Source organism: Abrus precatorius, unplaced genomic scaffold (genome assembly GCF_003935025.1).
Source record: "Abrus precatorius isolate BTA unplaced genomic scaffold, Abrus_2018 Scaffold6, whole genome shotgun sequence".
NCBI lineage: Eukaryota > Viridiplantae > Streptophyta > Magnoliopsida > Fabales > Fabaceae > Abrus > Abrus precatorius.
This window is the reverse complement of record NW_020874406.1, coordinates 8,647,262-8,719,350: the sequence shown is the minus strand read 5'-3', so window position 1 is coordinate 8,719,350 and position 72,089 is coordinate 8,647,262. Positions and strand designations below refer to the sequence as shown.

The 72,089-nt window shown below is 32.5% G+C and overlaps 5 protein-coding genes, 1 long non-coding RNA gene and 2 pseudogenes across 7 annotated transcripts in view; 1 reads left to right on the top strand and 7 right to left on the bottom strand.

The window, feature by feature from the left end:
- The window catches only part of LOC113870113, a 16,934-nt pseudogene extending 188 nt beyond the window's left edge, over positions 1–16,746 (bottom strand).
- A 4,712-nt stretch (positions 16,747–21,458) lies between these two features.
- Positions 21,459–25,023, bottom strand: LOC113870112 (probable LRR receptor-like serine/threonine-protein kinase At3g47570). The gene is made up of 3 exons (XM_027506710.1): positions 22,326–25,023; positions 21,789–22,207; positions 21,459–21,491 (listed from the first exon to the last, which is right to left on the bottom strand). The coding sequence occupies exons 1-3, from the start codon at positions 25,021–25,023 to the stop codon at positions 21,459–21,461; spliced, it is 3,150 nt and encodes a 1,049-aa protein (XP_027362511.1).
- Positions 25,024–26,582: 1,559 nt separating this feature from the next.
- On the bottom strand, positions 26,583–34,621 carry LOC113870111 (annotated as a pseudogene).
- Positions 34,622–38,975: 4,354 nt separating this feature from the next.
- On the bottom strand, positions 38,976–42,562 carry LOC113870110 (probable LRR receptor-like serine/threonine-protein kinase At3g47570). The gene is made up of 3 exons (XM_027506709.1): positions 39,868–42,562; positions 39,411–39,770; positions 38,976–39,136 (listed from the first exon to the last, which is right to left on the bottom strand). The coding sequence occupies exons 1-3, from the start codon at positions 42,560–42,562 to the stop codon at positions 38,976–38,978; spliced, it is 3,216 nt and encodes a 1,071-aa protein (XP_027362510.1).
- Positions 42,563–50,505: 7,943 nt separating this feature from the next.
- LOC113869132 lies at positions 50,506–56,217 on the bottom strand. Its single transcript, XR_003505469.1, has 2 exons — positions 55,900–56,217; positions 50,506–54,784 (listed from the first exon to the last, which is right to left on the bottom strand). It is a non-coding gene; the product is annotated as an uncharacterized LOC113869132 (long non-coding RNA).
- Positions 56,218–62,805: 6,588 nt separating this feature from the next.
- LOC113870108 lies at positions 62,806–65,155 on the bottom strand. Its single transcript, XM_027506708.1, has 3 exons — positions 64,910–65,155; positions 64,057–64,236; positions 62,806–63,465 (listed from the first exon to the last, which is right to left on the bottom strand). Exons 1-3 carry the CDS (start codon positions 65,153–65,155, stop codon positions 62,806–62,808), a joined length of 1,086 nt encoding a protein of 361 aa, XP_027362509.1.
- Positions 65,156–69,591: 4,436 nt separating this feature from the next.
- Positions 69,592–70,251, bottom strand: LOC113870107. The gene has a single exon (XM_027506707.1). It carries the CDS (start codon positions 70,249–70,251, stop codon positions 69,592–69,594), a length of 660 nt encoding a protein of 219 aa, XP_027362508.1.
- A 1,822-nt stretch (positions 70,252–72,073) lies between these two features.
- The window catches only part of LOC113868786, a 3,156-nt gene continuing 3,140 nt past the window's right edge, over positions 72,074–72,089 (top strand). For both annotated transcript variants that reach the window (XM_027504682.1, XM_027504683.1), the window contains exon 1: positions 72,074–72,089. This exon is cut by the window's right edge and continues 404 nt beyond it. The gene's annotated coding sequence lies outside the window, so the exon portion shown is untranslated.

Here is a 72,089-nt window from a genome sequence, read left to right as displayed (position 1 = left end):
ATAATATCTCTGTAATTAATTCCTATATCAATGCTCCTAGTATAAATATATGCTTCGATGTGTAGTTGAGACACACGGATTTACTCAATGCTCTTTCGTTTTCTTTTCTCTTAACATGGTATCAAAGAGCCTGGCGAAAGAGTAATCCTAATCCGTACATTTCTGGTGGGTCCACTGCTCATCGTTTGAATTTTTTTTCTTTCAAAAATCATGTTTTCCTTCCGATTTCTGGTCTCTGTTCCGGCGACAATGTTCATCGCTGGAGTACTATTCTGACTACTAGACCTCCAGACTCGTCTCGCTCTGCTGGTTTTGAATCTGCCCTCGAATTTTCTTTTCGAGCCTCAACCAGGTTGTTTCTGTTTTGTTTTTTTTCCCTTTTGCAGGTGTTTTCTCTCTCCTTGTTACAACCCATGGCGAGTTCTGCTACTCCCAAAACTGATGCATCCATTTTTACTAATTATATCACTGCCTCACTCTATACAGAGAAGCTTGATGGTTGCAACTATGATTCTTGGGCCTCCGACATCAAACTTTGGCTTAAAGGTCAAGGCTACGCGGCCCACCTTACGACCAAGGAAGACTCTGTGGATACTGCTGACCGTGAAAAGTGGAGTAAGATCGATGCCCAACTTTGCAGCATCATTAAGTCCATTATTCATTCTTCTCTGTGGCAAATTTTTCTTTCTCATGAGACTTGTGAGACTATTTGGGTTCAGGTTAAGGAACTCTATGTGACACCCTAACGTCACAAGCTTCAAATACAATAAACGTGTATCTAAGGACATGATACTTGATCGTAATGTCACACACAGTTGCGTAAATATAGGAGTTAACGTACATAACTAAATATTCATTTAAAATTACTCGTATAAGTATTTTAAGTGTACATTATTAGTAATATTCATTCCATTTTTCATGTAATCAATCTAAGTATAATTTAAAGACTAAACTAAATCGTTAAGCGAAATTTGAAATTAACAGATTCATAATACGTAGTCTCAAACATAGTTCATTTGGAGGTTAAAGGAAAATAAAAGAGATCTCAACACATGTCACGGCCCTGGGGGAACATAACTATACATTATCCAAAGCATTCAAAAAGTAACTACCAATCCTCATATCAATTCTCCCAAAATTCCCATCGTACAAAAAGAAAGGGTGCACACACACAAATATGCATAACACTAAGTCAATCCATAGAAGTATACTCCTCTGAGGGATCAGAGTTAGGCAAAGTGGAGAGAGTAGCATCCGGGTCGGAAGGCAAATTAGGCAGGTCCTCGTCTACATCTTCCAGCTAGCCAGGAGTAGGTGGGGGTATGCAAGAGTGTGGAGAGGACAGGGGTGATAAGGGACTACAGTGTAAAGGTCTAGCCTTATCAATGGGTGGCAGTCGGCGGGGTGGAGTAGGAGGATGGGGTCTGACAGATGACTCAATCACCTGAATGTCTACACACTCAGACTCAATGGGAGGAGGGGAAGAGGGTTGAGGTACATGAGAATCGGGGGCACTGTCTGGGATAGGTAGAGGAACGGGGACATCAGTGTCCATAGGAGCAGGAGCAGCCCTAGGTGGGATAAGAGGAAATGATATACTGGTAGCATATAAGGGTAAAGGGAAAACAATCTCGACGGTCATATCTGTAATACAGCGGGTCTCCCAACCTACCTCAGTAACTGATCCAAGAGTCATCTTGGCGAACCCTTGGTAGATCGTCTGCTGGGTGGTATCATCGTAGATCCACAGGTCATCCTTGGTTGGGAGTACTGACACCTTCATCATCTCGGAACCCATCTACACACAATTTACCCAATGCACCAAACAAACAAACACATACCACAAAGAAGAAAACAAAAGAGAAAAGAAAGGGTGAGTCCATAATTCAATCAAAAGACACAAGGATCACTTAACATAAGTCCTATACATCAAACCTATTTATATATACGTACACAAGTATGAATAAAGGCATCCGAGAGCAAAGTGATAAGGTCAGTTATTATAAGAATGAAATGATGCATGATGCAGGTTAATTATGGAGTTCTCTCTTTAATTTATAATAACCTTTGTGCAATGCATGAGAACTCCTCACTTCTCCTTCTACTTAGTGTCATTTTTCAACCACAAGGCGATTGGAGGAACCATTCCCTACTCTCATCTCTAGCACATCTCTTTTTGAAACTATAATTTTTTTCACACGCCTCAAAGGCATCGTTCAAGAATGAGCCTACTACGATCCTAGTAACGGGTGTTCACGTCAGGTTTGCTGGCGACGTGACCCGGTCACAATGAGCTACTCTGCGCCATTGGGTCATCCCCTGTTGCCACCCCTAAGGGTCCTCATTGATCTTAACACAGGTGTCCTACAGCTGTGCCAACTGAAGCCTTAAGGTATTTCTTCCTCCGTAGACATGATGCATAGTCATTTTCCATTTTATAATTAATCCACTTACTTGTTATTTTAGATTTTAGTTGACTAGCATCACTAATATATATCAAGATGGATCTCAACCGACATCCACTTAAAGTTAAATCCCCTTTCAGTGTTCTACATTTGATCCTACCTTCAAGGCTTGTATATTTTTCTTCCTAAGTTTTTTTAAATTCGAGTTTTAGCTACTCCTCTTACTACTATTCTATGAACACTATTAAACTAAATAACCAATGAAGCTTAGTTGTTTACGGTCAAAATGTTTGTGATGTTCTCAGTCCCTTCCCTATTTTCCTTTATCTGTTTCGGTCTTATATCTCTAATTCTTTAAGGTTTTGGTTCTTCTACCTTATCTCGTCATTTTATTTAATAGAACTTGTTAACGTATCGTTACTCAGGTATATATTTCTTTTGTTATGTCATTTTCAGCGAACATTTACGGACTAAAACTTATTATTAGTGTTTTACTTCCTTTCTTCTTCTAAGTGTTGTGTTATTTCCGTCATGCTTTAATTTATTATTGCATTGTTTTATTATTTAGGGTAATTTATGTCAACTACTTTCAAGGATATTGGAATTTGGTATATCTATATATTGCATATATATTAATCCTTACGTAAACTTTGGAGAATATGTGGCTGAATCTCCCTCTCTTACTCCCTAATTCCTTTTGACGCTTATATTATTATTAGGGACATCTTTCTCGTTATTTTAATTTATTGAACTCACTACAACAGTTCTTTCCACCATACAAGGAATATCTTATAATTATTAACATTATTCTAGCTATCTTCATCCTATCTATATTCAAGGGATCAAGTCTCCATTCATCAATTTCAAGTGAATAAACCGAATAGTTTAGCATATACAAGTATATACAACTAAGCATCCTTTCACACAATGCATGATATAAATGTAACACAAGCAATTTTCTTCACCCGTAATCCCCCATTTGTTTTACCAAGTAAGCCATGTTCTCTCAGCCATTGATGGAAACTAAATGGGAATTCTTCACATGCACATGGAATAAAAAAAATGTTTACTTGTAGCATTACTCAATCGCTCATCATCCGCACTTCTTCTCTTACTCATCATTCTTCCTTCCTCGCACTATAACATGCTCACCACTTAGCATTCTATTACATGAGAGGTCCAGATTTCGGGGGCTTTTTTTATTCTCACTACTTAGCATTAGTTGAGTGTACCTACCGTTCATGTTTGGTTTTTTGGACCTCCTCACCTCTCTAATAGGAATGGTTCTTATTAGCTTGAATGCAACGAAATTTAGTCAAACACTCACACAACAAGAACCCAACCAAACATGCAAAGGAGGATTAAATCAACATGCATTGAAATCTCGGTCAACATGCAAACAAATTTTAAACAAGTTCCACACATTATAGACTCTCCCTTACTTGTTGACAATAGTTTTGTGACAAAGGAGAAGGTATAGGGCATGGAGAATCCTCGTCTGGCTCGGTGCAAACCTTGGTGGAATTTTTTGAGGTGATAAAGTAAGGAAATAAGGTGCAGGGAATGGGAAGATGTGAGAAGGAAAAGAAGGGTTAAAGATTTTAGAGACTAGATAGTTCTAAAGGTGAGGGACCGAGAGTTATCTCCTTGGCATTACACACACCTCTTATTCATTTATTTTGCATGTAGGTTATATTTAGTTGAATCCTTTCCTAGTGGCTTCCTTGAAACAAGAAAGGTTCCTGAGAAAATGGTGCAGGGGCGTCTTAAATTGATGTGATTACAAACAATTCACTATGGTTTTCAATGCCACTCAACGTATGTGTGTGTAATGAGCAGCTAGATCATGATTATAGACCTGTAAGTACGTGAGGGAGTGGTCATTTCAAGGCTGAATTATGGTGTTTAGGTGGTAGGTGTAGGGGTAAGAGAAGGACACGTTCCTTGATTGATCAGTGAAGTAGTTATGATAAGATTTACACCTCCTTCCACCAAGATTTGGAGCAGCAACTATGTTTATTATTTTGACATATAATAATGTTGGTGCATGGCTTGGCAATTTGACATGACCGAGGGAAGGAGATGGTGGAATACACTTGCAGCACTAAGGATGGGACATTCAATTTTGTGCCATGCAAAAACAAAGTGAGATGAGGGGATCATTTCATTGTACCAGGCATTCACGTGTAGATGAAAGGAACATTTAGTGGAAACTCTCATGAAGTGGTTCAACATATATATTAAGGGTACTTTTCCCTTATGTAACTTCTAATTAATTGTTGAAACTATGACCTATATGAAAAGGAAAAATCTGGTTATACAATAATTTAAATACATATGCACAAAATCATCATTGAAATTTAGAACAAATGAAAATTGAATTTGTCGAGGGAGAATTTTCTCCATGATGTTAGTACAGTGAGGTTCCACAAGCAAACAGAAAAAAAAAAAAAAGTTACCAAAAAGAATTGATTAACACAAGGAAAGAGGGTCACTAAGTAAGAATATATATACATATGAAAGAAGTGGAATTTCGGGGTATTACACTCTATACCAATGACACTCAATGACTTTATGGGGTTTATCAAGATCTTATGAGTGTCATTGCTCCTCGTCATCTTAATGGAACAATGTCTAAATATTTAGGTAAGGTCAGTGGTGTTCTTCATGACTTTAATGAAATATTGCCTCCCGCTGATACCCCTGTGAAGGAATTGGACCAACATAAGACCTTCTTTATGTTGTTAGCCTTGTATGGGTTACCTCTTGATTATTCTATGGTTCGGGACCAGATTTTGGGCTCTCTTACTATTCCTACTATGAATTCTGCTTGGTCCACCTTACTCCGTATACCCCCCAAGTCTCATCCTGATTCGGATGTGGCTCCTGTCCCAGTTGATTCCGCTACTTTGATCTCTTAGAATAGCGACCGTGGTCGCCCCTGCAAACCCAGTAAAGGTTGTCCCAAGTGTGACCATTGTCACAAACTTGGTCACATCATTGATCGGTGCTTTGCTCTACATGGTCGTCCCCCTGAAACCGTAAATGCTATCCAGGCTGCTCCACTACCTCCACTTGAAACTACCACTTTATCATCTGCTTCTCAGGCGCCTCCTGCTATTCTTTCTGATTTTATCAAGTGGGGTGATGATTGCCAAACCTCTACTTCCACTGCATCTGTGGCACACACGGGTAATTCCTTTGCTGGTATCTTTCACTCTACCTCTCTTGGTCCATTGGTCCTCGACTCTTGCGCCACTGACCACATTACTGGTGATAAGTCTATTTTCTCTTCTCTTTCTACCTTTGCTATTTACCTTCTATCACTATGGCTGATAAGTCTTAAACACAATCTAAGGGCCTTGGTATTGTTCACCCTCTTCCATCACTTTCCGTCTAGAATGTCTTATATGTTCTTGGGTCTCTTTTTAATCTTCTTTCCATAAGTCATCTTACTCGTTCTCTTGACTGTGTGATTTCTTTCACTAAAGACTCTATATTTTTGCAAGATCGGATCTCGGGGCGGATGATTGGCACCGGATGTGAGTCACATGGCCTATATCAACTTCGTCCCTCAGTTCATGCTGGCTCAGTGGTAAATTCTCCTCTCCTTCTTCATGCTCAGTTGGGTCACCTTAGTCTTCAAAAGCTCCAACAAATGGTGTTGCTTCTCTCCACATTATCGTCTTTGTCTTGTGAGTCATGTCAATTAGAAAAACATATTTGTAGTTATTTTCATAATCGTGTCAATAAATGAGTTGCGTCTCCCTTTAGTTTGGTCTATTCAGATGTCTGGGGTCCCAGTCGTACTATATCTACCTTTAGATTTAGGTTACGTTGATGCAGATTGGGCAGGTTCTCCTGTTGATAAAAGATCTACTTCTGGCTATTGCATTCTTATTGGAGAGAATTTGATTTCTTAGAAAAGTAAGAAGCAAAGCGTAGTTGCCCGCTCAAGTGCGGAAGCAGAATATCGAGCCATAGCTTTATCCACATGTGAACTTATCTGGCTGAAACAACTTCTTAAAGAACTAAGATTTGGGGAGATTACACAAATGACACTTATTTGTGATAATCAAGCATCCTTGCATATTACCTCAAATCTGGTATTTCATGAAAGGACAAAGCACATTGAGATCGATTGCCACTTCATTCGTGAGAAGATCTTATCAGGGGACATCACCACCAGCTTGTCAATTGAAATGACCAACTGGCTTTTACTAAATCTTTGAGAGGTCCTCGAATTAGTTACATATGTAACAAGCTTGGTGCATATGATCTATATGCTCAAGTTTGAGGGGAAGTGTTAGAAATATGTAAATATGGAAACATGTAATTATAGTAATACTAAAATTAGAGAGATGATATGCTATATTTAGAGAAATAATATTTCTGTAATTATGGTAATTAGGTAACCATAATATCTTTGTAATTAATTCCTGTATCAATGCTTATAGTATAAATATATGCTCCGATGTGTAGTTGAGACACACAGATTCACTCGATGCTCTTTCGTTTTCTTTTCTCTTAACATTTACCATATTCATTCTTTCTTTTGGTGATTCCACTAAACAACCAAGTCCAATCATAAATAGTGGAATTAAGCATTTTTCAACAATTGAAGTGAAATTCTTTCTGATTCTTTCTTCTATATCTACTCCTTCTAAGCTTGGTGCAAGAGGTGGGTCCAAAATCTGTAAAAGATTATCGAGAAATGAAATTTTAACCAAGTTATGAAGATTTTGTCCACCTTCAAACATTTCATCTGTGGGTTTTCTTCCAGTAAGCATTTCCAACACAAGAATCCTGTTAACAATATGCATTTGAAACTATTGTAAGTTGTTTTCTGTTATTTCATTTTATTAGATTAGTATCATAGTCAATAAGTCGTTTCGATATTTTAGGAATAATTTAGTTTGTTATCAAATTTTTCAATTACGTAATTAGTTTAGGTTTCTTTGACTTATTATAAATGCATTGTTATTATTGAATAAAAGTTGAGTTCTTTCTCAATTCATTCTATTCACATTTTCTTTTCTTTACTTTATTTTACTTTTTTTTTATCATAAAACCAACAACTGGTATCAAGAGCTATTTTCTTACAAACCTGTGCAAATGGATACTGAATTAAATTTATCACAAGTTGCTCCTCCTGTCTTTGATGGAGAAAATTATGATCTTTGAGCTATCAAAATGGAGACTTACCTAGAGGCTTTAGAACTTTGGGAAGCTGTTGATGAGTATTATGAAGTACTTCTGCTGCCGTATGATCCTACCATAGCCCATACAAGAAGTCACAAGGAGAGATAAATATGAAACGCAAAGGCAAAGGCAAAAGCATGTCTTTTTGCTGGTGTTTCAACAACTATCTTAAGAAAGAATATGTCAGGAATGAAATAATTCGAGCATGCAAGTGTTTAATTTGATGAGAGAATTTGAACTCTAAAGAACGAAAGAGTCTAAGACAATCAAAGTATACTCAGACAGACTGCTTGGCATAGTCAACAAGGTAAGATTACTTGGTACTAATTTTTCTAATTCTAGAATTGTTAAAAAAATTCTTGTAACAGTGCCTGAAAGATTCGAGGCTACAATCACTACCTTAGAGAATACCAAATACTTGTCCAAAATTACACTTGTAGAACTCTTAAATGTCTTATAAGAACAAGAGCGAAGGCATACAATAAGACAAGGTGTTATTGAGGGAGCCTTACATATCACGCATCATGAAAGTGCAAGATACAACAAGAAGAAATCTTATCCTCCATGTCATCATTGTAGAAAAAATAGTCATCCTCCTTTCAAATGTTGGAGAAGGCCAGATGCACAATGCAGTAAATGCAACCAAATTGGACATAAAGAAGTTATATGCAAAAATCAAAACTAACACTAAGATGAAGAGACTAAGATCGCTCATCACGAGGAAGAAGATCATTTATTTGTTGCTACTTGCGTCTCCAATTTTAAATCAAATGAAGGTTGGCTAATTGATAGTAATTGCACTAAAAACATGACTAATAACAAAAAACTCTTTAGAGATTTGATGCTGACTAACATCACCAAAGTCAAAATAGGTAATGCTGATTTCATCCTAGTCAAAGGAAAGGAAACAATTACAATAGCAAACTATTCAGGAAGGAAGTTAATTCATGATGTTCTTTAGGTTCCTAAAATTGACCAAAATTTGTTAAGTGTTGGTCAACTAATTGAAGGGAGATTCAAAGCTATTTTTGAAGATAAACATTGTTTGATTAAAGATTAAGCTGGTCAAGATATTTTCAAAGTAAAAATAAAATGAAATTTTTTTACTCTAAATATATCGAAGGAGGAGCAAACAACTTTCTTATGCAAAGAAAATACTATAACATTTTATCCTAATATGTGAAGTGCTAAAAGTAAGTTTTCTAGATTCATCCATAATGCAAATGAAAGAAATCTCAAGGTTGTAAAGAGAGTGGTTAAATATTTCAAAGACACTCGTAACTCAAACATCAACTTCAAGAGGAGTGAAAAATTCAAGTTGACTAATTTCTCTAACCATGATATAAGTGACTCAGTTAATTAATTCTCTTTTCTATGGCAAAAGAAAATTTTATTTGATTCTAATTTGAAGCAGAAAGAGAATACAAGATTCTTGTTGATAAAAAATTCATTTTCTGTTAGCAAATTTAAACTGCAGAAAAATAGAATTTACAGTTCAAAAAGCAAAGAGGAGTGTTTAACAATATGCTTTTGAAACTGTTGTCAGTTATTTTCTGTTATTTCAGTTTATGATATTAGTATCATAGTTGATAAGTCATTTTGATATTTTAGAAATAATTTAGTTTGTTATTAAATCTTTCAATTACGTAATTAGTTTAAGTTTCTTTTGACTTATTATAAATGCATTGTTATTATTGAATAAAAGTTGATTTCTTTCTTCATTCATTCTATTCATATTTTCTTTTCTTTACTTTATTTTACTTTTTTATCATAAAACCAACAAATCCCAAAGCTATATATGTCACCAAATATATACACCTCAGAACCAACTCCATACTCTAAAATATAGGCCAAAAATTGTCGTTAATAAATCTCTAGTTTTCAACAATATTGTAGAATTCAAAAAAATAATAAATAATTAAAAAAATTCCAAAAATATTAGGAGTAGCATATCCAACAGTTCCCTTTATTCCAATAGCACTAGTTTCCTTATGAGAGGTATCATTAATGGTTGAGAGAAGTCTTCCTATGCCAAAATCACTCACATGAGCAATCAATTCATCATCAAGGACGTTGTTTGGCTTTAAGTCACAATGAAATCGGTTACTCACATTCATGATGAAGATAATGTAATGCAGAAGCAACATCAATAATAATATCTAGTCTTTGATCAATATTTAAAGTTCTTGGATGCTCTACACTTGGCATCCCTGGAAGCAGCCATTGTTCTAAGCTCCTGTTTTTCATGTACTAAAAAACTAGAGCTTTAAATTCTTAACCTTTGTAATCTATACTTGAACAAGAAGTTAAAATCTGAACCGGATTCCGATTTCTGATATTTTTTAATGCATTACATGCTGCAATGAAAGTCTTTTGAGCTCTTTGCTTATGAAGGTTTAGGACCTTTATGGCAACAATTTTATCTTCTGTCTCAATGATTCCTTTGTAGACAGAACTAAAACTTCCAGATCCTATCTAGTTTGTAGGTAAAAATCCATGGGTTCCTGTTATGAAACCAGATAAATGGAGGAATAATACGTAATATCATTTCATTACATTTGTTGAATATATATTGCAATAGATTTTAACAAAAGCTATTTAATAAAACAGCACAAAATAAGGAGCAACACTTCTTTCTACCTAAATCTGACCATGTCAACTACTCTTCATCAAATTAACCGTTAACCCATACTTTTACCTAACAAACAGTAGCAAGTAAAACAAAACAAAAAATATTTTAATCTTAAAGTATTCTAGAAAAATCTCAATTCCTAACACTCCTCCTTGAGATTTTTCTTGGATACTCCAAGCTTTGACGTCAATACTTCAAACTTGCCCTTGGAGAGAGCTTTGGTCATGACATCTGCAATCTGTTTCTCTAAGCTACAGTGCTCCAAGCTTACTTCTTTTGATTTCACTGCTTCTCTAATGACATGATATTTCACCTTGATATGCTTAGTTCTACCATGATGGACAAGATTATTTGCAATTGCAATGGCTGACTTATTATCAACCCATATTACAGTAGCCTCATTTTGTATTTACCCCACATCATACAACACTTTTCTAAGCCAAATGGCTTGATTTGTAGTTGCTGCAACTGTAATATACTCAGCTTCAGCTGAAGATTGAGCCACTGCATCTTGTTTCTTTGAATTCCAACTGAAAACTCCACTCCCAAAAGAGAAAACATAACCTGAGGTACTCTTGGCATCATCTTCACTTCCTGCCTAGTCACTATCTGCATATCCTTCAAGATCAACACTTTTATCTTTGAGAAACCACAAACCATAATCAGTTGTACCTCTTATGTACCTCAATACTCGTTTTGCTGCTTTGTAATAAGCTTCACTAGGTGAATGCATAAATTTGGACAGCGAACTTGTAGCAAACATTATGTCTAGTCTAGTGGCTGAAAGATACAATAGAATTCCAATTAAGCTTCTATAAACAGAAGCATCTGCTTTACTAGTAAAATCATGAAGAGACAACTTCTCATTTGTAACTAAGGGTATGGTCACTGTTTTACATTTCTCCATATGAAACTTCTTCAACACCTCCAAAGCATATCTTCTTTGTGAAATAAAGATTCCTGCATTGCATTGATAAATCTCCATTCCAAGAAAATAATTCATTTCTCCCAAATCTATCATTTCAAATTCATTCTCCATATCATGCTTGAATTATCTAAAGGAATCAGAATCACTCCCTATGACCATCATATCACCAACATACAATGATATAATGAGCTGCACTTCATTCCTTGACTTCTTTACATACAAAGTGGCTTCATTTTCACTTTTTTCAAAGACTTTGTGCAAAAGTTAATTGTCAATCTGGTATACCAGGCCCTTGGTGCCTGTTTCAATCCATAAAGAGCTATATGAAGTTTATAGACTTTATTTTCATTGCCCTTAACTTGAAAACCTTTAGGTTGATCAACATAGGTGTCTTTTTTAAGCAAAACATTTTAAAAAAGCTGACTTCACATCAAAATGATAGATCTTCCAACCCAATTTTGTTGCCAACGCCACTAGCATTCTGATTGTATCATGTCTTGCCAAAGGAGCAAAAGTATTTGAAAAATCAACTCCATGTTGTTGATGATAGCCTTTAACAACCAATCTAGCTTTAAGTTTGTTTACATAACCATCAGAATTAAGTTTGGTTCTATAAACCCACTTAAGACCAATCACCTTTTAATTAGTTGGCCTATCCACAAGCTGCCATGTCTAATTTTTCTCAATTATTTCATCCCCTCTTGCTTAGCAACTCTCCAACCTTCTAGTTCAGCAGCTTCACCATAACCTTTCGGTTCTAGTGTAGCAACATTACACCTCTCATAAATTTCAGCTAGATTTCTAGTGCCTCTAACCGAAAAATCTTCATCATCCTCCAAATCTTCTTCTTCAATTTCTAAATTTTGTTCTTGGACATTGTCTGCTCCAAGTTGCCTTTTGCTTGAGGCTTCTACTTTGCTTTTCTCCCAGTTTCATCTAGATAACTCATCAAACTTAACATTTCTGCAGACAAGAATTTTCTTTGTTGGTGGATTATATATTCTATAAAATTTGGAGTTACTGCTGTACCCCAAGAAAACACCAACTTCTTACTTGTGATCCAACTTGTCTCTTTTAACCTCTGGAACAAAAGCATAACATACACAGCCAAATACTTTGAGATGCTCCATCGAAGGCATCCTTCCATACCATGCTTCAAAAGGTGTTTTACCTTTCAAGGCTTTGGTAGATAACATATTCAACAAGTATACTGAGGTTTTAACAGCCGCAGTCCAAAAGGATTTAGGAAGACATTTTTCAGACAACAAACACCTGACATCTCCATAATTGTCCTGTTCTTCCTCTCACTCACTCCATTTTGTTGAGGATTGTAAGGAACAGTCAATCGATGCTGAATTCCAGCATCCTTACAAAAATTCTGAAACTCCCTTGTTGTATACTCAGTTTCATTATCAAATATGAGCTTTTTAATTTTGCATCTAGCCTCATTTTCCACCATTAGCTTGAACTTCTTAAAAATAGCAAACACTTCTGACTTTTGCTTTAGAAAAAACATTGAACTCATTCTTGTAAAGTTATCAATAAATAGCATAAAGTATTTGCTGCCATTTAAAGATGTTGTACTCATAAGGCCACACATATCAGTGTGTATAAGTTGTAATTTTTCAGTAGCTCTCCAACTTGCTTCAGTAGGAAATGGCATTTTGCTTTGCTTACCATATTGACATACATCACACACATCAACATTTTTATGAATGGCAGGCAGATTTTGTACCAAATCATTTGATTTCATTTGTTTCAAGGTGGAGTAACTAAAATGACCAAGCCTTTTATGCCATAAAATAGAATCATCTACTGCACTTAGAAAGGCATGCATAGCTGTCTCTAAGGGGAAACTTTTATCCCTCATTCTAACACATTAATTCACAACCAGCGGGATCATATATTGTACATCTCATATCTTCAAAATGCAAGCTATAATGTCTTTCAAACATTTGTCCCACACTCAAGAGATTTTGATTTATCTCAGGCACAAATAAAACATCTGAAATAAATTTAGTACCTAAGGGAGTTTCAATAGTCACCACTCCTTTTCCTTTGACATCAACACCTTCTCCATTGCCAATGGTGACTTTGGAGAAGTAGGAGTGATCAAGTTCCTTGAAAATGCTAGCATCATAAGTCATATGGTTTGTGCATCCGCTATCTATGAGCCAAGTTTTTTTGCTACTACTTGCCGAATAACAAGAAGCAAGAAATAACTGCTCCTCAATCTGTTCTTGATGCTCAACAACTTGAGCTTGCTATCCTTGCAGCTTTGCTTTGTTTTTGCAAACCATCTCCACACGACCAAGTTAGCTGCAAGCCCTACATTTGACTCCAAGTCTAAACCAACAAAAAAAATTTGTATGATTTTTCTTCTTACAGTGAGGGCACGGTGGATACTTTTCCTTCCAAGCTCCTCCTTTGTTGCTATCTTCTTCCTTTTTCCCTTTACCTTTCTTTCCACCAAAAGGTTTTTTTCCCAAAGTTGTTGCTGCCTTGAGCTTTGCCTTTGGTGTTGACCACAAAAGCACCTTCAACATTTTCTTCCATTCTCAACGACCTTCTCTGTTCAGTAGCTTGCAAAGCATGCACAAGTTCTGCAAGTGATATTTGAGAAAAATCCTTATTTTCTTCAAAAGAGGAGATTTTTGACTCAAACCTCTCAAGAAGACAAACTAGGACTTTCTCCATAGCTCTTTGATCACTAAACTCTTCACCTAGCAATCTAATTTGTGTAACCACCTTAGAGAGTCTATTTGAAAACTTTTTCACTGTTTCAGAATCCTTCATTTTGATAGCTTCAAATTCTCTTCTCAGATTTAGCACCTTCATCCTCCTAGTTCTTTCACTGCCTTGGAACTCCTCCTTGCGTTTGTCTCAAGCCTCTTTTGCTTTCTCAAGATTCAAGATCTTGATAAAAACATCATAATGTACTGCTGCATGTAAGATGGCAAGTGCTCTGCCTTCCTTTGCCACATTTTCATCGTGAAGCCTTATTTGAGCTACTATTAGGTTGTCTGGTAAAGGGGCCGGGTTGCTTCCATTTTCCACCACTTCCCACTGATTTTGAGCTCTCAAATAAGTTTTCATTTTTGCAGCCCACAAGTCATAGTTTTCTCCTGCAAATATTGGAGGTAGAGGTAAAGAAGAAGCCATTTTGTTATTGGTAGGTTTTTGTTTCTAGTTTGAACAGGTATTTTACTCCTTCACAGGCCCTTCAAGAACTACTAAGCTCTTGATACCATGTTATGAAACCAGATAAATGGAGGAAGAATACGTAATATCATTTCATTACATTTGTTGAATATATATTGCAATAGATTTTAACAAAAGTTGTTTAATAAGACAGCACAAAATAAGGAGCAACACTTCTTTCTACCTAAATCTGACCATGTCAACTACTCTTCCTCAAATTAACCATTAATTCATACTTTTACCTAACAAACAGTAGCAAGTAAAACAAAAAAAATATTCTAATCTTAAAGTATTTTAAAAAAATTTCAATTCCTAAAAGTTCCATTGTGTAGGACTTGGTATGAAACCTTATCCAGATCAATTGGTGGTGAATCCAAACTTGGTTTCTTATTTCTTTTCCTCATCCAATAGACAGTAAGCATAAATGACACTATGAGAAGTAAAGCAACCACACTAATTATCACATCTACTAACTTGAAATGATGGTGTTTTGTATATTTCTTACCTTCTGCAGGGCATGGTGGTAAATGCAGCTCAGAAATACCTCCGCAAAGCTTATTATTTCCACTCACCATGAACTCACTAGCATTTTGAAAAGCACCTTCTGTTGGTACCTTGCCTTTCATCATATTAAAAGAAATATTGAAGTATTCCAAAGAAGAAATATTTTGTAGATCTTCAGGAATTGATCCAGACCGTTGGTATGATTCCATGGAAGGAATTTTCTTGCAAATAAAGGTACTCGAAGGTTATACATTCTCCCAAGGTTCCAGAAATATTACCAGACAAATGATTCTTAGAAAGATCTATGAAATCAACATTTTTAGCCTTCCTATTTCACATGGTATACTACCACTCAATGAGTTTTGTGACGAATCCAGCAAGTTTGTTAGAGATGAAAGATTGAAAAGCTCTAAGGGTATGGTTCCTCTAAGGTTGTTTTTCCAAAGTCCCAGATATTGTAACTTTTGACATTTCCGATGCTTGGAGGAATATTTCCTTCTAACATATTTTCTGCTAAACCCAAATGAAACAATTGGCTGAGGTTGCCTATGAAAGCTGGTATCTTTCCTGAAATCTTGTTTCCTCCCAAATCTAACCATTGCATAATTTGAAACTTGCCAAAAGTTGCTGGAATATTCCCTTCGAAGTGGTTATTTACCATGTCCAAGAGAAATAAGCTAGTTAGATTTCCTAATTCGCAGGAATTCTTCCTGATATCTGGTTGTCTCCAAGGGATAAATAATTGATTTGGATGGATAAATTGCCCATAGATTTTGGCAAAGAACCTCCAAAATTATTGGTGCTTATACTAATCGTATTCAACTTACTACAGTTTACCAATGAACGCAAAAACTCCAAATCTTTAGTTGAATTGTCACCAAGACTGTTTGTAGACAAACTTAGTAGCGTTAGATTTTCTAGCTTCCCTAGATTTAGAACTTGTCCCATGAAAAGATTTCCACTAATATCAAGTTGTTGAAGGGAAGCTGCATTTGTGAGGGAAGTTGGGATTGAACCTGAAAATCGATCACCTCCAACAGCAAAAAATTGGAGATTGGGAAGGGTGTGGAATATATCAGGTGGAAGAATGGCATTGAATGAATTAGCTGCAGCTAAAATTAAAGTAAGAGAGGACATATTATAAAGACAAGAAGGAAATGGACCACTTAGTTTATTGGCATGCACTGGTATTACTATCAAACTTTTCAAGTTGCACATTTCTTGTGGAATGTGTCCCTCCAAGTTATTGTAACCCATTGAAAGACGAATAAGTGATGAAATGTTCCCCAATGATGGCACAATGTTTCCTGTTAATTTGTTTTCTTCCACGTACAACTCTTGAAGCTTCCCAAGAGAGCCAATATCAATTGGTATTGTGCCATTTAGATTGGTTCCTGCCTAGTCTAACACTTTCAGCTTTGAGCACCTTGTCAAGTTTGTAGGAAATTCCCAGTCAATGAGTTATTCATAAGAACAAGTATTTGAAGTTGTTGTAAACGACCCAATTCTTGTGGGATTTTTCCATAGAAGCTGTTGTTTCTGAGGGTGAGTATTGTCATTAAAGAGAGATTTCCAACAAAGGGAGATATGGATCCATGCAACTTGTATCCTCGTAGGTTCAACTCCACAACTCTTTGATGCATGGGGTTGCACGTGATTCCATGCCAGTTGCAAAAATGGGTTGAACTATTTCAAGATACCAAGATTCCATATGGGTCATTGGATATTGATTCCTTGAATTTAAGCAACGCCAAATGATCGGTTTGGTTTCCTAATGCTGAGGCTACAACTTCGTTTGGGCAAAAGCCAAGCCAAAATGCCTTCAAAGTAAAGATAAGAAGCAAGTGAAGGCACATATAATGGAATTCAGGCATGGATAGAAAAAGGGCTTCATTTTGTTGAGTAGGAAGAGGGATACTAGATCTGGGTTTCTTATGCTTTTTGGGGTTTGATAAATGAAAACAACAAGCACATTCTTTCCTTCCTTTACTTTCAAGTTTAATTTTATATTAAACATGATCCATTCTTTCAGTAGTTAAGACAACTGCATTTGTTAGTTTAAAAATTTATATGGATCAACCTGTGTGACAGGCAAAAATAAATCAAAGATTCACATCCTAAGGCGTTAGATATGTGACTTATTATACGTTTCACATTTAGTGTATTTAAAATTCATCTTCAAATTTCCTTCAATCTTGATTCAAAGATAGGTCCACTCTCTTTTATTATATTTTGTCACATATCCTTCTATTTTTCAACAGCTTGAATGGTGTTTAGCTTTAAGGTTATAGATATGTAATACTAACAAGGATTTGTAGTTTTTATTTTTTATGAACAATCATGAATCATATTGTCATGTCAAATTAATTTAGCAATTTATACTAAAATTTAAATTGTTAAATGAATTAATTTGAAGATGCATAAGGTTTTAATTTCTTTATCTTCAACAAATAAAAGTTGGGCTTTAATCGCTTTGCAGTTCTCATTTTATCTCTGGACTAGTTTTGCTTACTAGTGAGTAAAGTTGTCATCAATTTTAATTTATTGCTTTTGGTAAAGGTCAATGGTCAATGCATGCTAGTCTTCTCCACCATGACTAGTGTCTTCTCCACCATGACTAGTGTTTTTTAGTTTTTGGCATTTATCCTTTATTTCACAATCGTTTCTGAAGACCAAAAATTTATGTTTACGCGTAATGCTAACTCTACAAGCTGATAATGGACTCATGATATTGACAAGCACTTTGGAATGGGTCAAAGTGGTACAAATTTAAAAGAAAAATGTAAACAATATACTTTTTATTCCAATTAAGATAATTAGTTAATTTTTAAAAAGGTTAAAGTAATGTTTAAAATAATGATTAATTCATGACATAAATGGTTTGATATTTTTAAAACTGACCGATTAGAATGTATTGCTAAAATCTGTCTAATCAAATAATGCCACCTGATCGAGGAAAAAGAAAAAAAAGAAAAAGAGAAGCATAGTTGAGAAGAGGAGGTAATTGAAGGGTAGATAGGTAGGTACACACATAGGGTGCAAAGATAGAGCGACATAATAAGGATTAGGATTCAAACCTGAAACCTTATCGTACGCAAAAATTACACTCAAGTTATAATAAAATAAGATACTAAATTATAATGTAAAAATATCTACAAAATTATAACAAATTTATTTATCAAAAATTTTAGTTTTAACTAGTAATTCTTGTGCATTACACGTATTTAATTATAAATTTTTTTAAATAAATTAAAATATTTTTTAATATACTTAAATTTAATTTTTAAAAATTGTAAATACTATAACTATTAAAAATAAATATTTTATTATATTAATTAAAATTAAATAAAGGTAAATTTTAAATTTAATAGAATATATATTTTTTAAATATTATAATTAATATTTAATTTTAAAAAATAAATACATAATATAGAAAAAACTACTTGACATGATAAAAATTGAATTAACTCCTAATAATACTTTTGTTTAAATTTTTTAAATTACTCTCAGAATGAACATTAGCTAGGGAAATTAATTAAATAAAAACAAAAATTTTAAATAAATTATAAAAACTTAATATAATATCAAATTAAAAAAACAAATGCTTGATATGAAAAAAAAATTCACTTGAAATGAAGGGAATCATACTTAACTCGTAAAAGTGCACTTAGTTAAGAAAACATATAAAAACACTATTAGTGAGAAGGAAGAATAGGTATGAAGACATAAGAAAAAGAGTTGATTTGGTTTGATAGTTTTGAGTGTTCTTCAACGTATATAGCGTTAAGAAGATGTTTATATGCCATCTTGACTTTCCATAATGACTATAGTCAAGTCATTTGATCTGGTCATAAAGTATAGACCAAGAAACATATCATTTTGAATTAACTTTTTCATTTTTCAATTATTTGATCACTTTCTCAATCAAGTGATTGATTATATGGAAATTTTATTCCTCATTAACTTGTTTCTTTTACATAGTCTGGGGTAAATTACATTTACAATAATATTAGGTTTAACAAAATTTATTTAGTAAAGTTAAAGATAATCTATGAAATAAAAAAAAAAGATTATATAAAAAATTGTTAAACCTTATTAGAAATGAGTGTGGTTTATTCTCTCTAATCTAACAAGATACAGAACGCCATCTCTTCCATCAATCGACCACCATGGACACGGAGTCAACGACCTTGTCTTCTTCCTCCAAAGTTGCCTTAGTGAAGTTCACTATGTTTAGTCATGCCTTAGTGAAGTTCACTATGTTTAGTCATGCAAAGTAAATTTAGAAACCATGACTCAATCTCCATGGTTTAATGATTACTAATGCAGTGGAAGAAGTCAAATATATAGTCATGAAAATTTGGAAATCTTTAATCCATCGTTAACATCAATTTTAAGTCCATTCATCTTCTCTTACAACCATCCTGTGGCATTATTTTAATTTAATTTGTTTTCTTGAGTCTTATTTTATTTTAATCTAAGTTAGTGTAATTAATTAAAAAATTTAATATAAAGATGTTATTACTTAGAATGCAATATATTGTTCAATTATTAATATTTTGTAGTTGGTTTGTAAAGGGTTTAGAAGAGTAATTACAATTGGATCTAAAGGAAAGAAGTTGAAATACTGCAGAACCTATTTGTAAGTACATGCATAGTTAATCTAATTGTGAGAACACGAGCGTGACAGAATATATAAAAATAGAATTTTTTATGAAAAGCAACACATTTTTCTTTCACTATTCAGACACATAATTTTAAGTTTTTTATATGTCTTTTATTTACGGATGTTATTCATTTCTTTTCTTCTTTATGAGATTTTGATGGGAAGTAGGTTTATATTCCTTCATTCTCTTTACTCTTTAATGGAACAATGATTTTTTACAGTTTACATTTCTTGTAATTTCTTTTCAATTAAACATGAAGTTTATTTTTACAATATATTTCAGTTTCTTCTCTTTTACTTCTACATGTCTTGTTGATTTTATTGAGGTTGAGGACGGGTGAACTTAATTCTTAACTCATTGGGATAATTTGAATGTGAGATATAACTTAGCTTAACTTCTATTCTAATGTATTTAATCATAAACTTAGTGCCTTTCTGTTTCTTAGCATTTAGAGTCGACAAAAGAAATCTTCTAGTTGAAAAATTAAAATTATTTTTGAAAATGGATTAAATCACTCATTATGGATTACTTTGGAATAGAAATCTTTAAAGTGTGATTGCTTTGATTTCTAAACTTAGCGCTAATATGCTATTGATTACTTAAGGAATTAAGAATTAAGAGTTGATTTAAAACCATTAATCAAGTAATTGATATTAGGTATCATAAAAATTTGACCATTAAAATAGTTGTATTATGAGTTATACATACTTTTTACAATGAAAAAGAATTAAGGAATCCTAACTCAACCCTTTTCTATATTAATTGTTAACTTATTTAGTGAATCCATACCCATTTTGATTCTACAATTTATTTAGTTTATTACACTTAGTTTTATTCTCACATTAAAGTAATTCAACAGAGTTTAAGTTAATTTTAGTTACTGCATAATATTTAATTTTTGTATTGAACTCCTACTTTATCACTCAACTAGCGATATTCTTATGGTTTGATAATTAACATTAATCCCAGTAGATAATAAAATTTAATTGTTATTGCAAACGATTTGATACACTTGTCAATTTGTTTATCACTTGTTTATGACTTTTATTTTTTATTTAATAAACTTCACATAAGCTTTAATTTATTAATTTAATAAATATATTTATACTAAAAAGTAAAGTAAAATAATAATAAAATTAGTTTATATAAAATTATTTAAGATTAAAAATCTTTAATTATAAAAACAATAGTATTTTTAAAATATATTAATAATTATTTAAAATTAAATATAAATATTATACATATATAATGACTCAAATGATAATTGATGATTATTGTGAGAATAAAAAAAAAACAGATAAATTTTATATAAATAATTAAGATTAAAAGAAAAAAATTTGATTTTTTTTTTCATTTATATGGTTCAAATTATATAATCGGTCCAAATGACTCTTAAAATCAGATGATATTAAATTAGTTTATATTGGAAAAAATTTGACTAAATTAATGGGAATCAAAAGATGATTAGTTTTAAGCAAATTTTTCTTGTATGTTCGAAAATGTAACGGTGTAGGTCAATTTTATAAAAAAAATTAATTCAAATTGAATATAAAAATAATATGTGATAAATTAAAATAAAATATTAAAATTGAAGTAAATTGAATTGATATTTTACAATTTAATTTAGTTCAGTTTAACTGTAAAGTAAAGAAGCGTGACTCATAAAGGTTGAAAACCTAAGTGAATTTGTTGGAGAAAAGGAATAAAAAAGAGAGACATTAATCAAAAGGATCAAATGGATTGGTGTTTGCAATCTTTTGTATAATCAGCTAATTGCAATTGTGGAAGTAAAATAAGTTTATTTATTGGATAGAGCAATAAATCCATCAGTATATGATATATATTACATGGAGGATGGAAGATTTATTGGTAGTACATTATACTGCATATACTCCTGTTTCCAAAATCACTCTGCCATTTTACTTCAGCTTTAAATCTTCACGGTGCAACATCTGAAATTCGACAACAATTCCATTAAATCTGTAGTTTTAGAATTTTGATCACACAAAATCAAATTATAAGTAACAATTCAAGCTGGTGGCATAAGCAATTAGGCATGTTAAAAACTCAATTTTACTGTTTTTTAATGTTGAGAGGAAAAGTTCATGTACTTGTGAAATAATTCATAAATAAAACAAAGTTCAAAAGGATAAATTACATATACATGGAACTGCTATCATAATTTGAAAATAGTGTGAAAGTATTACTTTATTTTATTTTAAAACAAAACAACTATTCAGAACAATAACCATTTTGTGTCCTGTAGTGTGTGGAGAATTAAGTAGATCCCCATTTATCTTACCAACAAGAAAGGCTTTTCTGATTCGATTAAGGTCCCTGGCGACATCAACCATATCCATTCTTTCTTTTGGTGATTCCATAGAACAAGCAAGTCCAATCTTAAATAGTGAAATTAAGCACTTCTCAAAATGTGGATTAAGATTCCTGTTGTTTCCTTCCAATCTTGTTGCTTCAGTTAGTGGAATAAGTTGTGGATCCAAAATCCGCAAAAGATTATTAGGAAATGAAATTTCAACAAAGTTATGAAGATTTCGACCATCTTCAAACATTTCTTCCGTGGGTCTTCTTCCAGTAAGCATTTCCAACATAAGAATCCCAAAGCTGTACATGTCACCATATGTTGACACCTCAGAACCCACTCCATACTCTAAAACATATAGCAAGGATTTTCAATACTCAATATCTAGTTAATTAATAACAATTTGATTCCAAAAGATAGGAGAATTCAAAGAAACATTAAACGACTCAAGAGTTAATAAACATACCAGGAGGAGCATAGCCAATAGTACCCTTTATTCCAATAGTACTAGTTTGCTTTTGTGAAGTACCATTAATGGTTGAGATAAGTCTTGCTATGCCAAAATCACTCACATGAGCAATCAATTCTTCATCAAGAAGGATATTGCTAGGCTTTAAATCACAATGAATGATCGGTTGCTCGCATTCATGATGAAGATAATGTAATGCAGAAGCAACATCAATAATGATATTTAGTCTTTGATCAAAATTTAATGTTCTTAGATGCTCCACACTTATTGTCTGAGGATGCAGCCATTGTTCTAAGCTTCCGTTTTCCATGTACTCAAAGACAAGAGCTTTAAATTCCTCACCTTTGTGATCTATACTTGAACAACATGTCAAAATCTTGGCCAGATTTCGGTGCTTAATATTCTTGAGTGCATTACATTCAGCAATGAAAGTCTTGTGCGCTCCCTTCTTTTGAAGGTTTAAGACTTTTATGGCAACAACTTTATCTTCTGTCAAGAGAGTTCCTTTGTACACAGAGCCAAAATTTCCTGATCCAATCAAGTTTCTAGCCGAGAATCCATCGGTTCCATGTTGTAGGTCTTGGTATGAAACCTTAGCCAACTGATTAATTGTTGGTGAATTACATGATGGTTTCTTGTGTGGCCTTCTAATCCAATAGATAGTTAAAATAAATGATAGCATGAAAAGAAAAATGACCACACAAACTATCATGACTACTAACTTGGAATTGTGGTGCACTGAATGTTCTCTATCCTTGACAGGACATGATTGTAGATGCAGCTTTGGAATACCGCCACAAAGCTTACTATTTCCAGTCACCAAAAATCCACTTGCATTTCGAAAGACACCGTCTATTGGAACTTCACCATCCAACAAGTTGAAAGAAACATTCAAGTATACTAAAACAGAAATATTCTGTAGAGCATTAGGAATTGGACCTGACAACTGATTTCGTGATAAGTCTAAATATTGAAGGCCTTTGAGTGAAGCTAAAGAGGATGGCATGATACCATGGAAAGAGTTCCCTTGCAAATGAAGGTACTCTAAGCTTGTGCATTCTCCAATGGCTGTAGGAATGTCACCAGACAGATGATTCTCAGAGACATCTAGCTCTTCAATATTTCGCAGCATTCCTACTTCTTCTGGTAGACTACCACTCAAAGAGTTTTTGGACAGGTCCAATAGGTTTGTTAAGGAGGAAAGACTGAAAACTTCCAAGGGAATAGCTCCTATAAGATGGTTGTTTGAAAGATTTAAGTATTGTAACACTCGGCAATTTCCAATACTTGGAGGGATAGTTCCTTCAAATAAGTTTTGTGATAAATCCAACGCAAACAACTGACTCAAGTTGCCTATGAAGGTTGGTATATCTCCTGACAGTTTGTTTATGGATAAACTTAGCAATTGCATATTTTTAAACTTCCCAAAAGTGGTTGGAATAACCCCTTCAAAGTGGTTAAATTCCATGGTCAAGAGAGATAAGTTAGTAAGATTTCCTAACTCCGCAGGAACTTTTCCTACAAACTGATTTACCCCCAGATATAGTTCTCTGAATTCGGTGGAAAAATTGCCCAATGAGATTGGCAAATGGCCTCCAAAGTTATTTATGGATATAGATAACACTTGCAACTTCCTACAGTTTGTCAAGGATTTTAAGAATTCCAAATCCTTGGTTGAATTGTCACCTAGATTGTTTTCTGACAAACTTACAGCCCATAGATCTTTTAGCTTCCCTAGACTTGGAACTTGACCAGCGAAATAATTTGAAGCAATATCTAGTATTTGAAGGGTAGTTGCATTTATGATGGAGGTTGGGATTGAACCCGAAAATTGATTACCAGCAATGGCAAATTCTTGGAGATTGGAGAAGTTGATGAACATGTGGGGAGGGAAAGAGCCATTAAATTGATTCCTTGCAGCTGCAATTACACGAAGAGATGACATGTTATAAAGACAAGAAGGAAATGTACCATATAGTTTGTTGACACCCACTGAAATGAACATCAATTTTTTCATGTGGCATATTTCTTGTGGAAGAGTTCCCTCCAAGTTATTATAAGGCATCGAAATTTGAACAAGGGATGATAGATTCCCAACAGATGGTGGGATTTGGCCTGTTAAATTGTTGTTATGCATGAACAAATTATGAAGCTTTCCAAGAGAGCCGATTTGGATTGGTATTTTCCCAATCAATTTGTTCCCTGCCAAATCTAACCGTACGAGCCTAGTGCACCTTGTCAAGTTGGTTGGAAATTCCCCAACCAATGAGTTATTGATGAGAACAAGTACCTGTAGTTGTACTAAACGACCCAATTCTTGTGGAATGTTACCATAAAAGGTGTTGTTGCCAAGGTTGAGTCTTGTCATTGAAGAGAGATTGCCCAGATAAGGAGATATGACTCCACGTAACTTACACCCTTGTAAGTTCAACTTGACAACTCTTTCTTGCATGGGGTTGCACCTGATTCCATGCCATTTGCAGAAGTGGGTTGAACTATTCCACGAGGCCAAGATTCCATATGGGTCATTGGGTATTGATGCCTTGAATTTGAGCAATGCTGAATGATCAATCTGGCTCTCTAGTGTCAAGGCCACAATTCTGTTTGGGCCAAACCACAAGTTTAAAGTAAAGAGAAGCAGCAGATGAATGTATATATGACAAAATAAAGGTAACAAAAAAGAAAAGGGCTTCATTTGGTTGAGGAATGAGGACAGAAAGATTCTTATGTTAGATAACAATATTGTTGTTGGATAATAGAGTGCCAACATATAAGCACACTCCTTATGTTTCTCTATGGACTTAAATACCAGAAGCAACATATGGTGCGATTTGTAATTTTGGTTACCCTCACCCTAAAACAAGAACATCGCCATCAGAAGTCAAATTAATGATTATATAACAGCAAGAAGCATGTCGAGTGGAAGCCAAAGAAAATCCACATTCCTAAGTGGTAGACCTTTCAAAGATTTGATCAAGATTTGATCACTTTCTACGAAAGTGGAAGGCAACTTGTTAGAATGGTAAGAAATTTTATTCCAAACTCAACAATTTTCGTATAGTCCAAGCTTTTTCCCACAATCCACTTGCTAATCCTATACCTTTTTTCCTTTCTCCTTGAACGTGATGGATGTGTCGCTGTAGGCTAAAGAAACATAATATTATAATTAGGATATGTAGTTTTCAATTTTTTTACACACTTTTTTATGATGTGTATTTTAATTGATCAGTCTTGCAAAAAACCAGTTTTTCTTTCCTAACATGGTAGTGGCTTTTTCTATTTTTCTTAAAAGCTTCAATTTTGCATAACTAATAAATTTGGAAACTAAATTGTACAGTAATACTTCTCGGGACCAATCCATTTTCAAATAGGACAAACATATAAGCAAATTAATGCCTTTATTGATTAAATTTTACAAATCATCACTTTCAAGGATTAATTGTTTTTAATTTTTATAATTGCAGTACTAAATTTTCATCTCATATCTAACTTGCTTTTGTTAGTATAATTTTTAAATAAGCATTTAGTTAAATAATTAAAATAAACATGTTGAAATACTAGTTGCGGTTACATAAAATTAGCCAGATTTTTTCTTTCTTTCTTTTTAATATATGATTTTTTCTCATGCTTTGGTCAATTTATACACGCCTACTAGTAAAATCCACCAAACATTATATGCATAACAGCAGCGGCCAAGATAGAAGTAAATACCTATACTTATGAATGGAAAGCAAAGTTTTGAAAACACTAACTCAATTTCACTGAAATTAGACTGTTCGATCACTTGTTTGCTAATGTAATAGTTAACGAAAGAAGTCAAACGTGTGGTTGTCAGAATAATGTTAATAATTCATTTTAACCAGTTTTCAATTTATTATTCAGTTAACTAGCTTAATTTGTGGTGATTTTGAAATGAAAATAAGAATTTGAGGGGCTGTTTAATTAGTTTTAGAAATATTTTTATTTTATCTTTTAATTATAAAATTTTACTATTTTATTTTTAAAGATTTATATAAAAATAGTAAAAAATTATTCTATTCAAAAACAAGAAATTAATGAGAATATTTTGTTGTAATACATAGTTTCTTGCTTTGATACATGTTGATAATACAATATAATATCATCCATATTACAAGCATAACAAGCATATATCGGAAGCAAGAATCAAATGAGCAAATAAAGATGCGTAAATAGAAGAACATCAAGTATCAACTTGAACATATTATCTTATGATTGTAATGCGATTAGCATCCATTACTTCTCATAAGGAAAGAAACTTTTGATTTGATTAAGCTCCTTAGTGACATCATTCATGCTCATTCTTTCCTTTGGCGAATTCAGTGAACAGGCAATTGCAAACTCAAAAAGTGAAACCAAACATTTCTCTACTTTAGGATGCACAAGGCCAAGATTTTTATTGCCTAATTTTGATTCATTATGGATAATAGTTGGGTCCACAATCTGCCAAACGTGATTTGGAGTTGAACTTTTAACATGATTATGGAGATTATAACCATCCCTAAAAATGTCATCTGAGGGTCTCCTTCCAGTTAACATTTCTAAAATCAGAATTCCGAAGCTATACATGTCACCTTCAACCAACACCTCCGAACCCGTTCCATACTCTGAAATATAATGCAACAAACAATTAATCACCTTAAAGTTATCATGAAATTATTAACCAAAAAGAAAATAGAAAGTTTAGAAATAAGACCTAACACTTGAAACTAAAATATTTCACAACTTAATTTAATCAAGCATGCTATACCTGGAGGAGCATAACCAATAGTTCCCTTTATTCCAACTGTTCTACTTTCCGTCAAAGAGACTCCAATACTTGAGAGGAATCTTGATAATCTAAAATCAGTCACGTCAGCTACCATGCAATCATCCAGAAGAACATTTCTAGGCTTTAAATCACAATGAATGACAACTTTTTCACATTCATAGTGAAGATAATGAAATGCTGAAGCAATATTGTTATGAAACCAGATAAATGGAGAAAGAATGCGTAATATCATTTCATTACATTTGTTGAATATATATTGCAATAGATTTTAACAAAAGCTGTTTAATAAGACAGGACAAAATAAGGAGCAACACTTCTTTCTACCTAAATCTGACCACGTCAACTACTCTTCCTCAAATTAAGCATTAACCCATACTCTTACCTAACAAAAACAAAACAAAAATATATTCTAATCTTAAAGTATTCTAGAAAAATCTCAATTCCTAACACTCCTCCTTCATATTTTTCTTGGATACTCCAAGCTTTGACCTCAATACTTCAAACTTGTCCTTGGAGAGAGCTTTGGTCATGACATCTGCAATCTGTTTCTCTGAGCTACAGTGCTCCAAGCTTACTTCCTTTGATTTCACTACTTCTCTAATGGCATGATACTTTACCTTGATGTGCTTAGTTCTACCATGATAGACAGGATTATTTGCAATCTCAATGGTTGACTTATTATCAACCCATATTACAGTAGCCTCATTTTGTATTTGCCCCACATCATACAACATTTTTCTAAGCCAAATGGCTTGATTTACAGCTGCTGCAGCTGAAATATACTCAGCTTCAGCTGAAGATTGAGCCACTGCATCTTGTTTCTTTGAATTCCAACTGAAAACTCCACTGCCAAAAGAGAAAACATAAACTGAGGTACTCTTGGCATTATCTTCACTTCCTGCCCAGTCACTATCTGCTTATCTTTCAAGATCAACACTTTTATCTTTGAGAAATCACAAACCATAATCAGTTGTACCTCTTATGTACCTCAATACTCATTTTGCTGCTTTGTAATGAGCTTCACTAGGTGAATGAATAAATCTGGATAATAAACTTGCAGCAAACGTTATGTCTAGTTTAGTGGCTGAAAGATACAATAGACTTCCAATTAAGCTTCTATAAACAGAAGCATCTGCTTTACCAATAGAATCATGAAGAGACAACTTCTCATTTGCAACCAAAGGTGTGGTCACTGGTTTACATTTCTCCATATGAAACTTCTTCAACACCTCCAAAGCATATCTTCTTTGTGAAATAAAGATTCTTGCATTGCATTGATAAATCTCCATTCCAAGAAAATAATTCATTTCTCCCAAATCTGTCATTTCAAATTCATTCTCCATATCATGCTTGAATTGTCTAAGGGAATCAGAATCACTCCCTATGACCAGCATATCATCAACATACAATGATATAATGAGTTGCACTTCATTCCATGACTTCTTTACATACAAAGTGGCTTCATTTTCACTTCTTTCAAAGCCTTTGTGCAAAAAGTAATTGTCAATTCTGGTATACCAGGCCCTTGGTGCCTGTTTCAATCCATAAAGAGATTTATGGAGTTTGTAGACTTTATTTTCACTGCCCTTAACTTGAAAACCTTCAGGTTGATCAACATAGATGTCTTCTTCAAGCAAACCATTTAAAAAAGTTGACTTCACATCAAAATGATAGATCTTCCAACCCAATTTTACTGCCAATGCCACTAGCATTCTGATTGTATCATGTCTTGTCACAGGAGCAAAAGTATCTGAAAAATCAACTCCATGTTGTTGATGATAGCCTTTAACAACCAATCTAGCTTTAAGTTTGTTTACAGAACCATCAGAATTAAATTTGATTCTATAAACCCACTTAAGACTAATCACCTTTTGATTAGTTGGTCTATCCACAAGCTGCCATGTCTTGTTTTTCTCAATCATTTTCATCCCCTCCTCCATAGCAACTCTCCAACCTTCTAGTTCAGCAGCTTCAACATAACCTTTCAGTTCTAGTGCAGCAACATTACATCTCTCATAAATTTCAGCTAGATTTCTAGTGCCTCTAACCGGAAAATTTTCATCATCCTCCAAATCTTCTTCTTCAATTTCTGAATTTTGTTCTTAGACACTGTCTGCTCCAAGTTGCCTTTTGCTTGAAGCTTATGCTTTGCTTTTCTCCTAGTTCCATCTAGATAACTCATTAAACTTAACATTTCTGCAGACAAGAATTTTCTTTGTTGCTGGATTATATATTCTATAACCTTTGGAATTACTGCTATACCTTAAGAAAACACTAACTTCTGACTTATGATCCAACTTATCTCTTTTAACCTTTGGAACAAAAGCATAACATACACAGCCAAATACTTTGAGATGCTCCACCAAAGGCTTCCTTCCATACCATGCTTCAAAAGGTGTTTTACCTTTCAAGGCTTTGGTAGATAACATATTCAGCAAGTATACTAAGGTGTTAACAGCCTCAGCCCAAAAGGTTTTAGGAAGACCTTTTTCAAACAACAAACACCTTGACATCCCCATAATTGTCTTGTTCTTCCTTTCACTCACTCTATTTTGTTGAGGAGTGTAAGGAACAGTTAATTGATGCTGAATTCTAACATCCTCACAGAAATTCTAAAACTCCCTTGCTGTATACTCAATTCCATTATCAGATCTGAGCTTTTTAATTTTGCATTCAGCCTCATTTTCAACCATTAGCTTGAACTTCTGAAAAACAATAAACACTTTTGACTTTTGCTTTAGAAAAAACACCCAACTCATTCTTGTAAAGTCATCAATAAATAGCAGAAAGTATTTGCTGCCATTTAAAGATGTTGTACTCATAGGGCCACACACATCAGTGTGTATAAGTTGCAATTTTTCAGTAGCTCTCCAACTTGCTTCAGTAGGAAATGGCATTTTGCTTTGCTTACCATATATACATCACACACATCAACATTTTCATGAATGGCAGGCAGATTTTGCACCAAATCATTTGATTTCATTTGCTTCAAGGTGGAGTAACTAAAACGACCAAGCCTTTTATGCCATAAAATAGAATCATCTACTGCACTTGGAAAAGCATGCATAGTTATTTGTTTCAACTCTAAGGGAAAACTTTTATCCCTCATTCTAACACACATTAATTCACAACCAGCAGGATCATATATTATACATCTCATATCTTCAAAATGCAAGCTATAATGTCTTTCAAGCATTTGTCCCACACTCAAGAGATTTTGATTTATTTCAGGCACAAATAAAACATCTGAATTAAATTTAGTACCTGAGGGAGTTTCAACAGTCACCACTCCTTTTCCTTTGACATCAACACTTTCTCCATTGCCAATGGTGACTTTGGAGAAGTAGGAGTGATCAAGTTCCTTGAAAATGCTAGCATCATGAGCCATATAGTTTGTACATCCACTATCTGTGAGCCAAGTTTATTTGCTACTACTTGCCAAATAACAAGAAGCAACAAATAACTGCTCTTCGATCTGTTCTTGATGCTCAACAACTTGAGCTTGCTTTCCTTGCAGCTTTGCTTTGTTTTTGCAAACCTTCTTCACATGACCAAGTTGGGTCTACGCCCTACATTTGACTCCAGGTTTGAACTAACAAAAATTTTCTGTATGATTTTTCTTCTTACAGTGAGGACACGGTGGATACTTTTCCTTCCAAGCTCCTCTTTTGTTGCTATATTCTTCCTTTTTCCCTTTGCCTTTCTTTCCACGAAAAGGTTTTTTTCAAAAGTTGTTGCTGCCTTGAGCTTTGCCTTTGGTGTTAACCACAAAAGCACCTTCAACATTTTCTTCCATTCTCAACGACCTTCTCTGTTCAGTAGCTTGCAAAGCATTCACAAGTTCTGCAAATGATATTTGAGAAAAATCCTTATTTTCTTCAAGAGAGGAGATTTTTGACTCAAACCTCTTAGGAAGACAAATTAGGACTTTCTCCACAGCTCTTTGATCACTAAGCTCTTCACCTAGCAATCTGATTTGTGTAACCACCTTAGAGAGTCTATCTAAAAACTCCTTCGTTGTTTCAGAATCCTTCATTTTGATGGCTTCAAATTCTCTTCTCAGATTTAGCACCTTCATCCTCCTAGTTCTTTCACTGCCTTGGAACCCCTCCTTAAGCTTGTCCCAAGCCTCTTTTACTTTCACAAGATTCAAGATCTTGATAAAAACATCATCATGTACTGTTGCATGTAAGATGGCAAGTGCTCTACCTTCCTTTGCCACATTTTCATCGTGAAGCCTTATTTGAGCCACTATTGGGTTGTCTGGTAAAGGGGTTGGGTTGCTTCCATTTTCCACCACTTCCCACAAATTTTAAGCTCTCAAATAAGTTTTCATTTTTGCAGCCCACAAGTCATAGTTTTCTCTTGCAAATATTGGAGGTGGAGGTAAAGAAGAAGTCTGGTAGGTTTTTGTTTCTAGTTTGAACAGGTATTTTTACTCCCTCACAGGCCCTTCAAGAACTACTAAGCTCTCGATACCATGTTATGAAACCAGATAAATGGAGGAAGAATGCGTAATATCATTTCATTATATTTGTTGAATATATATTACAATAGATTTTAACAAAAACTGATTAATAAGACAGCACAAAATAAGGAGCAACACTTCTTTCTACCTAAATCTGACTATGTGAATTACTCTTCCTCAAATTAAGCATTAACCCATACTTTTACCTAACAAACAGTAGCAGGTAAAACAAAACAAAAATATATTCTAATCTTAAAGTATTCTAGAAAAATCTCAATTCCTAACAAATATCAACAATAATATTTAACCTTTTTTCAAGGCTTAATGATTTAGCTTTGTCAGTAGACTGACTCTATTGCTGGATGCAACCAATTGTCTAAGCTTCCATTTTTCATGAACTCAAAGACTAGAGCTTTAAATTTTTGACCTTTGTAATATACACTAGAACAACAGGTTAAAATCTTGACTAGATTGCGATGTCTAATATTTTTAAGTGCATTACATTCAGCAATGAGACTATTGTGTGATCCCTTTTCTTGAAGGATTAGAACCTTCATGGCAACAACTTTGTCTTCTAACACAAGGGTTCCTTTGTACACAAATCAAGTTTGTAGTTGAGAACCCATCTTGCATTGTGTAGGCTTTGATATGAAACCTTAAAGAACTGCTCAGTTGTTGGTGAATCAGAAGATGATTTCTTGTTTTGTTTTGTTAGAATCAAGTATGAATTAGTCTCATATGAAATGAGATATAAGTAAGTTAAGAATTTATAAAAAGATAGATACTATATTCATTTACTTAAGATTTTGGGATTGCACTGTAATGTCCTACTGGTTTCTTTATCGGCCAATAGATAATTAAAATAAATGACAATATGAGAAGACAAGAAACCACACCAACTATCACCACTAAAAGCTTGATATTGGGGTGTTTGGCAAGTTTTTGAGCGTTGAGAGGACATGGTGGTAGACTCAGCTTTGAAATACCTCCACAAAATTTACTTTTTCCACTCACTAACAGCTCACTTGCATTTCGAAAGACACCTTCAGTTGGCACCTCCCCTTCCAACATGTTGAAAGATACATTCAGATATGCCAAGACAGATATGTTTTGCAAGCCTTTAGGAATTGATCCATGCAAGTGGTTTCGTGATAGATCTAAATGTCGAAGACCTTTCATTTATTCCAAAGAGGAAGGAACGAGTCTGTCAAAGGAGTTACCTTGCAAATAAAGGTACTCCAAGCTTGTGCATTCTCCTACTACTCAATATTTATTTAAATAAATAAATTTAATTTTTATGTTGATTATTTAAATAAGTTAAATTTTAATTTTTATAGCTTGACATTAATAATTCATAAATAGTTATATGTATATTAATATTTAGATGATTATAACTTTTTATTATATTTATTTAAAATTATAATTTTGATTCTTATTCATCATTATAGACAGAGATCAAGTTATGTAAGAAATAAATTTAACAAAAATTATTCTATTTAATAATTTTTTAATAAATATTAATTTTAACTATCAAATTGTTAAATTAGAAGTTACCTGAATAGGTTAAATATGCAAAAAGTAATATAAATAAAAAATAAAAAATAATTCATAAAAATTATTTATATATTTTTAAAATATAAATAAATAATAAGTGTAAATATTCATATTTAAGAATGCTGAATTCATCTACAACTTAAGTATGTATGATTGATATTTTAATATAGTATTATTTAACAGTTAAATTAATAAAATTTAATATTTATAAAAATTTATTAAAATAAAAAATCTAATTAAAAACTAATTTATTTAAAATTTTATGATTATATATTTTTAAATAGTTATTAACCATATTTACAGCAAGAGTTGAAAAACTAAAATTAAGTAGTGTTTCAAAATTTGTTCTAATTAAGCTATTGAAAAATTATTCTACTAAACAAAGTTATTGTGCTCAAACAAGCTTTGGTAAATAAGCTTTTATTTAGTTAAGAGAAAATTACCAAATACTCTGTAGCGTTTTAGCTTTTCAACTTCTAACTGAAATCTTTTATCAATTTAATTCTGAATTTTTTTTTTTAATCTCTTACTTATTTAGATTTTTATAGTTATTAAAATAATAATATAAATTTATTTATATTGTTTTATTTGACTTAATAAAAATATTTATAAATAAAAATAAAGATACAAATGTTATCCTAATTTTAAGATGACAATTTAAAATAAATTAAAGTGCAAAATTTACAATCATAAAAAATATATAATTACTAAATTGTAAGTTATTGTTTGATAATTAATTATATTTTTATATTTTATTTTATTTTTATTAGTTATTTTAATATTTAATTTTATTAGATGCTTTCGAATTAGATTTAGCTAGCTTATTAATTTTTAATTTTGAGAATTTTTTCCATACTCGCCTAGAAGGTGTCACTTTGTATTTTGAAATATATTTTTAGAATATGTGTATATAAAAATAAAAATAATCGTATACGATATCAAATATAATATTTATTTTTAATGGTTCAAATAATAAAATTATTTTAACTTTGAATGACTTATTTATTAATTTTGTCGAATACCCCTTGTGTCTCCATTTTTGAGCAAATAATTTTCATGCAATTAGCTATTGATCAACGCGATTATAGAGTGATTTAGAATGCAAGTCGATTACCACTATGTGGTGATGATCACTATAAACTGCTTAGTCACCAGCCTGTGATATATGGTGGTCACTATAAACATAATTTTCAAACTTTGGTGTATCGGCTAAGGAAATAATATTCAAACTTTGGGTAGGAATAAAATAATACAGCAATTCAAAGAAAACACATCATGTTGTCAAATTATTATTATTTATTTAAATTACAGCTATGTTTAATTAGAGATAATTCTATTTTTAAGGTAAGTAAGACAAAATTGTGGTCTTAATTAGTTATATAATTACTTATCTATACTTAAACTAGGGAGGGTAATGGGTAAGGTATTATAATACTCATCCTCATACCCGCATTTTAAAAAAATACTCGTACCCGGCCCCATATCCGTGTGGGTATGAATATTAATTACTGTACTCGTATCCTCTGGGTACCCGCATATCCATCTTGTACCCATTACCAGCGCTTGTTTGAGAAAAAAATATTTATAAAGAAAAATATGTTTATATAACTTCACATAAGTAGCATAATAATACAAAAATTCAATATGTAGTTGTCGAATAAGGTACATAGATAAAAAATAAATATTCAAAGATCATAAATGTTAAATATATCTTAATATAATAATTTTCTAAACAAAATTCTTAGAAATAATAAACGAAACTAAACACACAAGTTATTTGTCAGTGACAACGTTATCTTGTGTGAAATTTGATCGATTGATAATGTCAGAGCGACAACGAAATAGATCTGTACAATGGTTGTTAGGGATGGCAATGGGTAAAATACCCGATGGGCACCCGCAAAATTTACCCACAATGGGTAGGGTATTTACCCGCTATACGGGTACGGGTATGAGTGTGGGTAAAAACCCGCAAATTTTAATGGGGATGGGTGCGGGTATGGGTATCTAAGTACCCACCCCGCCCCATACCCGCATATATATATATATATATATGCTTAAACTTTATTCTACAATTATGAATTGAATTTTTGTATTATTATATTACTTACGTGAAGTTATATAAGATTAATATAAAAATATATTTAATAATAAAGTAAACCAAAAAATTTATTTTGGTTTATATTTTTAATAGAAAATTTATTTACTATTTTATATCATTTAATTAGGTTAACACAATTTAATTATTACATAGTTAATATGAGATTGACTTTTTTTTAAAATATTATTTATATATGACACACATAAAATATTTTTTACACAAATATTTTTGTTAATAAAATCATATTGATGTTTAAATCATAAAGTGAATGATAAATAATAAATATTTTATAAATATTTTATAAATTTTACAATCACCTACTATTATCGTAAACTTATTATTTATTAATAATATTTAAATTTTATTTTCATATTTTAATTTAAAATAATACTTTTCTATACAACATATGTATTACAAACACAACTATAATCTATTGAATCTAAATAATATTATTCTTACTATTTATTCACATTCAAAGAAGTTTTTGAAAAGATATAAATATAAAAAATTATTGTTAATTTTTTTAAGATAAAAAAGTAAAATTTTTTAATATACACGTATATTTCTTTATTATAAAATTTTATTGTAACTATTTATCTTTTATTCAAATTTTTTTTTAAATTTATATACATTATAAATATTTAATTCACTAAAATAATTTTTCAAAAATTTATATTTTTGATAAAATACTTTCGTATAGTATATGAGTTAAAAAATACTAGTATTAATATATATATATATATATATATTAATTATATTATATTATTTTAATTAAATCTATTATTTTTCTTACAATTTCAAATTCAAAAGTTAAAAAAAATATTTTATGTATCAACTTTCTATTGTTAGTATTGAACTTCTCTACTCTAACTCTATTCTCATTCTCACTAAAACTTAATAACTATGAAATGTTATTCATTAGAGTTAGTTGTTAATGCCGTCACAAGAGGTTACTAAGTGATCCAACACGAAAGGACAACCATTGTACAGATCTATTTCGTTGTTGTTCTGACATTACCAATCAATCAAATCTCACACAAGATAGGATTATCACTGACAAATAACTTGTGTGTTTAGTTTTACTTATTGTTTCTAAGAATTTTAGTTTAAAAAATTATTATATTAAGATACATTTAACATTTATGATCTTTGAATATTTGTTTTTTTATCTATATTTGTACCTTATTCGACAATTACATATTAAATTTTTGTATTATTATGCTACTTATGTGAAATTATATAAACATATTTTTCTTTATAAATATTTTTTTTTTCAAACTAACGCGGGTAATGGGTACAAGACGGGTATGCGGGTACCCAGAGGGTACGGGTACGGGGATTAATGTTCATACCCACGCGGGTATGGGTCCGGGTACGGGTATTTTTTTAAAACGCGGGTATGGGGATGGGTACTGTAGTACCCTACCCATACCCTACCCATTGCCATCCCTAATGGTTGTCCCTTCATGTGGGATCACTTGGTGACCTCTTGTGACGGCATTGACAACTAACTCTAATGAATAACGTTCCATAGTTGTTAGGTTTTAATGAGACAGACATTAAGAATGAGAATAGAGTTAGAGCAGAGAAGTTCAATACTAACAACAGAAAGTAGATACATAATTTTTTTTTTTAACTTTTCAATTTGAAATTATAAGAAAAATAATAGATTTAATTAAAATAATATAATATAATTAATATATATATATATATATATATATATATTAATACTAGTATTTTTAACTCATATATTATATGAAAATATTTTATCAAAAATACAAATTTTTAAAAAATTATTTTAATAAATTAAATATTTATAATGTATATAAATTTTAAAAGAAAGAATTTCAATAAAAGATAAATAATTACAATAAAATTTTATAATAAAGAAATATACGTGTATATTAAAAAAATTATACTTTTTTATCTGAAAAAAATTAATAAATAAATATTAACAATAATTTTTTACATTTATATCTTTTCAAAAAATTCTTTGAACGTGAATAAATAATAAGAATAATATTATTTAGATTTAATATATTATAGTTGTGCTTGTAATACATATATTGCATAGAAAAATATTATTTTAAATTAAAATATAAAAATAAAATTTAAATATTATTAATAAATAATAAGTTTACAGTAATAGTAGGTGATTGTAAAATTTATAAAATATTTACAATATATTTATTATTTATCATTCACTTTATGATTTAAACATCAATATGATTTTATTAACAAAAATATTTGTGTAAAAACTATTTTATGTGTGTCATATATAAATAATATTTTAAAAGAAATCAATTTCATATTAACTATGTAATAATTAAATTGTATTAGCCTAATTAAATGATATAAAATAGTAAATAAATTTTTCTATTAAAAATATAAACCAAAATAAATTTTTTGGTTTACTTTATTATTAAATATTTTTATATTAATCTTATATAACTTCATATAAATAATATAATAATACAAAAATTTAATGCATAATTGTAGAATAAAGTTCAAGCATATATATATATATATATATATATGCGGGTATGGGGCAGAGTGAGTACTTAGACACCCATACCCGTACCTATCCCCATTAAAATTTGCGAGTTACCCATACCCATACTCGTATCTATATAGAGGATAAATACCCTACCCATTGTGGATAAATTTTGCGGGTGTCCATCGGATACTTTACCTATTGTCATCCCTAACTTGAACTCAAAGATATTAAGTATTCGTTGAATAAATTAATTTGAAAATTTGAAAGAATTTGATTTGTTTAGGTTTAATAAATAAAACTTGACAATCGTTGGTCTTTGGGGTGAAGACTGGAAAATTATGTTTGCGGTGTAATGCTATAATCATATGGACAAATTGGGAGGAAAAGAAAAAAGAAAAATACTAATTTCAATTTTTAAAATTGAATTTAAGTATTAAAAATATTTATTATATTTTGAATAATAATATAACATTCAACGCTTACATAAGGTAAACTTTATAATTTTTATTTTTCTAATTAACACGTTTTTTTTTCTTTGAAACAAGAAATGTTTTTAGCTTTTTAATTTTATCCGAACTTATAAATAATTTTATCTTTTTTATATTATAATATTTATAGAATCAATAAGTTTATACGATAAACTATTAAATTCAATCACTTGACGTTGTTAAAGTTTTTTTTTATTAAAATTTATCCTTTAAAGGTGATTAAACTGAGTTAGTAATCAATTTTTAGGTTTTATTGTAAATCTACTTAGTTATTTTTTATTTTATTTCTTTAAATAAATTGTTTTTAACTTATAAAAAAAGTTTTATTTATTTTTTATATTATTTAAAAAAATTTATTAGTTACTAAATCTGGACAAAAGTTCCAGGCAGCACACGCAAAAATAAGATATATCCTAGACTCTAATATCATGAAGGTAATGATAAGTATAAGATAGAAGCTTAATGTCACATTTGAACTTGTAATGGCAATGTCAATGGCAGCACCTCAAGCTACAAATTTATGTGTCAAGAAATCAGGAAATGCAACTTTTATTTATGTAACAGTAGATTAACACTGTCTATGAACATGAACTAGCACACAGGTCATGATATTTACAATATAGAGAAAGGAAAATAGGAATTAAAAAAAAGGAATGAAAGACACTTGAATAGACGCATTTATCAAAATGCTCAAATGATATATACACAATGCAACTCACTACACTAGTTCTCTCATTTCTTGATTTCAACTCACTCTATTGTTATAATTTCTTCTTCCGAGTCTGTAGTGCTAAAATGTTCACTTTTATTTCTTGTGTCCATCTCGGCCATTGACTTGTCTCCTTTTTCATCCCTTTCAACACTGCTATTCACAACAGATTTCATTTTGAATTCTTCACATGATTCAACACCTGAAATGCAGGAAGAATATGTTTTGTTTGTAGTTTAGAAATATATGTATGTACATATCAAGGTGAAAGAAATTATATTATAACTGCTTTAGCAAGTAATAGCTGAAGCAAGGTGGCATAACCAATTAAGCATGTAGAAATCTCTGTTTTATTTTGTTATAAAATTTTAAAAGGAAAGGTTCATAAGCGTGTAAATAATTTAGAAGAAAAAAAAAATAAAGGACTAGAAACATGTTATTATAAATTGGCATATGCAGCAGTGTGAAAGTGGCACCTCTATATTGTTCTTCAGTGTGGAAGGCCTTTCTGATTATATTTAGTTGTCTAATTGCATTCATCATACTCATCCTATTTTTTGGTGATTCCATCGAGCAAGCAAGTCCTATCTGAAAAAGTGAAACCAAGCACTTCTCAACATCTTCTTCGGTTGCATCTTCTGTCTCTAATGGTACAAGAGATGGGTCCAAAATCTGTAAAAGATTATCAGGAAATGCAACTTCAACAAAGTTATGCAGATTTTGACCATCTTTAAATGTTTCATCTGTTGGACTTCTTCCGGTAAGCATTTCCAACATAAGAATGCCAAAGCTATACACATCACCTTGTGTAGACATCTCAGATCCGAAACCATACTCTAAAATGAGCAGCAAAATTGTCATTGGTCTAGTGCACTATAACTAAAACTATAGAATCCAAAGAAACACTGAATTTCACAGGAGTTCAGAACATACCTGGTGGAGCATAACCAATTGTACCCTTTATTCCAATTGTACTAGTTTGCTTAGAGCTACCAATATTGGTTGAGAGAAGTCTTGCTAAACCAAAATCACTCACATGAGCCACCAGATTATCATCAAGAAGAACATTGCTTGGCTTTAAATCACAGTGAACAATTGGTGGCTCACATTCATGGTGAAGGTAATGTAATGCAGAAGCAACATCAATAATGATATTTATTCTTTGAAATAAGTACAATATTTTTGCCTTTTCTGCATTTCCTGTCCTTGGATGAAGCCATTGTTCTAAGTTTCCATTCTTCATGTACTCAAAAACTAAAGCTTTAAATTCTTGGCCTTCGTAATCTGTACTGGAACAACATGTTAAAATCTTAACTAGATTGCGATGTCTAATATTTTTTAGTGCATTACATTCAACAATGAAACTCTTGTAAGCTCCTTTTTTATGAAGGTTCAAGACCTTGATGGCAACAATTCTATCTTCTGACCCAAAAGTTCCTTTATACACAGATCCAAAACCTCCAGATCCAATCAAATTCCTAGTTGAAAACCCATCAGTTCCAAGATGTAGGCTTCTGTATGAAATTTTAGCTAGATGGTCAATTGTTGGGAAATCAGATGGTGCTTTCTTGTTTCTTTTCTTCATCCAGTAGATAGTTAGAATGAATGACAGTAGGAAAAGAAAACCAACCACACTAACTATCACAGCTATGACTCTAAAACTGTGGTGTTTTGTAGGCTTCTTATCGTTGACAGGGCATGGTGGTAAATGCAGCTTTGAAATACCTCCACAAAGCTTGTTGTTTCCATTTACTGCAAACTCACTTGCATTTTGAAAAACACCTTCAGTTGGCACCTCACCATCCAACATGTTAAAAGAAACATTCAAGTATTCTAAGACAGAAATGTTTTGCAGGCTTTTAGGAATTGATCCAGACAAGTTGTTTCGTGATAGGTCTAAACGTTGAAGACCTTTCAGTGAAGCCAAAGAGGTTGGTATGATTCCATCAAAGGAATTACCTTGTAAATAGAGGTACTCCATGCTTAAGCATTCTCCAAAGGTTTCAGGAATTTCACCAGATAGATGATTCTCAGAAAAATTCAACGTATTAATATTATTTACCATGCCCACTTCTTCTGGTATACTACCACTCAACGAATTTTGTGACAAGTCTAATAAGTTTGTTAAAGAGGAAAGACTAAAAACCTCTGAAGGTATGGTTCCCCTAAGGTTGTTTTGTGAAAGGTCTAAGTATTGTAACTTTTGGCAATTTCCTATGCTTGGAGGAATATTTCCTTCAAACATATTGTGTCCTAAACCCAAATGAAACAACTGACTAAAGTTGCCAATGAAGGCTGGTACTTTTCCTGATAGCTTGTTTCCAATCAATTCTAACACTTGAATCTTTTGAAAGTTCCCAAAAGTAGCTGGAATCGTTCCTTCTAATCGGTTATTTTCCATGGTCAAGAGAATCAAATTAATGAGATTTCCTAATGTTACAGGAAATTTTCCCGATATGTAATTATCCCCAGCATATAGGTAATTGAATTGGCTGGACATATTTCCCAAGGAATCTGGTAAATATCCTCCAAAATTATTGGTGGAGATATCTATCACATACAACTTACTACAATTTGTCAATGATTTCAAAAAATCCAAATCTTTAGTTGAGTTGCCACCTAGATTGTTTTGAGCTAAACCAAGGAGCTGAAGATCTTTCAGCTTCCCTAGACTTGGAACTTGTCCCACAAAATGGTTTCTAGTAATATCGAAAGCTTGAAGCGTCGTTGCATTTGTGATGGATGTTGGGATTGGACCTGACATTTGATTACCACCAATGAAAAGTGTTTGGAGATTGGGGAGGGTGTGAAACATGGTTGGTGAGAGTGAGCCATTAATTCGGTTCATGTCAACAGAAATTAGAGTGAGAGACGACATATTATAAAGACAAGAAGGAAGATTACCAGATAGATTGTTTATGCCAACTGCTATGGTTTTCAAGTTTTTCAATCTGCACATTTCTTGTGGAATATTTCCCTCCAAGCTATTAGAACCAACATTAAGATCAGTAAGGGATGAAAGATTCCCTATGGATGGTGGGACTTGTCCTGTTAAGTTGCTGCTTGAGATGAAAATTTGTTGGAGCTTCCTAAGAGAACCAATATCATTTGGTATTTTGCCAGTCAGATTGTTCCCTGACAAGTGTAAGCCTATAAGATTAAAGCAACTTGTCAAGTTTGCAGGAATTTCTCCCACCAATGAGTTATTGTTGAGATAGAGTTGTTGAAGTTGTACTAAACGACCCAATTGTGGTGGTATTTTACCATAGAAGCTGTTGTTTCTGAGATCAAGATATTCCAAAAAAGAGAGATTTCCAACTAGTGGAGATATGACTCCATACAAATGATATCCTCCTAAGTTCATCTGTGTAACTCTTTGTTGCATGGGGCTGCATGTGATTCCATGCCACATGCAAAAGTGGATTGAACTATTCCAAGAATCTAGGATTCCACGTGGATCGTTCGAAATTGATTCCTTGAATTTAAGCAATGTGAAATGATCAGTTTCATTTCCCGATGCTGAGGCATGTGTACGTTGGTCAAACAAAAGTGAGTTTATTGAAGTTAAAAGAAGTAGGGTAAGACATAATGACCAAAATGGTGGTAACATTAGAGTGAAGAGCTTCATCTGTTCTTGGGAAACAAGAGGGTACTAGATTGTGTGTTTTCTTCTGCTAAAATAGCTCTATGTTTGGGTTTTGATTTGCTGAGATTATTGATCGGCAACATAGGATAAGCATATTCCTTCTACTTTAATCTTGACATGTACGTATGAACACAACAATGGGTGTGCATCATTAGTTTGACTTTTGATAGCTATATTTCAAATTCCTGAGATAATGAACAACTGAAGACAGCAAGTGACATCTTCAGTTTGAATTTGATTGCAATCCCTTAAAAGTCAACTCAAATCTTCAAATCGATTGATCTGTCTTGTTTCCTATGGACGCTTTAACGCTTCCCCATCTTTACACGGCATTTGGTATCTAGAATTTTGCATTTGTGAATTTCCTAATCTTTCTCAAATATTTTTTATCAAAAAAAAGTGCTGCATGCCCTTTTCACATTATTTATCTCTACCTTGATCATATAATTTTCCTCCATTCTTGCACGGTATTTGGTATCTAGGCATAATCTTTTATTGGAAAATGCTAATTGTACCAATGGAAATTAGTCTAAATCAATGCTTCTAAAGTTGAATTGACGTAGGTAAGCGGTTTAATTATTGAAGTTAGAGTGGTGATTATAGGATTGTATAGGTTATATAGAGCAGTTTCGTTAATTGAATCATATAGATTATATAAAATTTGTACCAATAGCTTTTAATTCCTTTTGAATCATATAGATTATATAGAGCAATTTCGTTAATTGAATAATTAAAATTTGACATCATAAATGCACATAGTAATTTTTTTAATATGTTTTATTATGGACATAGGGTGAAAGTCAGGGATGACTAGAAAGCGGAATACATCTCTACACCCTACACTGTTCATAATACTTCCACATTTTCAGCCTACACTTGTTGACTCAATCTGACTTAGAGTCACATGATTAAAATGTTTCAGCTTCGTAGTTATTTTAATAAAATAATTTTAAAATTTTATTTGAGTATTTAAAAATTATTTTTATATTATATAAATATTTAAAACATTGAAACAAAAAGCCTTTTCACCCTCTCATCTCCCAGGAGTAAATTTTCAATATCTAATAGTACATACTCTTTTGCAGTTATATATTATTATATTTATACTTCAAAGAGACCCAAAAAAAATTCCATCCCCCATGTCTCCTCTGCATTAGTTGGTGATTTTTTCTCACCATGGAAGACATTAATTTCTTTTTGTGGGTCCCGTACTAATACTTTCTTACTTCCCTTTATTTATATATATATATATATATATATATATATATATATATATATATAAAAAGTCTCGACAGAGATGTTGACAGATTTTTCCATGCTATCTTAATATTTAAGCATTGACTATCACATGACTTTACAAAAAGACTTGCGAGCCTTGTAAAATCAAATTTCTTTAAATAAAAAATTAAGAGTATATTTGTTTTTTTTTTTAAATAATTCTTTATTTATAAAAATAAAATACAATACAAATATATTATATTTTATTTTTAAAAACAGAAAATTATTTTTTAAAAAGAGAACCGAACATGCTCTAATTTTATAGGATCGAGAAGCATTTGCAATTTTTTATTTTTCTATTAAGATGCAAAACAAAAAAAGAAAAAATAATAAAACTGAAAATAAAGATCCTGTTACACTTGCCATTCTAATGGATCCTGTGCATCAGAAAATTTCTAGGTAAAAGATCATGTTGCTACGGTCCTCTTTATTATAATTTAGATAGGATAATCAGCATGAGTATAAGAAAAATGTATATAGGTTTGCTCAAAGTATTAGAAAGTGCTGATAGTTTCTTTCTGAGTTATGATATAAGAGGCTCCCGGCCAGTAATGGTATCAGAGCCTTCAAATTATTTAATGCTCATATCTTCAGGGTTTATCGGCTGGACAGCTGACAGGCACCTACCGGAGAGACTGTATTCATAGTCGCTCATGTCTGTAACAATGCCACGAACTCCTGTATTTATTCAGAGCCTAAAGTCTCTGTTAAAGGAGGGGATAAGTGTGATAGTCATTATAAATAAAGCGAGTAAGAGTTACCACAATATCATGAATACACCCACAGATACCTCTTCTACTGAAATCTCTCCTATTCTCCTAAACTCTCCTATCTCATTGCCAAAAGACTGTATCAGAACTGCTTTTGATAAGATAGAAAACTTGATAGAATACACCTATGTTCCTGAAGATGCTCAAATTCAGGAATTTATAGCCCCTCTGCTAAGCCCCTACAATGTTTTCAGAAGAAAAAAATCCTGGACCAACAAAGTAAACTTGTTGATCCTTAGAAAACAATCTCCTATTAAAGAATATGTCCAATTCACCAGAATGGACCAATGTAAGATACCTGCTACAAAGGAAGAGAGATACATCAACCTTGAAATCCCTAAAACCTTTATAGACCATTGAAAGACTGAGGGATACACTTCTCTACACTTTGGAGCAATAAGATTAGTCCTATCCCTACATGGTAGGAAAAATCTTCCAGTCACTGCCAGAATCACTCTTCTTGATTCCACTTACATCTATTATGAACATGCTGTTATAGCAACACTACTAACCACTCTTCATGCTGGAAGTGTGGTCCTCACCATCTTTCCAAATTATAATGTCTCTTTGAGAGACAAAACTCTTCCAACCAGATTGAAAGTCCAGATCCAGCTCACTGGAGCTAAACAAATTGAAGAAGCCATCACAGCAACTCTTCACCATCAAATGATCTACAGGTTTCAAAATCATGCTCATGACCTTCCTTTTCCAGGAACGGCAAATGATAATTTGTTTGTCATAGCAAACAGAAATGAAGATGATGTCCCATCTATCATTTAAGTTCCTAGGCAAATACCTAGAGAAGAACTTCTCAAGTTAATTCCGTTGGAATGGACAACCAACTATAAGAAGATCAGGAAAAATAATAAACCAATTCAGTCTTTTGAAGCTACTTTCAGAAGATCTGTTGATGGTGGTGTCAGAGCTATATTCAAAAAGCCTGAAGAAGAACCAAGCCCATCTTCCAACTGTTTCCAGTAACTGATGGTTATTCCTGTTGGAAAAGAACATAGAATTCCGGTATACAGCTTCAAACCTGATGGATCTTCCATCTATTCTGACAAATTTTATGGACACTTCATGTGGGATGTTGATCCTTCTATGTGTGACCCTGACTGTGATTGCTGGATGCATATTGGTGATACATCTGATGAAGAATCAGATGATGATGATGAAGATAATCTGAGAAAGAAAAAGAAACCGTGCAAACCACCTCCTAGGCCTAGGAGAAGAGACCCTGGATTTACTCTATGGGTGAGAATCAGGAATGAAAGAAAACCTTTGTCCATCTATGATGAGGCTTTGAAAATTTTAAGAAGAGAAGGCCTGCTGACCAAACCTCCTTGTGATCCAGATTTGATCACATGGCCTCTTCCTCCAGGACTGTGCAACTCTTTCAGTGCACCTCTAGAAAAGGTTGCAACTCCTATTCCCTGCATGATGTTTACAAAGTATGATAAAAATTTTCCTTCATTAGAAAGAAAAGTAGACCCAATCACTAAGGTCAATACTAGGCCTTTAGTGATACCTTCTGAAATACAACTAGATGGAACACTTAAGGCTCCATCCCAAGCTGAAGAAGTTCTTAATTGGCAGACTGAGAATTCTTTGGCCCAAAACCAACTCTTGAAAAAGATGGACGAAAAGATGGACCAGATTGTTGAATCTGTCCATAAGAATGATGAGAAGCTCCAATATCTTTCTGATAAACTCAGAAGATGTTACAAAGAATCTCAGAAGCAAATTGCAAAATTGGAGTTAGATATTTCAAAATTGACAGAAGAAAAAGTTGTCTTCACCGGAGAATACCATAAAAAGGATAGAGAAATCAGGAGACTCAGAGAGCAAGTGAAACAAATGGATGAATTAATTGCTGCCAAACAACAGAATAGGGAAGTTGAAATTAATCCCTTTCTTGTTCCACCTCCTGTACAATCAAGTTATTATTCTCCCTTTAGTCCATCTCCTTTCTACCAAGGAACTTTTACAGCACCATCTTACTCTTTACCCTCTGCTTATAGACCTAAACCTAGGTCTTTCACACGTGACTCTAAGGGTAAAGGAAAGATGAGTATTTCTTCTTCAGAAACTATCAAGACAAAAAGTTTAGACTCCTCTGAAGAAGAAAAATCTCCCCCCAAAAAGTCATCAAAAGGAAGTCAAGAAAGAAGACCTTTTATAGGTGTAATACTTGAAGAAGATGAACTGATTGACTCCTCAGATACTGAAAGAGGATCTCAAGAATCCTTATCTACTGAACAGGATCTACATGAGGAATCTTATGAATCTTCAACAGCTGAAGAATCTCAGAGTGAACCAGAATCACTAGAAATTAAATCCTCTGATGAAGAATTTACAAATATTACTGAAATGTTGATGGTTAATACAGCACAATCTAGTAACCAAAGAGGATCTTTTTATGATTCACCTGATGAAGAAGAAGAAACCAATAGACAAGAGAAAAAAGGATAAAAAATTAATGGAAGTCCTTATTTCACTCTTGATGATGTTTCTCCAAAACATTGGAGAAAAAGATTACTTGATTTCGGAGCATGGTTAGATACTCAATTTATGAAGATAGATGCAGATCCATACAAAGTCATTGAAGAATTTTGTTGCAGAATGACTGGCACTTTAAAGGAATTGTATCATAATCTTGGCAGCGTCAAACAAGACCAGTTTCATCAATTGGGAAATACTCGCTAAGCTCTTGGAGCCATACACCAAGAATTCGTAGGAGACATGGATCTCTATGACAAAAAGATCAGGCAAGATTATTTTGAGATGAGATGTTGTTCATTGAAGAAGAATGATTTAGAAAGACATCATAAAAGAATGGTAAAAATTTTCTACCTTCTTAATGGATATAATGATGTCAGTCTAACAAATACTTATGTTGCATCTCTCCCCTAAGAACTACAGCCAGAGATTCACAAACTCATTGTTGCTCAAGGACAAGACTTAACCAGTCTAAGTCTTGGCCAGATCCACCAAAAGACATTAGAATCTCTTGATAAACTTTGCAGAACACATCTCTTCATCTCTGATGTGATGAATGAAAGATCAAAGTTTACTAAGGCCTGCAAGAAAAAGTACCTTGAAATTGGATGCAAAGAAAAGAAGTGTGTCTGCTCATCCAAGAAGAAAGGCACAATAAAGAAGTTCTCAAAAAAGAAGAAAAAGATGATGAAATACTTCAAAAAAAAGAACAAAAGAGGAAAAAATAAAGGAACCAGATGTTTTATTTGCGGGAAAAAGGGGCACTTTGCCAAAAAATGTCCTAACAAAGATGCCAAAGCTCAAAATCTGGTAAATTCATTAGATCCCATTGAAGGAGATATTAAATCAGAATATTCTAAACAAGAGGAAGCAGATCAGGATATTGTCTTTGCTATTCAAGAATCTTCTGATGATTCTTCAGATTCATCAAGCAAAGAAGAAGAATATATTCCTCTTTATTTTACTCAAGAAATAAGTAGTGTTCTTCAAACTCCATCACAACCTTGTGTGGAGGTTCAAGTTCTTATCAATAAATATGCCGCACCAATCAAAGCCATAACCTATATGGACATTGGAGCACAAAGAACCATGATGAATCCATATGTTTTTCCAAAAGAATGTTGGACTCAGTATACAACCAGTTTTGTTGCAGCCGATGGAAAAGTCTTCAACACACTTAATTTCAAGAATGCCCATTGGAATTAAGCTATTCCCAGACTGCATAATCTGGATCAAACCTATAGGAACTCATCTTCCTAACAAAGATATTCTGCTTGGAATGGATGCTTACTGTCTCACTGATAAACTTCAGATTCTTCCTAGAGGAATAAAATTCAAAAGAAATTTCAAGCCCTACACAGATATATTGAAGCTTTATTCTCTTGAAGAAAGTCTGGCAGAATACTCTGAAGTTAAGGAGAAGATGAAAACCTTATGTGCAGATGGTCATGAGAATTTTTCTCATCCCAAGCCAATCCGGAACAATCCAGAATTTTTTATAAAGCTTCCTTTCAAGCTCAATGAAGACATCAATCCTACTAAAGCTACACATCCTGGAATGAGTCCTAGTGACCTCCAGATGGCCAGACAAGAATGTGCTGAGCTTCTTCGTCAAGGATTAATTGAACCAACTAAATCTGAATGGGCATGTCAAGCTTTCTATGTTGAAAAAAGATCTGAAAGGATCAGAGGAAAAAAGAGGTTAGTAATTGATTACAAGCCTCTCAATCATTTTCTCAAAGATGATAAGTTTCCTATTCCAAAAACTTCCTCTCTTCATACATTGATCAAAGATGCCATAATCTTTTCAAAGTTTGACCTAAAATCAGGATTTTGGCAACTTGGTGTTGATCCTTCTGACTGATACAAAACTGCTTTCTGCATCCCAAATGCTCAGTATCAATAGAAAGTTCTTCCATTTGGTTTAAAGGTAGCACCTTCTCTTTTCCAGAAAGCCATGACCAGAATCTTTGAACCCATTCTTAATAGTATACTCATCTATATAGATGATGTATTGCTATTCTCAAAAGATACATAATCCCACAAAGCTCTCTTAAACAAGTTTTTTGACCTTGCTAATGATTATGGGATTATGTTATCAGAAAAAAAGATTCAGTTAGCCCAAACCCAGATAGATTTTCTGGGAATGCATTTTTCTCAGGGAAATTATCAACCACAGCCCCATATTGCAGAAGAACTTTTGAACTTTCCTGATGAAAATTTCACAATCAAACAGATCCAACAATTTCTTGGTGTACTAAATTATATTAGGGACTTTATTCCTAATGCAGCTAAATACACCAGTCCTCTGTCAAAATTATTGAGAAAAAATCCTCCACAATAGAGTAATGAACAGACTGAAGTTGTTCATCATCTGAAGAAGATAGCCCAGAATCCTCCTCCATTAAAGATTCCTGGTGATGGAAAAAGAGTTTTACAGACGGACGCTAGTGATCATTATTGGAGAGCTGTTCTACTTGAAGAAATTAATGGAAAAAAGGCTTATTGTGGACATGCTAGTGGACAATTCAAAGAATCTAAGAAGCATTATCACACAACTTATAAAGAAGCTCTAGCAGTCAAAAATGGTATTCAAAAATTTGATTTCTATCTCAGAGGTCATAATTTTGAGATGTATATGGATAACTCTGCTTTTCCTGCATTACTTGACTTCAAGAACAAAATGTCACCTGATCCTCAGGTTCTCAGATTAAAGAATTAGTTTTCCAAGTATGATTTTACTGTAAAATATATCAAAGGAGAAAAAAATGTGGTTCCAGATCTTTTATCTAGACCAAAAAAGCCTGTTGCCATTGTTACTTCATTCAATACATATCCATTAATTTTCTCACTCAACATTGCTGAAGCAAGTTCAAGTTCTAGACACAATCCTCTCCCTATGTTTCCTCCTGACATGAGAAATGATGGAGTTATTACTGTGGAATACATTAAAGATTTTGCCAGAAATCATATGTTCCATTATCTGTCTCTTTCCCTTCATAACCATGGTGCTAAACCAAAACCTACCTGGTTTCAACCCGATGCACCATACCTAAACATCTTTGCTTTATTAATGGATTTTCCCTTAATAGAAGAAGATGTATGGTATCTCTGGTGTGGTACTCTTTTATTCCATTATCCCATAGTTTTTCCTACATTCAATATGTTTGAGTTTCTCAATGATCTTCAAAATCAGTCAACATTGGTATGAAAATTCCTATCTTGGTATCAACCCATTTATCAGAAAGATATTGGAGCTTCTCATCATTCTTATGGACAGATTCAACAATCTGGTCCATCTTTCTGTCCATCTTTTTCAAGAGTTGGTTTTGGGCCAAAGAATTCTTAGTCTGCCAATTAAGAACTTCTTCAGCTTGGGATGAAGCCTTAAGTGTTCCATCTGGTTGTATTTCAGAAGGTATCATTAAAGGCCTAGTATTGACCTTAGTGATTGGGTCTACTTTTCTTTCTAATGAAGGGAAATTTTCATCATACTTTGTAAACATCATGCAGGGAATAGGAGCTGCAACCTTTTCCAGAGGTGCACTGAAAGAGTTGCACAGTCCTGGAGGAAGAGGCTATGTGATCAAATCTGGATCACAAGGAGGTTTGGTCAGCAGGCCTTCTCTTCTTAAAATTTCCAAAGCCTCATCATAGATGGACAAAGGTTTTCTTTCATTCCTGATTCTCACCCATGGAGTAAATCCAGGGTCTCTTCTCCTAGGCCTAGGAGGTGGTTTGCACGGTTTCTTTTTCTTTCTCAGATTATCTTCATCATCATCATCTGATTCTTCATCAGATGTATCACCAGTATGCATCCAGCAATCACAGTCAGGGTCACACATAGAAGGATCAACATCCCACATGAAGTGTCCATAAAATTTGTCAGAATAGATGGAAGATCCATCAAGTTTGAAGCTGTATACCGAAATTCTATGTTCTTTTCCAACAGGAATAACCATCAGTTACTGGAAACAATTGGAAGATGGGCTTGGTTCTTCTTCAGGCTTTTTGAATATAGCTCTGACACCACCATCAACAGATCTTCTGAAAGTAGCTTCAAAAGACTGGATTGGTTTATTATTTTGCCTGATCTTCTCATAGTTGGTTGTCCATTCCAACGGAATTAACTTGAGAAGTTCTTCTCTAGGTATTTGCCTAGGAACTTGAATGATAGATGGGACATCATCTTCATTTCTGTTTGCTATGACAAACAAATTATCATTTTCCGTTCCTAGAAAAGGAAGGTCATGAGCATGATTTTGTAACCTGTAGATCATTTGATGGTGAAGAGTTGTTGTGATGGCTTCTTCAATTTGTTCAGCTCTAGTGAGCTGGATCTGGACTTTCAATCTGGTTGGAAGAGTTTTGTTTCTCAAAGAGACATTCTAATTTGGAAAGATGGTGAGGACCACACTTCCAGCATGAAGAGTGGTTAGTAGTGTTGCTATAACAGCATGTTCATAATGGATGTAAGTGGAATCAAGAAAAGTGATTCTGGCAGTGACTGGAAGATTTTTCCTACCATGTAGGGATAGGACTAATCTTATTGCTCCAAAGTGTAGAGAAGTGTATCCCTCAGTCTTTCAATGGTCTATAAAGGTTTTAGGGATTTCAAGGTTGATGTATCTCTATTCCTTTGTAGCAGGTATCTTACATTGGTCCATTCTGGTGAATTGGACATATTCTTTAATAGGAGATTGTTTTCTGAGGATCAACAAGTTTACTTTGTTGGTCCAGGATTTTTTTCTTCTGAAAACATTGTAGGGGCTTAGCAGAGGGGCTATAGATTCCTGAATTTGAGCATCTTCAGGAACATAGGTGTATTCTATCAAGTTTTCTATCTTATCAAAAGCAGTTCTGATACAGTCTTTTGGCAATGTGATAGGAGAGTTTAGGAGAATAGGAGAGATTTCAGTAGAAGAGGTATCTGTGGGTGTATTCATGATATTGTGGTAACTCTTACTCACTTTATTTATAATAACACACTTATCCCCTCCTTTAACAGAGACTTTAGGCTCTGAATAAATACAGGAGTTCGTGGCATTGTTACAGACAGGGGCGACTGTGAATACAGTCTCTCCGGTAGGTGCCTGTCAGCTGTCCAGCCGATAAACCCTGAAGATATGAACATCAAATAATTTGAAAGCTCTGATACTATTACTGGCCGGGAGCCTCTTATATCATAACTCAGAAAAAAACTATCAACACTTTCTAAACCCTAAACCCTAAACCCTAAACAAAATATAAGATAAACAGCTAGTAGAATATGATTAAAACTAGTATGTGAGCATCATATTATACTGCTAACACTTTGAAAAAAAAAATACTGCAAAATTGCATGAGAAAAAAATGTTATCCCAATGAAATATACAATTTTTTTTTTCCTTTTCTAGATGGTTGAAGAAGGGTAAAATAAGAATGATAAAATCATACCTCATTTTGCTTTATTCACTTACTAAATAATTAAATAAGAACTATATTTCGATCCATCATAAAATGTTTGGCAAGGAAAAGATATTTTCATTCAGTGTCAATTCATTCTGCATTTCTTTATATATTTTTTTTTCACTTTGGACTCGTTTAAAAAAAATTATGAACAATTTATAAAAATAATTTAATCGCTCTCATATGTATGCTTTGTTAAATCTATTTTAATAAAAATTTTAATTTAATTTGTTAAATAAATTAATTTTAACGTTTTTAAGCTGAATATCTCGATTGAAAAAGAAAAAAAAAAAAAACTAGAGTATCAAACTGGATCCTTTATATTATTCTGTTTCTCTCTATTATTTCACTTCGTTCTGTCCATCATTAAAATCAAGAAGTCATTTGATTAGTGATACCATGCTCTCGCTCTGTATATAAAATTATTAATCGCCATATCTCAATCCAATTTTGTTTGTATATAAGTACCTTCTCAAATATCAACCCTAACCCAAACTTTAACATGGAGTATAAAAAAGCATTATTCTGTCAACACTGATCCTGGTATTCACATTTTCTTTTACAACCAAGTGTTCTCCACATACAATCTTTGACCAGTTGAGCAAATCAATATCTGAAATTAGCCAATTCCTAAACGAATAAAAAACAGAAGATATCAAGCCTCATCTAATCATGCAAATCAGGGTTTCTCCCTATTGAATAAATAACCTTCCCGCCAAAGTCCAAACAACACGAGGGCCAATTTTTCCTTCAATTATACACACCTATGTGTGGCATCTTAGGCACTTTGTTCTTTCGCATATTTAAATGAGCAGAGGGGCAGCTCATTGTACCCAAATAAGTTGTTTTGCATCTATTACCATTAGCAGAAAAGAAAATATTAAAACGTTAAGCTGCACCAGATTTGCATAATCGCATCTCTGTTTAAAAGAATGCACATTTCGAATATGTACATATATTCTTATCTCTTTTTATTGAAGAAATCCTAGAAATATAATGACTTACTTTGAGAGATAAGTGTTCATGGGGAAGGAATCACATTTCCATGTAGGTATAAACAAATCCCATTTATATGTATGCACCAAGAAGATTGGGGGAAGAAAATTCTATAATTACTACAAAAAATAATACTTTGTAACTTACTGTTTCTACAACCACATCTAAAGATCAGGCCAGCTGTAGACCACGTACATATTTGCATAGTGTGACATTGGAAAAAAACTTATACCTAAAAAGAAACAAGTCAATCTTTGGAAATTCATACATGTCCAAGAATCTTAGTCATCATATACATAACTAACATACAAAGTATCCTTAAGATATCAACCATATAAAAACATAAATCCAATTATTTTATACCGTATTGAACAGCATCATTTAGGGCTGCTTAGGGGGGCAATCTTGTGATTTTTCATCCCTTTTCATTAAATCGAAGGATTCAAACACAAATCCTATCACTAAATCAATCATGTGACCTAATCGGGCATTCTCACAAACACCACCTTCCGTGGCAATTTATTTTTGCTAACCACCTTTGCCACTGCTCTGTTCAGTTCTTTCTAACCTTCGTATCATTCTCTCCAGTCAAACTCCCTCTGTTCCAGCATTTTTAATGTATTATTCAGCCAACAAAAGACCTCTGCAACCTGTCCTACTCTCTCTCTAGTCTCCGGGTGCTCCTTCTCTCTATCCCTGACAACTTTATTGTCATTGAGACAAGCATTTAGCTTCAAGCTCTGAATTTGAATCATCAATTATAAATGTCTTCAATTTCTGAAATTTTTATATTTTCCCGCACTTATATTCATGTAGCATAAATTTAATGTGTATTTCAAAAAGTTCACAATAGCAGTCATCCCGTTTTCCTCCTATAGTGTTGCAGGGGTCTGCACTCCAACTCTGCTATTTGGGATAGATAACTATGCTTCATTCAGTGAACCATCATATAGCACAAGGTACATTAATTTACCATCCATAACTTCAGCTAACTTACTAGACACAAAGCAAATGCATTTATAAAGTTTGCAGCCTGTTTATTATAATAGTGCAACCTGGAGCTACAAAGCTTCTGCCATGAAAAGGTCCCATTATGGATCTATTGAAGACAGCCTTATTTTGCATTTGCAAGAGGCTGATTCGCCAACTCAAACCTGTGACTTTCAAGTCAGATGGCAGCAACTCTTACTGTTGCTGCCAAAGCTCTCCCTTCCTGTTTATAAGATAACCATGAAAGAAGAAACAATCTATTAATGCACCACCACTGGCAAGAAACATAGACATAATGGATCTCTAGTAAGAATTTTCAGTTAAGAAAAGGGTTTCTCTAAGTCCAAATTGGACAACAATAGAATCTGAAGATCCGATCACCATCAGATAAATGTTAGAACCCTCTAGTACAATAGAGTATACTATCAAGATATATCACGACATTCACAACATGAATCAAATAACTGATATTTAACACTAACAACTAAGTATTCTTCTTAATAAGCTTCAGCAGTCAAGTGTCACTTGAATTCACATTATTCTAAAAACAAATTGATATTTCCCATAGAGGATGAAGTATTTTAATACATCAATGTCCTACTACTGAGTTATGGATCAAACACTCAAATCAACCTCCAAGCAAATGGAAACAACCAAGATCAATTGCTTCAACAGTATACACAACGTACGCAATCTGAAATCATCCTCAAGTCTCAACTTGAGTTTACTAGGTATAGAAGCCAGTTACACTGTGAGAATCCAAAACAAGCTTTTCATTTTTGTTCAATATCCTACGCAACTCACCCTACAATCACTTCATAAATTTAAGCCTCCTAAAAGCAAATATTGAACAATCTGAAAATAACACAAACTCATAAAGGCCATGCTTCGCAATGGAATGCATCTCATTAAAAACAAGTGACGGTGGCATGCAGTCCAATTCATCCCAGAGCAGAATGGCATAAAAAAGCCTCAAGCAATTTCTTTTTCTTTTCTTTCTTTATGTGAACCATAACCATATTGACTTAAACCATTCAACCAGTAACTGATACAATAAAATCATAGTTTCAAAAACTCGACGATTATTTCAGTTTGAACATAAATTTCAGTTCAAATTTCAATCAACAAAAGGAAGCACGCCAAATGAAAATTAAATCTACATAGGGAAAACCTATCTGAAACGCAACTGAAAATGTTTTTCCTAGATTTAGACAGTACGCATCGAGATCTATAACATCAATTACCTTTTCCACATATAGACAATAAACTATAAAATCTAAAAGTGTCTCGGATCTGATAAGCAGGAATTAGAATAACTTATAAAATCATAAAAATTACTGATTGTAGAAACTCGTAACAGAGATCTGCTAGAGAGGCGCCGGAAAACCACGCAAAGCGTCACCGCGGCCTCCGATTCAGTTGATGCAAGGCGGGATCCAATTCGCCGCCGGCAACCGCTCCACCATTTCGCACGAAAACCACAGCAGCAGCGGTTCCCGACCTGCACCAAGCGAATTAGAGACCGCGCAGTGAGAGAATCGAAATCCTCACGGTAATCGCATTATCTTCCTCAAACCACCAAAAACCACACTCTCCTCTCTCTCTCTCTCTCTCTTGTTGATTTCTCTCTCTACATCGGCGAGGACGAGAGAAGGCAGGAAGGAAGAAGGAATCCTGAAGCTAACCCAACCAACCCACACCCTATGTGGTGAACGGGTGAAGATTGGGTTAGCGAGGGGTTATTTATAAAGAGGACAGACGAAGGAGATACGGACACGTGGTGGTACACGCTCTTCCTGATGCGATATATACTTTGCAAGTTGTTATAATTTTTCAATTTTTTCTGAAGAAGAAAGCGCGGCATGGCCAGACGCGGAATTGGCCATGGATTTGGAAAGAATTACTGAATTTATGCCATTTGTTCAAGTACGTGGCTGCACGTGCGCGCCTGTTCTGCCACTGCAACGTGTTTCTCAGCCTCCTTTCAGTTTCATTCCTGGACTTCAAATTACCACCAGCTTCGCCCGACGCCGTTTGGGCCTCTCTATGGGCTGCATTTCTATGCCCTCTGCTCCTCAATAAATATATTATCCCATCGTTTCTTTTTTATAAAGCCAAAAACTTTCTACATAGTCAATAAGCGTTAGGTACGAATTCAGTCATCAATTGCATTCTCAAGGGCTCCACTCTCCCGAGGGAAACCTCCATGTGAGTTACCTTGTAAGATTACTCCTTACATCATCATATACCATTGTCCTTTCTTACTGCCGTAAGATTATTCAATAATGTTTATTTAAGTCGCAATTAATATGTATTCGATTTACAATTTTTTTTTAAGGGGTAATTCCACCTAATAACCCTAACTTTCTTTTGCAATTTTGGACACTCAACCGTGCAAGGCTTTATATAATTGAAAAGTAGGAAAGAAAGATCAGTGAACTCTTTGATAAAAAAAAAACAGTTTGTAGGCTATCTAATAACAAGTTTGTTCATTTGTCAAAATGGCAATAAGTAATGTTTGAACATTGTCACTCAAGTATTCAAAAATCAAATTCTAGCTCAACAAGGAATTAACAGCATTCATGAACATAAATTGTAAGTTGAGAAAAAAGATAAGGGATTTTGAAGATATGAAAGCATCAAGTTCAAGAACTTAAATACCAGACTAGGACAGGGACTTTCGAACAAAAATATACATAACAATAGCCACAATTCTTTCCATTTTGATTACCAAGTACAATTTTGGCCAAGGTGGAGTAGGTAATGGTTTCTTGGGGAATGATGGAGTTTTACAGGGATGTTAAACTCTTGTTTTAACTCCTAAATTTGTATGAGTTTACAAATTTAACTAAAGAAATTGTGTCGAATGATAATGAAACTCATTTTTTGTTAAATTGAGGCTAACTCTAACGGACACACATAAATGTATGAGTTTGTATTCAATTTTACCATTTTAGTAAAATAAAAGAAAAATCATTTTTTTTCACAAAAAATGCATTATTTGAAATCATAACGCTGCTTTTTTTTTTAACAAGTTGTGCAACATCATAAATAAAATTAAGACACTTTTAACAATGGTTATTATATGATTTAATTATTTAAATATATTTTTATGCTTTGTTTTATTATTGTAAGCTGAGACAATTTTTTACGAATTTATATAAACTGTAAAATTTGACAACTTTAAATGTTTACTATTGACGATGGTGTTGTGTAATCGCATAGGAGTGGTTGTAGTTAAAAAATTGAACAAATGATGGTAAGTCCCATGGCGGGATAGGCTTGTTATAATAAAGTTGTGGGGGATAAATGGGGTTAACGAATCAAAATAGTTACGAAAATGAACCCTAAAAAAAAAATTTTACGGCAACGTTTTGTTTTAAATTAAGATTTTTGAAATAGAATATTAGTTAGATGAGTGTTATAATATGGAAATGGAAAGTGATGAAATGAGTTGTTTTAAAGGTTGAATGATAATGCATTAAAATTTATGGGAAAAGCAGGGGCAGCTTCACGAGGTAAGAGTCACTTTCATTTTATTGTAATATATTTGTATTGGCTAATGGTTGATAAACTTTTGACAATTTGGGCAAATAAAGATTTGAGTGAACTTTGTGCGAAAGGCGTGCAGAGATATTCTTTAATCAAGTATTAATTTATGGTTGGAAATGCTTTGAAGTCGCAGAGGGAGAGAATAATTGTGTCTTGCATTCCATATTTGTAGTTGAAGGTGATGATATAACATATAAGAATTCAATCAGGTTCCCAAGGTAGTTCTTTTGTCTTTCCTCTTTTCTTTTCTTATTGCCAATGAATGATCTTTTCTCTCTCTTATCTAGATTTTTCATAAGGATTTAACAAAGGGGGTTAACGGGTTCGGACCAACCCATACCCCAATCCGACTACAAAATCTAAGTTAATTCAGGTAGAAACACAACATACGAAATGTTTTACCATTCTTTAGACAGTAAAATGGACAAAGTCTCTAATGCTACATATAAAAATATTTTACAAATATATACAAATTTTCCAATTTATTAACAAATTTTATTAAATACTTTAAATTATCATAAAAATATATTTAATATTTTTTATTTTTTATTTGTAGATAATTTTTTAAAATAATTGTTTTATGTAAGTATTGAATAGATTCTATTCAATATTTTAAATTATCATAAAAGGTGTGTGTTTAATATCTTTTTACGATTTTGAAATAATATTTTTTTAATAAATGTATGTACTTTTTTATTTTATACTTACTTCATAAAGTAATAAAAAATATTAAAAAGATATAATAAATTCAAATCTCAATATATTGAATCATGTGAATTTTTAATAAAAACTTACTTGACTAATTTTTTCTAGTCAATAAAAAAATTATTACTATTTTTTATTTAACTATATAAAAAAAAAATTAGGTACTTCATTTGTGCCTTTTCATATGTCAATTAAGATTATTTCATATAGTTTCAAAATACTAATTGATATCTTAATATGTATAAAAATCATTATCTATTTTCTATTTTATTTTTTTAATTAATAACTTCTTAGTTTATAAAGAGTAGAGTTATGTTAAACAAAAAGTAATAAATACTTTCTTAAACTTTTAGAGTGACAAATAAAATAGTATTTTTTTAAAACAGTGAAAATAAAAAAATGAAAAAATACATTAATTACTAAATTTTTTTATACCATTATTTATTGTGATAGTTATTTTATCAAGATATTCATCAATTATTTGTCTAAATAAAAATATTCATTCATTTAATATATAAATTATTAATTTAACTTTTTATCATTATAGATGTTCTTATAATATATTAAAAATTTATGACTTATAATTATTTTTTATTAAATATTGATGAATTATTTTTTTTTCCATAAAAACATCAAATAGAATATTAGTTTTAAATTTATGTCTTTAAACATATATTAAAAAAACTGAAAAATATTTAATTATAAGACTGTTGCTATCTTAACTTATTTTTATCAAAACTAATTGATCAGTCACAAGTTCACGAGATCAAAGAATTGGTAGCCATGGGTTTGCAATGGTAGAGTATAAATATTGAAAAAAAGGAAACACATGTTTAGTGATAAGTATTTGTCGTTCAACTCCAATACGGCAACGTTGGGTTAGGGCATGATAATATTAAAGTTGAGGAAATAGGGTAGAATCACGTGACTTTTTTAGTTCCAAGAGTGGCTTTTGAATTATAGTGACACGTGTATAATGATTGAGGTGTCAGCATAATTTTTTTTATAAAATATGAAATTAAATAATTTTTAAATATTATTATAAAAATAAATAAATTTTATAAAAATAAAATTAATAATATTTTTTTACATTATTTTATTTTTTAGATTTAAAAAATTATAATAACAGAGAATATATTTAATCTTAAATAAAATGCTATTTTCATCAAACATTTTTTTTTGAAAATAATATACGTATTTTTTAAAAATCTGTGACTACCGAATTCCCAATTTGTCCCTTGAACACGAAGAATCACCCTAAGCCTTCAATGTAAGTAAAGTTTAATTTAAACAGAGCATAGTATCTTGGGAGGATCTGAAATGTAGAATTTGTCTTGTAGGAGAGAATTAAGCCAACTACAGAGACCTAAATTGTAATGTCTTGTATCACACTGTCATTGACATGGTATTTTTCCTTGTTTATGTCTGGGGAGCCCTATATCTGATCCAGCATCTTAGGAACAAATATCAAATTTCTGTCCCTAACTTTATCAGCATAATTATGATGTCTTTTGCATTTAAAGCCTCCAAACTTGTGCAATGTATCCTGTTTCTTTATTATCTTTAATTAATCTTTTTAACCGCATTGAGGTTCATATTTAAGTAATCATACATTCAAGTTCTTTAAATTATACATTTTGCATTAAATTTAGTTTATAATGTTTTTAATCTGTTTTAAAACTCGCATTTAATTGCTAAAATAAACTGATTTTTATCAATTCATTTACATCAACCTAAGCTTAGTTTTATACTATTAATAACTTTTAGAAGAATATTATAATTACTATTTAAAGTTATTAATAGAATATTATAAACCCTGCGTAGCATGTTTATACAAGAATATCTTAGGAAAGAAGAATGAGGGCGTGTGTATGTTAGACAGGGAAGAAAAGAAAAAGCGAGGGAGGTCCCCTTTGTGGTTATTTATTGTTCTGAAATGGTGGTAAACCTAGTGCTTGCTAAGTTCAGCCTCCATAACACCCACTAGACAGTGCTTTCCCATTCACAGGTAATAGAGCATATATAAAAATAGAATAAATGCTAAAAGTAGAGTGGGTTGCACATAACTAGAAGAGCTTCATGTTATTCTAATTGCACAAGGCAAGGGTTGTATCTTATTTGCAAAGAGGTATATACCCCAGTATTAGTTGATCAAACAAAATCCTTTTATTGTCACCTTTCATGGGTAAGTGTCCCAAAACAGAGCACATGCTTCAATTGGAGTATTGGCATATGCTTGAGAAAAAACTAACACCGACTTAATGTATGCTTTCTTTAGCCCCAACCAAAATACATAGTTGACGTTGTCAGGACAAATCAATCCAAAAGACATTGGTCCCGCCATGACCATCCACTTCTTAATTCTATATTAGAAAGATGGTGACAGGAGTGCCAAAAAGTGAGATGGATTACACACATACACACAATATACATAAATATTTAAGGTTAAAATATTTTTATATCGCATCATCACTAACAAAAAGTTATGTAATATTTTAAAATTATCACATACTTTTTATGTTTTAATCTTAACTATTTATGATTTAATTTATTTTTATGTTCTCACGTAAAAAAATCATTTATGTTTTTGTGTATTTTTTAGATTTTATTACAAGAAATGAATACCTATTTTTAAATACTTTAATTGATAAAAAATTTTATGAATGAGTTATCAATTAAATTGGCCAACCTTATGTCACATTTGCTGACGCTGCTTTATCTAGGCCTACCAAAATGAGCCTTAAAGGTGCAACTACTACATTTTTCTGATAGTAGAACAATAAAGAAGAAAATGCATCTGAATGGGACACCAACCTCAACTCAAAACCGATTTGTCATATCCCAGCCTAACAGGTGTCAATATGTCATCACCTTTCGGAAATGTCTGAACATTTTATATACAATAGTGACCATTGCGATTTGTCGCAGTATAATGTTGGCGGAAAATCTATCTTGCAAAATTTTGGATAGATCCCTGAACTTTTAACGTTTGTAAAGTACAAGCAAGTCCCAACTCTGGGATGTTGACGGTTTTTCTAAAGTTTAACTGATGCATTGCTTTTAGCCCTTCATCTTAAAAGCCATAAATTGAGGTATCACCAAATTAAATAATGGATTTGGATTGATTTAAATCTTTCCATGTTGAAAGTGATATAACAATGTTATACACAAACATATGACTAGACTTGTTTGAATTTTCTCCTGCGTGATTTTTGTTCGGATAATGTCCTAAATCTCTGCTGTTAAATTAAACTTTACACAATAACAAGAGAAAAAAGAATAGATAATGAATGGTCAAGATTTTGACTCCAAAAAAAATTCTGCAGAAGATGTGAATCTATGAACAGACAATTCTTTCAATCCTCTAAATTTTTCACTGAATTTAAAGTAATCCTTGTACTTTAAAAATCCATCTTTAATCCTAAAATGATAAAAAAATATACATTAAAAATCCCAAGAAAAGTGCATTAATACCATTTTCTAATAAAGCTTTCCATTCTTGATCCATTAACTAGTGCTTTAAAAAAGTGCCTAGCATTTAGCTTTATAATTTAGTAATTATTTTGATAAATTCAACATGCATAAAAAGAAACTATTAAAAATGTTATTCTACCAAATTTGACTATAATATCAATAATATATACAAGCAAAATAAATAACATTCACAAGTATAAGAATAATATATTTAGTATCTTTTTCTTTCATGACATTGGAAAGAACTAAAATATGATCAAAGTTAACAAAATAACAAAGGCTCTTGCTGAACTCCTAAAAAATGGAAAGGAAAACAAAAACTGATTTACTATCTATCTCTCTCCCATATTTGGGACGTGGAAACTGAGAAAACAGAATATCTCAACACAGCTAGCCAAATTGCAGAAATTCCTCATATTGTACAAGCAGTAAGAAGCTCACACCACAGCAAAAAAGACTCAAAATTCGGATTATACTGCACATAATAGAACACAACCTTAAAGAAAAACAGTGTCAAGCTAAGGAAAGGAAACCAAACTGGATCACAGTTTTATCCATAATACTTAACACTAGTGGAGCCAACATGCGTGCAACCCTTGGTAATGTAGGGTATGTTAGAGTACCAAGAATGAACCAATTGAAGCTTAAAAGAGCAACTGCATCAGATGCAGGCTTGTTCTTAATGGTGGAGAAAAACTGCACCACACTCTTCAAGGACATGCCTACTACTGTGAAGAGAGCCACAACAAGAGGCATGCAAGGGTCTTCAGCTTCCCACACAGTCACTCCAACTATAAGTGACATAATGGCACTAAAAAGCGATTGAGAAAGCGCAATGTCTCGACGATGATCGAGAACTTCACTCACTTCTGCATCTCTTGTGATCACTTCAGGTTTAACTGGCACAGACTTTGGTCCAGTTTTCAAGAGTTTAAGCAAATCGGTTCTTGTTTTGCTATCGTCTTCCCAAATATCTTTGCGCATAAGCAAGTCTTGAAGGGCAATTCCACTTCCATGGTAATTGGATTTCAGTGACAACATATGATGAGGAATGTTATAGTTGCTGTCATCAATACTTTTGCCACTGTCAGTGTTACTTTGATCTTTGGAGCTCCAGCATCCCTTTCCTTGAATTTCTTTGAGCCGAAGATTTTCGTTAGTCTGATCCCGCAACTGTCAACAAGGGAATTAAGCACCAAATCAGGAAAAGTTTTGTGTACATAGATGAATTTTCTAGCAAAAAATTATCTGGATTTGGCTAAAGATAGGCATATCTTAACAGTCTCCTTATAACTCACTTAGCTAACCAAATACTTACATAAGAATAATACTGAATTTAATTTCTGACTATTGCAGACATTAACATATTGCTTGTAATTTAGTCTCAGCCAGAAGCTAAGTCTTACGTCTAGGTATTAACAAACTTCCATAAAGTGAAAACTTCCAATTATAATTGTCAAGAAATGATAAATTACAGACTAGGGTATAAATTTAAAACCACTGCCTCCGTGTCTGTTACTCTGTCAATTTATTAGACTTTTCAATGCTAAATGTAATATATATTGAATTAAAATCATAAACAGAAAATGTTCTTAAGCACTTAATTTTATTAAGAATTAGAAAGTTCTCCATGTGCCTCAAAGAAATATCATAAGGTCAAGAGTAAAAGGTTTTCAACAGGTAGCATCAAGAAAGTGATGAACTCCAACCTTCAAAAATATATACGCAAGTTAAAAGGCAGGCACATGGATATGAAATATTTACTTTTCTTTCTAGCTTTTCAATTTTTGCAATGGCCATATCATGCTCCTCTTCAAGCTCGGCTAGTAGTAACTCCATCATTTTACGCTCTTTGACAGCCATTTGGATATGTTCTTGAAGTTCCTTCTGATCCCACACTAGATTCTCCAGCTCATTCTGCATTTGTTGTAGTTTTTCTTCCAGCTGCATACAAACATAACCACCATTGGATCTAACAGCAAGGTAAAATTCAGGTTTAGGGAGAAGAATAAAAGGTAAAGGCCACAAAACGTAGAGGGAACATTACCTGTGGATCAATTTGAAAGAAGAGGAAGATTGGGAGAGGGGTAAGGCATTCATATCAGAATTGAAGCAACAGGAAAAAAATTAACATTTGTTAACCTAATAAAACGAAAGTTCACACATCAAAGGTATGGTTCCCTATAATGTTCTGCCCCTCTCCACCTTCTTTTCTCTATACTTCTTTCCCCCATCTCGTCAGAAATCAAAAGCAACCTCACTTTTTTCAACTTTAATTGACTATTACAAGTCACAGCCTTTATCTTCTTGCTCCAATGGGAAGATAATTTAATCTGATTTTTAAACTATATTTACACTAAATATCAACATCTAAATCCTATAGTTCAAAATGTACCATTTCTAGCTAGAGAGCTAATCCATCCTTCAGCACTAAGAAAGGGAAAATGTTGGAATCCAATTATTTCTATCTATAATTTCAAGCAAAATTAATTGCATTACAAAGATGCCAAAACCTGTAATTACAAAGTAAGCGTCTGACAGTTTAGGGCAAATGAATTGCTTATGCAAGGAACGTATCACAAAATAAAACTAGTACAACTACAGAATGAAAACTAACCTGCTTCTCCCTTTGAAAGACATTCAAAACTCTTGCAGGTAGGGAGATAAGCCCAAATGTCCATGTGATAATTCTCAATATTATGTTTACATGGAAGCTAAATGTAGCCCTAATCAACTCCACCCAAGTATATATGACAATCATTGCTGTTTTGATACCAAATAAGCATGCTAGTTTAAGTAGAGAGAAAGGCCTTGTCACCAAGAGTATTATTATGTTAGCCAATAGCTCAGAAATCAATGCCATTAATCACCAAAATGACTGCTCTTCCTCCTTAATCAATGCATATTCAGAAGTTCAATAATGCTGCACTGATACAGTTTATCTCAGCATCCTGCAGTATCAATAAATCCATATGAATATCCAAGTCCAAAGTTGTTCAGTTTCTAACTTGGCAACATTTTAAAATCAACCTTCAATACAGCACTGGCACCCCTTCAATTTAAATAAAATCTTTATGAAGCTGAATGAGTCACGTACACTATTCCGACGGTTGATTTAATTGTGTATATTTACTTAAGCAGAATACTGAATCCCATGTTTGCAAAAAAAAAAAAACGAACCCACTTCAGGCAGCCTATGCTTATTGGATTCATGAATTAGTAAAAGTATGAACCCGCTTCAAGAATCAGAAATTTATTGAAAGCTTAATCCTAGTGACGACAACATCGAACATAGCAATCAAAAGTACTGAAGATTGGGCTTAAAAAAAATTATAATAAAAACCTCAAGTCCCTCCGCATGTCTAATTGGGAATTGGGATAATCATAGATGAGCAGAACGCCAAAGAGAAGCCAAGCTTGATCTCCCTATCCTATAGCAATGGCAAAATCATAAACTTCTCCTAAACTATATCAGCATTGGCCGTTGAATTTTGATCAAATGTTATGCATCAAATAGTTCACACTTCTCCACAAACAACGACTGACATGATAAGACTAAGTGGGAAAATTGAAAAAAAAAAAAAAGTTGATATAATAAACCGAACCATCCACAGGCATAACTTGAAACATCGTCCAAGTCCATGAATCCACCAAAAGAATGAACTTTAACATGAATGATCAATGCCCAGATAATCAAAACGTGAAAGCAAATTTGGGTTTGAACTAAAAAGCAATCCAATCAACCAACAAACCATATAAAAGATAAGATTGAATCTTTCATATGTTAATCCGAATTGATCAAGCAAAAACCAAACCAAACACATAGCATTGAAGCAAAAAGGGTAACAAAGAAATGGATTGGCAGGAAGAGTGTAAGCAACACTTACTTTGCATGCAAATGGGAAGGAAGAGAAACAGTAAAGCAGAGCAGAGCAGAAGGAAAAGCTGGAAGAGAAAGACAAAGAAAACGAGGAAGGGCGTGGAAAAGCATAGTTTAGTTTAGTGAAGTTGTGTGTGAGTTTGAAGGGAGTGCATGATGAATAGGTGGCAATGAAAGCGTCCTCGATCTGCCACGTCAACTGTCAAGACTGGTATATGTTAAGGTAACGTCAATCCATACATAGAATATAATATATCTCAATAATTAATCTACAAAGTATTTCCGTTATATTATAGGAGTATTGCTAAATTTTAAACATATTTTAAATTATATTTATAATTCATGTGAAGTCTTAAAAATATTGGAACAGTTAAATATGTTTAAAATATATGAAATATTTAATATTATTTTTATTTATTAATTTAGAAGGATTTTTAGAAGAATTTAGAAATATTTAATGAAATATACATGTGTAATTTATTAGAAAAAAGTTTTTAAATTGAATGAAAAAAGAGTGATATGTGTTATTCATTAAGGAGTATATGAAGGGGTCGAATAACTTTCAAAATAAGGTCTTCTATTTTAATATATATAAAAAGTAGATATATAAATAATTAATTTAAAATCATACTTGTTTGGAATCTGAAGGGAAAATTTAAGTTGAACATTTAGAAAAGAAATAAGTTAAAAGTATAAATATTTGAGATTTTGAGACCAAATATTTATAATTTATAAGAAGTTAAGTTAATTTGATATATTTTTTTAATAGAAGTAAAAATTTGTGTATAAGCGTGAAAAAAATATGAAAAACTCCATTTTATTATACATGAGAATTTAAAATATTCTATCATGAAAGTAGCTTAATCTTTTTGCCTTTTATGAATAACGTATATTATTCTTAATTTTTTAATATTTAATTTAAATTTTAAATTAATTTAAATATTTATAGTTTTATTTTTAAAATTTTATTAAATTAATATATATTTATCATCAAATATGTGAATTAACTAATATAAAATATTGTAGTTTAATTTATAGTAGTTTATTAACTCGTTGTTTTCGGTAAAAGAAATTTATTGTGTAAAAAAATTAATATCTTTTATAATTTGATGTTTTAAATTTATATTGTTTGAAATTTTTAATAAATGTAAAGACTTCATTTTCTCTTAATTTAAGACTCTTTTGTTAGTATTATTTAAAGATAAATGAAAATATATTTTAGAAATCTATAACAATTAATTAAATATAAAAAAATATACTTTTGTAAAAGGTTAAAGAAATTAGTTCTTGAAACGAATATCATAATAAGATATTCTTTCCTACCTCACCATAAAAGAGGAAAATAATAAGTTATTGAAACGAATCCTAAAGATATATATATATATATATATATATATATATATATATATATATATGTTACGACAAACACACCATGAATGCGACGATAAATGTTACAGAACAATGGATTAATTGAAGAAGATGATCGACGTCACTTTTCCCAGATTTGAGAGCCACGTGTCTTGATGAAGCTCTCATCAGTGTCCCTGTCTGAGATTTCTTCTCATGACTTTAAGATAAGGCTATTTGAGTAAAATTGATTCCAGTTGATTCATAGAATCTCTACCATAATGCCTTCCTAAGTAATTTTATATATTTAAAATTTTTATTCTATTTTTGGTAAATTTATTTAACTTCGAGCAAATAAATACTTCAAAAATTGCATTTTAAAGTCAATTAGAAATAATCATCACAGCTATTTACCAAATTTAAACCTTCGAATCAATTCTTTTAACAGTTAACGAGGTCTAATATATTCTGCCATAATATCCAAACTCAAGTTTTTGTTTTCACTGTTAATAACATAAACTTAACTCGAATTGTGAATCTTTGGTCAGAACAAATATTCTTTGTTTTTGTTCACATATGTAGTTTCTTATATTTTCCCCATGATTTAAAAATTTCCAAGTTGAACTGCTAGTCTTTCAATTATTTAAAAACTTTTATCTTTGAAGAATTGGGATTGTTTTGATACAATCGTTATTTCATCCTATGTTAATTGGTCATTCTACATAAAATTATCCATGGCTTTTATTTTTAGCTTTTGGCGACAATCAATTGGAAATTCAGGATTTCAGGTAGCTTCCACCCGATACCCTTGACATCAAGAACTTGGTTAATGCGTTAAGCACATAATGTAGGCCAAAATAAAAGGTGTATTATGTGTTATCCTTGCGCAAGCTCAACATAAAACTTCACAGAAAAAGTAGGGATGCGATTGATGCCAAATGCTTACAAGGCTTGAGAGAAAAGCAACGAGATATGTTGCATGGAAAGGTGCCAAAAGAAGGAGAGTTGCAATCTTTGATACCATTTTAATGTTGCATTCGGTATGACTGGCTTTTCTAGCATCTTCCATCCGGTTGAATGTTCATTTTGTTACCATATTTAATATTAAGAGTTAAAATACTTTATAAGATTTGAACAAATTTCTTAATTTTTATGAGTAAGTTAAGTCTAATTTTTCAACATGATATGAAAACTTATGTTGAACCATCTGTGATGTCTTATATTTACTAATCATAAAGTAAGATAAGAGTACTTCTTATAAAAGGTTTGAACAAATCTTTATCTTGTGGAGCCTAATTTTTCAGCATATATATATATATATATATATAACTTTTAAGTTAAATATAATTAATTCTAATAAAAGTGAATTTAAACCGTTAAGCATAATTAGAATATATTAAAATGTGTGCTCGAATATAGAAATTAATTTTAAAAGTAAAACAAACATGTTGTCAATTTTAATTTTTTTTATGGAAATCGAATTTCACAAGATTTTCCCACTTTGCGGGTTTTCTTAGCTATGAAGGAAATGACCTCTTTGAAGCCCAACACGAAAGCTTCAATCAACAAATTTCCTAATCTGCAGTTTCTGCGATTTTCCATTTCTACTTTCCACTACACGAGTCTAAGAATAACCGTAAAAAAATTAACTATCATCTTTGCTTTGAACTTGATTGATTTCTTTAAATTTGTATCCTTTCTTATTGTTGGTAGCTACCTACAAAATGCCAAAAAATAAAATCACTAACTGATAAATTAACTTTGTCATTTTTTATGAATTCCTAAATTGATAACTTGTTCAATACAAAGTTGAAGAAGAAATATTAATTATTCACCAGCGTTAAAGCCACAAGCTTCCTAAAAGGCGTGTCTTCTGTTCGGTGTACATTGATCTGAGTCACATATCTAACAGGATTGAAATATGTCCTGCAAAAGCAAATAATCTAAAAGATACTCAACTTGAAAGTTGAATTGAACATGAATGTTGAATCAATATGTAGAAGAGTTTGTTCAATTTGTGTGTACATAATAATAATCATTAACCAAACAAAATGGAGGAAATTAACTAAGAATCATTTAGATTCAGAGGTGCATCGTCGTGAGTGAATGTAACTCCCATTGGAAGGGTGAAACTTGAGAGTACAATCCAAACTGCACCAGAACTTAAGAGAACCTAAAGGCCCTACTCTCCACCGTGTCCTAGCGCCACCCTTTATGTCAAAGCCAATGATATCTCGTTTCCATGACTCACTCACTTCCTCCATTTGATCAGGAGTTAAGGGTATAGGAGAAGACTGAACCATATAGTTGAGGGTCTTTGAGTTGTTCTTGGGAACCTCAAATGGCGGAGCAACCATCTTTGCTATGCCTTGGCCTTGGTAGCTTAGGTTGAATCCTATGTCAGAAAACGTTGCATGAGCCTTGGCATTCCCATTCTGTGCCACAACAAAAATTCTGAGTTGGGTTTGGAGACTCCCAGAGTAGTCATTACTGAGAAGGTCTAGATGAGCATCGGTGATGGTGATGGTTGGAATTCTTGGGTGGATCACCACGTAACCCACAAACACTACTATGCCTGCTATTACAACACCTATGGCTATGATGGTGCATAGAATGGCTGCTAGCCAGATTATGATGTGGGTGTTACCATTGTCATGTGTCACTATTCTTCTTCTGGGTCTAGGAGTTTGATGATGCTCAGCCACATGGCCATGATCATGATGGGACTGCATGGAGGGTGATGGACAAATCAAAATCAACCCATGTGGGGTTATTTGGGAGTTTTATGTTGTGCTGTGTGGGGTGAGACTTGAGAGGGAGGTGTTGGGGTTGGGTTGGCAAGCTTAGTCAGGTAGGGAAACTGCACAAAAATTGGGTTCTTTATCTCTAATTGGTGGGAAGGTTTTGGTATCTTCCTTTCCTAGCTTTAAAGCATTTGTCTCCTACCCTGTGTTAACGCTCATTTTTATATCTTGTTACATATTACACGGCTCTCTGCAACAAGGTATCTTACCCTTTGATGCTATTTAATTAATCTTGTAAAGTAAGTAAAATTATTTTTACACATGTTCTTTTACTCTTTTTCTTACCCTTGTTTCGGAAAAAAGAGAAAAAGTGAATGCGTATTGAAAAATGTGATTTTTTTAATCTTGACTTATTATTTACTTAAAGGAAAAAATTGCGTACGAATAATGAAATAAAAAAATGGTTTGTGAATATTAGTATTCTACAAAAGATAAATACCAAACTTGCATGCCAAATGGTTGCTAACTCTTTTCTATGCAGATTTCCTGACTTTAAAGCTATTGCTTTCGTAGTTGGATGGAAAACGGGTAGTCATCAGTTAGTACATTTTCATTTGCTGAGTCGATAAACTGATATTTTAATAAACCATAAAATATATATTGGTATTTTTGTTATATTTAATGAATTGTTAAATAATTTGGTGTAAAATATAATACTTAATGTACATTGAAAGTCCCTGAAGAGTGTCAATTCTTGAAAAATAAAATGCTGGCCTGAATCCCGTAGAGAGCTATTTTATTTGTTGGGTCAATCCATAGAAAGCTTAACAGTAACGCAGGTTCATCACTTCCTGCGGAGAAAAACCTATGACAAGGTTTTTTATCTTGGTCAAGTACGAGAAGCTTTTTGTTTTTGGTCAACAAAATTGGTGAGAGCTTGACAGTGTGATGATCCAAACTCAAAAGTGGGCCTCCTTTGTTCCTACTTCAAGTCGGCCCAAATAAGTTACAGGCCAAAAATTTATAGGATTGTAGAAAATTTTTACATCTTGGTTCTTAATTTATTAATCCGATTTACCGAATTTTTTAATTGAAAGTGAAAATTTTTAACTTGTATAAAATTAGAAGAAATTAAAACATCAAAACAGAATCCAGAAAAAAATGTTCAAAATCCTTTTGAAAAGGCACAAAGATAATGGATTCTTTTTTTTTTTTCCTTATCGATTGTGACATTACTGCTTTATTTTTATCTCAAACGCTAAAGTAAAGTATTTACAGGGTTCTTTTTATTTTTTGAATAAAAAATATGTAGTTGACCAAAAAAATATATCTAATATATGATTTGAAGAGGAGAAATGAGTGTCCAAAGATTAAATACTTATTTGTCTTAAAAATCAAAATTTCATATCATGGTATATTTGTTTTAATATAAAATCTATAAATGGCATTAATTTAGACACACTTTTAAACATATTTAGTAATTTTAATTTAATTCCATAAAAAATTAATCCAACTTAACTTTAAATTAAATATATACTTAATCGGTCTGAACACTTCCAAATGACCATTACCCTGTTGTCCACGTAAAATCTAGATACTTCTTATTTTACTAAGCATGAACTGTTCATAAACATATAAAAACATATGTAATGCACTTGCAACAAAAATAACAACAAAAGCAACAATTATTTATTGTTATTGTTATTATACAAGTGTACGATGTTAATTTCATTTTCCGAGTTTCCAACGGTGTACATGGTTCAAGGTGTTGCAGATAGTGTCCGTGAAAGTCTACTCTTACTCTCACATACTGACCAGTGGCAACC

Excerpts from the sequence above, each read along its gene's own strand:
- LOC113870112 (XM_027506710.1), bottom strand. The coding sequence starts at position 25,023 with ATGAAGCCCTTTTCTTTTTTGTTACCTTTATTTTGTCATATATACATT. Across the intron at positions 22,208-22,325 it reads TATTGGCTATGCTCCTCCTG|AGTATGGAGTGGGTTCTGAG; the intron begins GTATGTTTATTA and ends TATATGTTTTAG. Across the intron at positions 21,492-21,788 it reads ACACTACAGGACACAAAATG|ATGTTGCACCGTGAAGATTT; the intron begins GTTATTGTTCTG and ends GTCGAATTTCAG.
- LOC113870110 (XM_027506709.1), bottom strand. The coding sequence starts at position 42,562 with ATGAAGCTCTTCACTCTAATGTTACCACCATTTTGGTCATTATGTCTT. Across the intron at positions 39,771-39,867 it reads AATTGGTTATGCTCCACCAG|AGTATGGTTTCGGATCTGAG; the intron begins GTATGTTCTGAA and ends TGCTCATTTTAG. Across the intron at positions 39,137-39,410 it reads CACTGAAGAACAATATAGAG|GTGTTGAATCATGTGAAGAA; the intron begins GTGCCACTTTCA and ends CCTGCATTTCAG.
- LOC113870108 (XM_027506708.1), bottom strand. The coding sequence starts at position 65,155 with ATGGCATTGATTTCTGAGCTATTGGCTAACATAATAATACTCTTGGTG. Across the intron at positions 64,237-64,909 it reads TCTTTCAAAGGGAGAAGCAG|CTGGAAGAAAAACTACAACA; the intron begins GTTAGTTTTCAT and ends GTTTGTATGCAG. Across the intron at positions 63,466-64,056 it reads TTGAAAAGCTAGAAAGAAAA|TTGCGGGATCAGACTAACGA; the intron begins GTAAATATTTCA and ends CCTTGTTGACAG.
- LOC113870107 (XM_027506707.1), bottom strand. The coding sequence starts at position 70,251 with ATGCAGTCCCATCATGATCATGGCCATGTGGCTGAGCATCATCAAACT.